The sequence below is a fragment of the Urocitellus parryii genome, chromosome 8, assembly GCF_045843805.1.
Source record: "Urocitellus parryii isolate mUroPar1 chromosome 8, mUroPar1.hap1, whole genome shotgun sequence".
Taxonomy (NCBI): Eukaryota; Metazoa; Chordata; class Mammalia; order Rodentia; family Sciuridae; genus Urocitellus; species Urocitellus parryii.
The window spans coordinates 85541504-85613592 of record NC_135538.1 but is presented as its reverse complement, the minus strand read 5'-3'; positions in this window follow the sequence as shown (position 1 = coordinate 85613592).

Genomic DNA, 72089 nt, shown 5'->3' with positions numbered 1-72089 from the left:
ATTTTTGTTTGGAAAGCAAAAAGATCAGTGAGGTAGTTAGATTTCCCAGAAGTGTTTTTAAGACAATTTTGTCTATCTAGGTAAAACTCTGCTGATAAAACATTTCTACCTACTTTGAATCTTTAGGCTTCCTACAAGCACTCCATAATTGCACAAATGTTACTGCTGATTCAAACTAAAGTATGGGAATTCTGATAAAAGAAATATCCAGCCCTAGGAAAATCATAGTACCCATTAATGTGATAAATCAGATAATTTTTAAGTGGAAACTATATGTGCACTGGGTAATCTATAAAAAGAGCTGCTTTCTGCCTCAAAGACCTAATTATCTTGGTAAGTAGCTCCACAACTGACAGCAGGGAGACCTGTTCACTTATACAATTTCCCCTGTGTGTGTATGTAGTGACAAGTCTTGTAAGTTGGGGTTGAGTGAGATTTCCTATAGTAATTTCTTTTCCTAGTTATGGCAGGAAATTATATTCTTATTGGAAATGCTTGTAGTTGGGAAGTATCCTTCCCCATTACAACCCCTCTTACACTATCAGAAATGAAGAAATTGTTATTCTGAGAATTAAGCTAATAAAACTGACAAATAATAGGTAAGATTACTTTCTTTAATAGTCAATTTCTAAGACAGCCACCTAAAATATGTAAGGATAATTTTAACAAAATATTTGTGAGATCTGTACATTGAAAGCTACATATTATTGTTAAAAGAAATTCAATAGACAAAATAAAAATATAGAATATTCTTGGATTAGAAAACTTGTATTGTTAAGGTACCAATTCTCCAATTCAATGCAAGCTTAATCAAAGTCCCAGAGAATTTCTTTGTAGAAATTGCCAAGCTGATTCTAATAGATATATGAAAATATAAAGGACCTAAAATATCAAAATAATTCTTTTTTAAAAGAATATTTTTTAGTTATAGTTGGACACAATACCTTTATTTAATTTATTTATTTTTATGTGATGCTGAGGATTGGACCCAGCGCCTCACACGTGCTAGGTGAGTGTTCTACCACTGAACCACAACCCCAGCCCCTCAAAATAATTATTTTTTTAAAGAGAGAGAGAGAGAGAGAGAGAGAGAGAGAGAGAGAGAGAGAGAGAGAATTTTTAAATATTTATTTCCTTTAGTTTTCGGCAGACACAACATCTTTGTTTGTATGTGGTGCTGAGAATCGAACCCGGGCCGGACGCATGCCAGGCAAGTGCGCTACCGCTTAAGCCACATCCCCAGCCCCCAAATAATTCTTAAAATGAAGAATAAATTTGGAGGACTTCCATCTCCTGATTTCAAGCTTTTCTTTAAAGCTACATAATCAAGTTAGTGTGATCTTGGATATAGTAATAACTCCATGGAATAGAATACAGAGTTCAGAAATAGACCATCGCCTACAGAGTCAGTTGATTTTTGACACAGATACCAAGGTAATTTGGTAAAAGGATAATGTTTTCAGTAGATAATGCTAGAACACCTGGATACTCAAATGGGGAAAAAATGAGAATTGACCCTTATTCATACTTTTCCAAAAGTAAACTCTAAGTGAATTATAAACCAAAGTAAAGGCTGAATATATAAAACTTCTAGAAGAAAAAAATTTCAAGATTTGGGGGAAAGCATAGATTTTGTAGATATGACATAATGGTAACCATAAAAATTTGACAAATGTACTTTATTAAAATTGAAAAGTTATGCTTTTCCAAAAATATCACTATCAAATGAAAAAGCAAGCCATAGACTGGAAGAAAATATTTATAGTATATACATACTTGACAAAGAACTTATATCCAAAATGAGTAATTTATTCTCACAATTCAAAAATAAAACATGATAGAAAAAAAATTGGATGAAAGATTTGAATAGGCACTTCACACACATACATACATACATAGACACAGTATAGCTACAGTGGGTAATCTATAAGATTTCTGCTTTCTAATATATATGTATAGGCACACAGAGACACATACATACACACACTGAGGCCAATAGAATATGAAAAAATTAGACAGGAATATATTGTCTATCATCATATCCTCAGGAAAGGGCAAATTAAAAATATACCAAGGTATTATTGTAAACTTCTATAATGGCTACAATTTTAAAAGACTGACAATATCAAGTATTGGAAAAACATTGGGGCAACTGGAACTCACACACACTTCTGTTGGGAATGTAAAATATTGTAACTACTTTGGAAAACAGTTTTGTCAGCTTATAAAATTAAACATACTTCCATATCACTGATGCTTAAGTCATATGGAAATACATGAAAAGCTATATCCCAAAGAAATGAAAGCCTATGTCCTCAAAAACACTGGTACACTAATGTTCACAGAAGCTTTCTACATAATGGTTCCAAACTGAAAACAACTCAAATATGCATTTAGAGATAAATGGATGAAAAAGTTGTGGCATTTTCATAACACTCACTTTTGTACAAAATAGAATAAACTACTTGCATTTGCAATAATGTTGATAAATCTCAAAAACATCCCGAGGAAAAGAAACCAATCACAAAAGAATATCTGTTGTATGATTGCATTTTGGGGAAACTCTAGAACCAGCAAATCAACCTATTGGGACAGAAGTCAGGTCAGCAGTTGCCTGAGAAGGGCTGGAATTGATTGCCAAGAATTAAGGAGGAACTGGGTTGGGGTAAGGTGTGTGGGAGGGATGCTGACAGAAGTATTTTAGTGCTTAATTATAGAGATTACATGGTATATACATCATCAAAGCTCATCCAACTGCTCACTTAAAATATGTGCACTCTATTATATGCAAAATGTAGTTCAATAAAGTAAAAGAAGAAGGAGGGGGAGGAAAAAACACTATTGCCCCAGTCAAAAAACATTTTAAAAATAGAATCTAAATGGTCCATCTAACTTGGAATAAATATGAAGGCCCTAGAGAGGGTATTAATTCCCTCCCCAGACCTCTCTTCTCTTACTAAGACAAACCTGCTCCTATATCATCCCCATTTCAGTTTTATTGCCTTTCTTAGCTTACAAAACAGTTAAAAATCCCATAAACATCAAATTAAGCATTAAATACATTTTTTTAGTCGGTTCTTTTTCTGTTCATATAAATCTGAACGATTCTTTTTTTCTGTCATCTTAAGTGTTTTATTTTCTGCTTCATCATTTTTTGATTATAGCATCTCTAAAATAACCAATTGTATCATGTTCAGCCCAGGGAAAATAAGTCATTCAATTTGTTCCTTATTAACTATCTCTTCCACATCTGTTTTATTCTCATAGCTCCCTGCCTAGTTTCTAACCAGTCTCCCTATGTCCAGTCCAGTTGATACCACTGGTTACCGATTCCCTTGAACAAGTTCTGCTCCCTCAAATGTTGAAGTATAACACTGGCAAGGGAGGCATAGAGTAGAAATTTAAGAAATTTTATTTAAAGACTAGTAAAATGGACTTCTCTTGGGAGGAAAAAAGAGGACGGAAAGGTGGAATTCCTGGGATGAGGAAGTTCCAACCCTTTTAATACATCTAAAGTTTCCTTTGTTCTCCTGCTTTCATCTCCCTTATGTTGTTCATTCTGCCCCCACCCCACCCCTGCATTCTGCATTTGTGACTGGGAAATGTCCGTGGGATGGCCAGGAGGTGAACAGGTGGACTGAAAGGGTCAAGGTGGAGTGCTGGACAGGAAGGGAGTTGCAGCCCAGGGGCATTAACTAGCAGCTCCCTGTCTGTTCAAGGGGTGTTTCATTGACAGCCTTCTGGGAGGGGTGGTATAGGCAGGTAATCTGGATAATCAAAGCGCTGTGGATGCATTAATATTCCAATTTCCCAAGCGTGGTCTCCAGCCTCCCAGAACCAAATCGGCCTCCATTTTCTCAATCCGATCCAAATATCCCTCTACACTGACTGCCTTTTATTCTTGCTTCACAGTACCATGTGACTATTACCACATGAGTAATCCTTCTAAAGCCTTTCCTATATCAAATTACCCATTTTCAAAACCTTCAGTTTTAGTTTTCAGGCCTGATTCCATTCTTTTTTTTTTTTCTTAACCAGTCTCCCACTGTTCTGTGAATGATGCATGCTCTAGCTGAAATGGACCACTAGTCATACCTTGAGTGTCTCCTTTCTACTTTCCATCTGCTTTTCTTTACATTGCAGATCTTTACATGCACCTCCTCCTCCATCGCTCTCAACAGATGGGATCCATGTACCTAAGCATTTCTTGCAGTAGCTCCTATGTTAGATTATAACTTGTAGGGCTGGGCCCCAGTCTATGACATCTTTGTTTCTCCCTTGAATAATAGCAGGGAAATATGCAATTTGAAAAAATATGTGGAGGCAATTATGCAAGTTCATGTGGTTGAGAAGCAGAAGAGTGAGGACTACAACCTTGAATACCTCATTATTCATTCTATTGCATTGTATACTGCAAGGGTTGGGAAAATCTCCTGCTGGATTTTGAATTGCCTCCAGGAGAAGGATTAGGAGAGCATATGACTCTAGACATTTAAAATGGAATCAAAGAAGGCAGTAAAACTTGCTTCAGGGAATCATCCTAGAAGAAAGATTAGCTTAGATTCCTTTTTAACTTCTAATCGCACATAGTAGTAGAACAAATGGACTGTAAAGTCCCCTTTGGAAATTGTGACTATTCATTAGATCTTTTATATACATACTTTTTTCCTTTTTAAATTGAGCCTTATTGGAGGCTTCAGGGATATTTTTGTATATGGTCAATCTTTTGAAAATGGGTCTCAAATACTTTTGAGTATGACCAGCTTGCTATTTCATTGCATGGTCCCATAAAAGCACAATCTATCTTTGGGGGTGGCTCGACAGCCACTATAGCTCTTATACTTGCTCTCTTCTTTCACCAAATTATATCTCAATATTCTCTTTGACAGGCATTACTATGAAGTATATTGTCTTGGTTGTAGCAAAAATACACTTCTTGTGTGGACAAAAATGTGAACTTTTGCCTATGACTTGATGTACATTTAGACATATGTTAAAATGATCAAAGTTGAGGCAGATGGACTGAATAAATGCAGCATGTAATTGGCTCTTAGCTGTCCAAAGCCTATTCTCCCGGTTCATTTGATGAAGCTATAGCTTCACCTGGTTGGTCAGCCTGGGATGCATTTCACAGCCTCTTACAACTACACAAAGACTTGTGACCATGTTGTTGCAGTAGAGGTGAGACAGTGCCTTGTGCTACCCCTGGACTTGGGCCCTGTAATGTTGACCATGTGCTATTTTCCTTTCACAGGTGGGAACTTAAATATACCGATAGTCCACCTCCACTGATCAACAAGGCCAATGCCCTAGAGCAAGCATAGTCAAACTTCTCTACAGGGACAAATAGTAAATATTTTCAGATTTATGGCCACTCAGTTCCTGCCAAGTGGTGTGAAAACAGCTAAAGATGATATAAAAATAAATAGGTTTGGCTGTGTTCTAATAAAATGTTATTTACAAAAAAAAAAAAAAAAAAAAGAGGTGGTAGTCTGGATTTGCCCAGGGGCCTATAATTTTTTTTCTTTTCTTTTTTAATGCCTGTGCTGTGAAAAAAATTATGGAATGAAACTCAGTACCTAAATGACTACCTGAGACAGAGCTTCCATTGACTACACCAAGCTTACAAGAGAGATAAACTTCATCTTCTTTGAGTCACTAAGCCTTGGGGCCTCTTTTGGCAGTTTGTCCTCTCCCCTACTTAGTGCTTAGGAGCAGGTGGTATTACCAGCTCATTGGATTCAGCTTCACATTTCAGAGCAGAAAGTTCTACTCAGACTCCAACCATTTGAGAGTAAATCTTCACGGAGTCTTCTCCCCAGGAGACTCTCAGACTTCAGCCATTTAAGTAGGGAAAATGTTTGTTTTCTCAGTAGCCATCTGTCTCTCTGGCCTATTGTTCTACCCATTCTTGAAACAGGTATCCCCCACTCAGCCAGGGGACTAGAATAGCATCTTGATGTAACATGTGAAGAAGGTAAAATTTGGGCGGGGGGGGGGGGGGTCTTTTGTCACTTCATTATCCAAAGCCTTTTCTCCCCTTCTCAAATGTCTCTTCTATGTCCTAGTCTTGGAATATTGTTTCTTCTTAGCTATAAATTAAATTGATGCCTCATAGAATTTAATATGTCATCCTCCCCTCCCCAGTTTTAACTTTGCTTTACTTTTCTGATTATTATATGACCTTTACAGAAAATTTGGACAATATGGAAAATCCGACAAGTAGGCACTCCCAATACAATCATGATTGCTATTTCTGGTGTATTTTGCATCCAATTTGGCTTGTATTTGGGCATAAGTAAATTCTTCAAAATCCAAAGGGATGAGATTCAGGAACTAAAAAATGATAGCTCAGTTATTTATTTGTGCCTGAAGATGAGTGTGTGTGTTGGGGAGGGGGTTCAATGCAAGCATTAATATTTCAGTTGATTCTTAAAACATAAGATTCTTGAAACAGAGAATAAAGAAAAAGCATCCTATGATAAAAACATGGAGGCACTGAAGTGTACATGTATATGAATAATTCAACGGTTGACTGTGGTCTTGAGGAAATCTATTAAAATGTGCTCCAGTTGCCTTTATTATGCATTGAGGATAGTTAATATTTGTCTTTTATCATTTGTGAAAAGAGAATATGTTATGATAATCCATTTTCAAGTACTTTGAATTTTTCGGAGGAGTGGTACTGAAAGTCTATAGCTTCATTGAAGGATCAGAATTTTGTCATTCTTACTATTTATTGTGATTTTATTTGATAAAATAAGATGCAATAATTCAATTCGTCTAGTTCTTTCTATGAAAAGTTTGCAAGAAAAGGTTATCATGTGTTTTTAATTAATATTTGTTTTAGTTTCTGGATTTTTATTCACAAGGAAAAGCAATGGGAAAAATACTTATCCTAGGTTATATGAGATGACATGAATTTTTCTTAGGTGCTTTTGATTGTTTTGACTTTAGTCCTCTCAATGACATACAAAATTATTTTTCACTTCAATCATTATTAATTTGGCTGTCCCCAAATCAGGCTATACATTATTCAAGTACTACTTTCTAATGTCAATAAAACAAATTACTACTGTATATTCACAAAATAAACATCTCAGTTGCAGATACTTGCAAATAGATCAGAATATCTATTAATATAATATCAGCAATATTTCATATATTTCTGCTTCTCATGTAAAAAAATGGCATCTAAAAAAGCAATGGATCAAAGATAAAATATTCACAAGTTATCTGCTTATGTACTCACATGGAAATGTCAGAACTTTACTCACTATAACCTTGGATAACTCATGTTTTATATGATAAGCATTATAACCCCTTGTTAGGTGCCATGTCAATAAAATTGGACAGGATTGCATTCAAAGTTAAGAGTGTAGGTTCATGTGGACCAAATAAAAATCTACTTATATAGATCTGCCCAGGAGTAATTTGATTGTCATTCTGCAAGTTGTGTTTTATAGTTTGGCTACTCAAAAATAGCCTTTTAAAAAAGGAACTATAATTCAGATATGACAGGTATAGCAAATAAACTCAAGTATATAAGAAATGTTCCAGTTTTCTTGTCTTTAAATCAAATTAGACAGACACTGACTCCCTCCCACCTCACTAGGCTTCTGGGGAACCCAATTTTCATAAGAATTGTGGTGGATGATTCTCCCATGATCATATTATTCAGAAAATCAAGTGGTGTGGGATTAGGGGAAAAAAAGGCCTCTAGTTGCTGGGTCATTGAGGTCTCAGATGACTTATCAGTTAAACTTCAAAATCAGTGATTCCTTAAAGTTGCATGATTCTCTGCTCCATAGCAAGAGGCTTTTTGCTAAGGCTTTTTGCTAACAGCTTTGGTGTCTTCTCTCTGGTGCACCAGGGAGCCATCTATCCAAAGTTTTGTTACATTTTTGCAGGGAACCCTTACACAGTGTTGTGCTTTATTCTCTGCCTGAAGTGCTGGATGTCCAGTGAGGAGCTGGGAGTCAATCTGCAACCTTCTCATCAGGCCCAGTGCCCTGGCATGTTAAAATACCATCTAATCAAGCCATATGCCTGCTGGGTCACAACTGCCTAGAGGAGGTGCCTTTTCAACTAGTGCAGAGGCTTCATATACAGATTAGTTGTATTCAGTTGCTTCTGGCACTGCCGCAGAGCAAAGCACACATAGTACCACTTGCAGAGGCGTCAGATCTCTTGTGCTTCTCCCATGACAGGAGAAGCAAATCTCTCATCTCAGCCACACTGCTTCTCAAAGATGTCATTCCTCTGGCTTCTTCCAGAATGCCCAGCAGGATCCTATGAAATAGTGCATAGGTCTTCCACTCCAGGTTGTTTGATCTCTGCCTGTCCTAAACACCTGTGGAAAGAAAGTGCCAGTGCCTAGTGCCCAACTTGGAATGGGAGACCTGTGAAAACTAAGAATGTGGCACAAACACGGATATCTCAAAATCCCCCACCACACATGTATTAAAGGGAAGAATTCAGTTATGATATGCAGGATTTGTCCTGACTTCGACCTCCCAAACCAGACCATCATCTTGGACTTGAAGAATGCTATCCAGGATGAGGAATGAGGTGGAATCCAGAAGTCAACAGTTGAACATAAAGAATCAAAAACAGGAAAAAGAGGAACACAGGAGAGGAGCCTCAGAATGGAAGAGAAGTAAACAGAGATGGGAATCCTGGGGAGAAAGTGGGGTACCTGCCTTAACAATGAAATAATAAAGAGCTGCTGTGAGGGTTTGTCTGGGAAGTCCTGTTGTGTGGGGGACGTCAGAATTGCCACACCCCGCCAACCCCATCTCCTCAAGAGGACTTCAGTGAAATCCTAGTTGGCTTTTCCAGGATTATTGTTATTATCATTATTATTACTTGGTGATATTTGTACCTTTTTAGACTTTGTCACTCTGTGGAAATTGTCCTCCAAGGTGACCCAGCGTGGCTGTGCTGCTTTCTTATTCTGCATCATGAGAGAGTATGCTGTGATTTTTAGACTTTGTGCAACAAAGAGAAGGGAGGGGTTTAAGAAATTGGATTTAGAAGTAAATCAGATAAGCTGATGCACAATTATGGGAAAGGCTGAAATTAAAACTCTAGAAAATGGCAAGTATTGCTTAGGATATGAAGGAACTGGAATGTTCATTCATTCACGGTGAGCTGTACTTTGGTATAACCACTTTGGGAAAATATTTGGCAGTACAGCTACACGGAACATACATATGCCCTGTAACTCAGTAATCACCTCCTAGGTGAATGCTCAACCAGAGTATGTACATATGTGCACCAAAAGGCATAAACTATTCATCATAGTTTCAAACTGCCCAGCAGCAGGATTCATAATTAAATTATAGTGTAATCAAGAATAGAATTCTATATGGTAATTATCATGCACCATCTACACCTATACATGGCAAGAGAGCTGATTCTCCCAAACAGAATGCTGAGTGGAGGAAGTTAGACACAGAGTTCAGGCTCTATGATCCTGCCTACATCAAGCACAGACATAGCTCAAACATACCAGTGGGGTTAGAGGCTGGGATGGACATCACCATGGTGGAGGGGCTAGTGTCTAGAGAACAAAGGGGGTCTTGTGGATGGTGATAGTGTTTTATTTCTTCATCTGGATGGTATTTTACATGGATGTGTTTAGTTTGCGTGTACTTTCTGTGTGTACTTCTTGGCATGTGTAGCATACTTTAGTAAAAAGTAAAACCTAAAGCATGTTTAAATTTTTGTCACACTTTTTATACTGCCTTTCCATATAAAACCACACTTCTTTTGTGAAAATACTGAGTAGCATTGGAAATGAACACTAAGTTATTGTGTACCCATCAAACCCTGATACTAAGAACCAAAAAATATCATTAATCAAGGAACTTGGGAACTGGAATTATCTGTCCATAAAGATACCAACATCAGAGATCATTTAACATTTTTGTTTCTCCTACAGCAAAGCAAAGATAAAAAGCAAAGCTTAAATAGTATCATATTACAAATGACAAGTTTAGTGCCTGGACCTATCTTTAGTTTTAAGGGCTGTAATTATGTGGTCCAAGCATTGAGGCATGCATTTATCAAGGCAATCTGTCTGGTTGAGCCCAAATGATCTTGCCGTTCTGTACCTGAGGGCCTGGGTTGGATGGTATTCTCCCAAGTCTTGTAGTCCCAGGGGTGGTTTGTTGAAATGAGATTACTTTTAAGGAAACCAAATGAACAGCTAGTGTTGGTTAACATCTTTTGAGTATTTGCTTTGTGCCAGGCCCTTTATTAAGCAGAGCTAACTGAGGAGAGAGGAGAAGCTGGTACAAATTACTAGGCTCTAGTGGTCTGAAAGAAGGCCCAGAGCATGTTGATACTACATATCAATGCAAATCAGAAGGATTCTTTAGAAGATTCTGATGAATGGGTGTTTATATTACTTTTCCTTGGTTTTCAACCTTTGAAGTAGGTAGTATTATATTTTAGAGAAAGCAAAGTCATAGAAGGATTAATTAATTTCTTCAATATCACACAGTTAAAAAGGGACCTAGCCAGAATTTGAACCCAGATAGACAAACTCCAAATGCTGAGGCATCAGCAATTAGACCATGCTGTCTGAGCAGTGATGGCTTGGTTATGGTTTATGTTACCACATCGAACGAGGACAAAGGCAAGCCTCAGTGCAAGGGTAAAAGGATCTAGATGTTGGAGGTGGATTAAGACCATAAATAATGTCTAGACTGAGGAGCCTCGGACCTCTAGTAAATGTTCTACTGGAAGATTTTTAAAATAACCCAAGTTCATTTAAAAGTCTAGCGTAGTTTCTTATAAACCAAAAGTCTCCATCCTAATCAACTAGATACATCTGAATACTAGGTAATTATTTTAAGCTATTCTACCTTATTTGAAGAGTTTTTAATCAGTATTCTGAGAAAATATACTTAAAATTTTCATAAAATTCCTTTATGCCCTTTTTAATAATGTGAATGTATTCTTTCCCTCATCAACAAACACTTAAAATATATTTCTTTCATATTAGTGGCACTTTATGTGCCTGTTAAGCACCACGTGGAAATAATCAAGTCCCATTATGAACCCAAAGCAAATTCAACATCAATTTCAAAGCAATGTACCCACTGAGCATCTGCATCTGTGCACTTTTTGACTTACACTGTAACGTTTTACAAACCTTTTACTTTTGAGTCCACTTCTCTGACATAAGTTACTTGGTTTGCCAGGATCTGGACTACACTGAGTTTAGAGCCCTGGGCAACAGCACTCACTACACCAGGTGGCCAGCCATGGGTGACATTCGAAGTCATCAGAGGCTTATTGCTTTCTGGCTGATGATGAACTTTCTCTCCTTCCTTCTAGGACTTTCATTGAGTTTTTCAGATCACTCAGGTTCAGGATGGGGAATTGTTTTAGTAATATACAGAACTAATGCAGATTCTCCAAGCACCTCATTCTCTTTCAGACCCTTGGCCAGGAATATCTCGTTCCCTTGATCGTGTAAGTTGAGATTGGCTTCCTGGCAACATCCAACTTATTTTCTCCTCTCATCCCTGACTTTGAGTTCAGGTCAAGGCAATGCAGAGCCCTGACAAAGGAGACACTAATGAAAAGAAACAGAAATCCTCCTTTGGGGACTGAACACCTGAGTAATGACTGAACTGGCTTAAAATCACTTGAGAAACGAGTTTGTTGGGATGAACCCAACTAGTATGTATAACCATAAAGTTCTAAAATAAAAGTATGTAAATTAAAAAGTCAGTATGTCATAATACTTTTAGAAGAATAAAAATACATTGAATAATAAATGATGTGTTAAATAGTAATAAAAAATGACCTGAGAAGACAAGTATTGAAGAAAAGATATCAAAGATTTAAATGTAGGGCACCTCAGAACAGATCAACCAGACACCTTCTTGAAAAAAGGACACAGTAGCATCAGCTCATGTTTTTAGTGCAACTAACTTGCAAACTATGCCTACCTGAAGGGGAGAGCTTGATGCCCCAGGCACTGGCCTCTAGCCTGCTGTTAGCTCAGGGCCCTCCCTCCTCAAGTTAAGTTTGAAAGGCACTGTGGTCACTTGCAAAGCTCTTTACTTCATTTTCAGTGTGTCCCTCTTCGATTTCCACAGTCTGCATCCTCTGAGCAGCTCATTGTCTGCTGATGTGCTCTCTCTCTGACTATACTGTAGACACCTCATCGGCTTCAATGCTCTGTTGCAGCCAGTTGGTCTTCCACGTCTGTGCTTCACTCTGCCTAGATTCCATGCATACCTAATTCTGTCCTGCTAAAAAGTAATTGTCTTTCAGAAACTAGGTCTCCTTTTGAAATAAATCCAACCGTGCTGCTAAAGAAATGTAGAAAATGACATTTTTCCAAGATCTTAGCATTAGGACAGATGAATGTTTTCAAGGAATAACACTTCCTGGTTAAAGAAGTAATGGTTCATTTTTTTCCCATTATAAAAACAACTCATGATCCCTCCTTTGGGAAATGACAGGGAGAATAATGCTATGCTGAGCCCCGCACATGGTTATTCATTCATCCATTCAGTCCTGGGAGTAGAGTAGTAAACAAGATAGATGATCTCTCTGCTTCTGAGGCAAATAGGCAATAAACAATTAAATAAATACAAGAGTTATAGATAGCATGTCATTTCAGGAAATAATGCAGCACTGAGGGATAGAGTGATGCTGTGGGGTCTGCTAAGGAGAGAGTGTTTAAAGTAGCCTCACAGTGCAGCATTGAAAATAAAACCTGAATGAGGACAAGGGGTAAGTCCTGCAAAGACCTAGAGGAAGAACACCTGGGCAGAAGGACAAAGAGGCACAAAGATCCTGAGATAGGAATGCACTTGGTTTTCTTGAAGAACAGAAACCTGGCCAGTATTGTGTGCTAGAGGTCAGTGTGATAGGAGCCTGCATGCCAGTGAGAGGAGGGGTAAGAAGGACAGGCAAGATCAAGGTCATGAGAGCATGTAGGTAATAGAAATTAGCTCCACTCTTAATTTCGGTGCAATGGGGAGCCCTTGGAGAGTTTAAGCAGGGAGTGAAAAAATGCAATTCATGTCATGAACGATAACTTGGTTGTGGTGCAGATAATGGATTATATGGGAGCAGAGTGGGACACTTAGAGGGTATTTCTGTATTTCAGGCAGGAGATGATGATGGCATTGATGCCTGTAATGGAGACAGAAGATCATAGATCTATTTTGGAGGGATAGCTGGTAGGAATTGTGACAGATATAAGAGATGAGAAAAATATAGGACAGAGCAAAACCGAGGGTGAACAAGTAGATGAGAAACTGTAAAATTTACTGAGATAGGTAAGACTTTGTTTATTCCTCAGAATGGCCCTTTGAGGTGAGTCCTATTAGACCATTATACTTATACCCATACTAGCTACTTTCTATGTGGTTCTATATATCTAACTTGTATCTATTCTATTTTCTTCCTGTATCTATTGTAACACAGAGATAAAGCCTTAGCCCTATAGAGTAACTTGACCAAGGACATACAATTAGAAAACAGTGAGCAGGGATTTGAACTTTTTGGCCTGAATCCAAGGTCCTTATCTTAATCACCTTTTTAAGATTGCATTTTTTTCTTGTTAGCCAGAAGCTATGATTGTGAACATTTTTATTTATTTTTCTTCAGCCACAAGATATATTTCAGTATTTTAATATAGACCATGTTATATAGCTTTATAAATTGTCTTATTCATTTGCTATTTCGAGTGTCATTAAATAATTTATAACATCACCTTCTATGCAAGTTATCTTTTAAATGATTCTTTTCAAGAGAATAAGACATTGAATATGAATGTGTGGGGAATAAACAGGTATATGGCCTAGTAAAGTTTCCTGGGGCAAGGGGTAGTGGGGATGGAGGAGGCGGGGGGGGGTGGCTATAAATATTTCTCTCAGTATTTGTTTCTCTAAGATCTTGATTAAAAATTGCTATATATATATATATATATATATATATATATATATTTGGAAAAAATGCTTTTAGTATAAAACATCCTGTTCCAAAGCATTATATTTATTAGTAAATTATTTTAAGAGGTAGTCTTATTCTTTAAAATAACCACCATGGGCTAGGAGTATATAGCTCAGTGGTAGAGTGCATACTTAGCATGTTTGAAAGATTCTGGGTTCAATTACACACACACACACACACACACACACACACACACACACACACCCCTCCAAACCTTCAATATCCTCTAATAGAATCTTTAGGTCACAGCACCAAGTGACTAAGTATTTCACCTGTTTTTCTGTATCTAGTTTTGAATTAAGATAGGTATTCTGCCTCTGTTTTATTCTGGCTCCTTGATAAATCAAGCTAGTTCAACTAATAATAACACTAGTAATAGTTGTTTGGGGCTGTGTTACCTGGAATGTGGAGAATAAAGCCAAGAGGAATTTTAAAATCTGAGTTTCATTTGGGTACAAACCCAGGGGAGCCAGAGTGGGGATAAAGGAAAACTGCAGTATCTGATAGGAATTAGTGGGGTGAGAAAGACCCCCTGGATCCTGACTGGTGGCAGCTGTGACCGGACACAGCTGGTCATTTAGTAGGTCTACTAGGGCTTTCCCCAACAGGTCACATGGAGAAATTGCTTTGGAGTGACCCAGGGATGCAGAAAGGAGGGGGTTCAATCTGCCTGGCTGCCTCTCATCCTTTTCCCCTGGATCAGAATCTGCTCCAGAATTATTTTAACTTCCTCCCACCTTCCGGTTTCATCAGGAGGCATCTGCAGTGGCTGTCAGGGGTATTTGGCTCTGCTGGCTGGAGTGGTCATGGGGAGGGCCTTGTATTCTTAGCAACAGGGCTCTGGGGTGGGGTGGGGATCTATGAGGGGAGGAGATAATCTGAAGAGGCAGATAACATTTGTGTCTGATATATCAGAATGGCATTTTCCTGAATACTATGCTTGTATTATCTTATAGAAACCTCATTGAGGTAACTATTATTAATCTCACTTTAGAGAGAAGAGCATTTAAATAAGGGGTAGACTGAGATTTTTAGCTAAGCATTTGGAACCTAGAGCCCACACCTGACCCAGTATACTTTTCTTTCAAAAGCTCTGAAAGAGTTGAAAGAGCTGATTCCAGTGATGAAATTCCAGGGCTGTTCTGGGAAGAATATATCATGGGCTGTTTGGAGAAGCAGGGCTGGCAAATGGTCTGCCAGGGATCCAGGCCAAGAGCGAGGTCTCAGGGGCTTGAACCCTCAGGGAACACGTGCCTCTTTCTATGACTGCTAACTTGCCCTTACTCTGTGTGGAAGCCTCCCTTCCTCTTTACCTTTAACCAGTGCACAATAGCAGCCTTCCGGCACTTTCTGTGCCTTCTCTGACCCTGATTCTACTCACAGCATCCACTCAGATGCTACTGGTCGTACACTGTGCCTGTGTCCTAGTTTTCTGTTTCCATGTTTCCCCAGGGAACACTGGTCCAACATAGTAGGTAAGTTGCAAACAACAGAAAACAACTCTATTAAATTCTATTAAAAATGAATTTTTTTAGAAACTACAGGTGGGATCATAAGAATCCTATTTGATATTTATGGGACTTATGAATCTCCAGAAGTTGCTAGGAGCAGATTTTGGATATATATCAGCCTTGGAATGTTCTCTTTCTTTTGTGCCTTTGTATAACCTGGTCTGAAATTCAAAGCCCTGGAAAAAGAGGGTGTGACTGGCCAAGTGAGGTACCAGCCCTCAGATGTGCCAGACTGTAACAGGAAAATTAGTCAAGAAGCCTTAAGTAGTGCCTAGATTCACTTTCCCACCACGGTTGTAGACAATTGGGTAGATAAATACATGGGAGGGTACTAGAGCAGAATAAGGAATTGGGGGATGACTGTTGGGTGGACCAAACATGACAAATATTTCTAATATCTTTTTCTTCTTTGGCTAGTCACTGCACAGGACTCATTGCTTGTTGGCTACTCTATCAGTGGGATAACTGTGGCCAGCCTTGGTTATTTTCAAAGTGTGTGTGTATATATATATAATATATTATATAATACATTCATATTATATATAAGATATATATAATATATAAGTGACTTTGAAATTAACCACTATTTTGAATTACCTATGCCATGACTTCCTTCTGTTTGCACATCCTACCGCTTATCGTATTACAGCCTCTTATCAGACAATACTTTGGCACCATATTCCATTATTTACAAATACTTCTTTGGTCTCAGTCTTTTATTTACTACTGTGGCAGGTGCTATAAGAGAAAAACACTGGCTAAGGGGCTGGGGTTGTGACTCAGCGGTAGAGCGCTTGCCTAGCACGCACAAGGCCCTGGGTTTGATCCTCTGTACCACATAAAAATAAGTAAATAAAATAACGGTATTGTGTCCAACTACAACTAAAAAATAAATATTTTTTTAAAAGAAAAACACTGGATGTGATTATTTCTTTCTGATTAAAATTGAATATAGGAAACTATAAAATCACACAGATAAAGGAATATAAGGAAGTCATAATCAAAGATAAAAAGTATGTCTGTATGTATGAGGGTAGCTTGGTTGAGAGCATAACTTGTATAGTGTTCAAAGAGCTAAGCGAAAACTTAAATCCTAAAAGAATCTATTTGATTTGGGAAAGAGATGAATTTGTGGTGTGATTGCTAGCTGATCTATGTCCAGGCTATCTTATTCTAAAGTACAATTTTTGTTTTTCATTTGTTCCAAAAGATAGGACAGAGATTGATTGAGTCACTATCTCTTCTTCTGCATGTCCCAGGGTCATTCCCCTTGGCCACATAGTCCTGCTACGAAGCCCTGCAGGAAAGAGCTGCTCTGTCATTTGTAAATGTCCCAGGCCTGGCCCACCTGTCTACTGCTATCTTTCCACTGTTAATGTCATGAAGTGCCTCAGGCAGCATAAATAACTTTATTACTAAGCTGTAAAGTAGAGCAAGTTATTAATATTGTATGAATTACATTCTATTCCACCCTTTTCCTCTAATGGGAAGAGACCTCACTATATTCGAGAAAGTATTTTCTTAAAACTGCTGAGTAGCATGTATTGAATGAACTGAATTAGAAAGTCCCATTGCTGCTGGAAATTTTGATTGCAAGCTTGTTTTAATAAGTTCAGGTTTGCTTCTGAGGTCCTCATTTTCTTTAGGAATTCAATTGACTAAGGCAGCCTAACTCTCAGCAGTAACTACAAGAAATTAGATTTTACTGTGAAGTATAAACAGGCCTGCAATTGATGATATGACACTCGGAGCATTATCAAGAGGCTTGTGGACTGCTTTGTTGTGGGAGGTAATTGACACTGAAAGCTTTTGAAAATTGAGGTTTACAGGAGCAGGCCCAAGCCAATGATGTTTTGTTTTATCCAAGGTATTTGAATAAGACATTAGTTGGCATGTTCTAATACCATGGTATAAAGCCCAAGTTTAGAAAAGATATTAGCTTCCTTTGCAGTAGGCAGAAGTTAAGTTAGAAAGGATAAAAATAAAATTCCCTCCAGATCAGTGTGATTGCTCTTTAAGGAAAGAGGGTTCTACAAAAATAACAGCTTCATTTGATGTGGGTTTATTTCTCATGGGCCATTTAATAACCACATGTTAAAGTTTCTCCTTTTTGCTGTTTGAAAATTGAGACTCCTTCCTATCCTTTTTATAAATTGATTTAAAAACAAAACCTTCTACAAAACTCTAGACACTGGGGTACTGTTTTTTTTCCCCCTACCAGCTCACATGATCTTCAGCCTTGATGTCCCCAGGACAAGAAACACTTGACTGGTGCTATTGATTTACCCACCCTCTCCCATGGGCGGCCCAGGGAGTGTTTGATTCCTCTTCTCTCTAGCTTAAGAAAGAATCCTGGAATGCAAATGAACAATGTGTCACAGGAATAATCATAAATTTGATGTGATTTGTGGATTAAAGTAATAATTTTCAAGTATCCCCGTTTTATTATTAGTAACAAGCCAGTGATACACTTCCAAGTGATGGTGACCTACCAGGTATCTTCACACCTGGCTCAGATCTGCTGCATTCCCCATCTGATTGAACATGGGTGAATCACTTAGTTGATTCTTCTGTGCTTTACCCTCCTGACTTTTAGGCTTCTTCTAGTTCTAAAATTCTACAAGTGCTGTCATCAGCAGGAACCAAACCAAATGAGGTTATTCTCTGTATTTTTATATCATGCTAACATAAGAAATTGCTTTACTTATTAAGTTTTACAGTTCTTCCAATGCCAAATTCTAAATTTGGTAATGTCACAGAGAGATGATTTGGAGTACAAAGCTATTCTCACTGGCATTTAACTAAAGGGTTATGGCTGTTCCTTTAAAAAATATTTTAACCTTCTTTAACGTTGGATCTGTCAACCACTACTGCATAATGAATGCAACTATATTATAATATAAATATTAGTGTGATATATATATATATATATATATATATATATATATATATATATATAAAATTTATACATAAAATCCATTCTAACCACTGGGACATTGCCTACAAATTCTGGGAAGTTCTGGACTATGATCTGGTTTAGTCACTGTTCTATCCTTAAAGCCTGGCATGAAGGAGATATTCAATAATATTACCCAGTGACAACTTAATATATTAATAGGTATGTCTTTTATTTATTTTACTTAATTTTTTTTAAAATCCAAACTCTCTTTGTAACCTGTGAAAGAAACCCAACCTGAATGAACTTAAGCAAAAAGAAAAACATGCTGTTTGTGTGGTCAGCCCCAGAATGAAAGGTGTGTGCCTGGCCTTACCAACAACACTGAGAGGCCAAAATGACAGGCTTTCTATCATAGTCTCTCGGTCCTTATTTGTTCCAGCATCTTCCACAAGGTGACTCATGGACATAGGCAGCACTTGGTTCACATTTTGGTTTTTCCCGTCAGAGAGCGATCCCCTCCTTTCCTGAGTTTCAGATTTTTAATGTTCTGTTTTGTTTTGAACTTGATCTTACCTGCAAAATGCAGGGATCAAGGCAAAGTTCAGGAGAAGGTCTTTACCAAGGATTTGTTAGTTTATATTTAAAAATGGCTTTAAAAAGATGCTCTTAAACATTATATTGTCCCTTAAATTAATTTGTGAATTTGTTAATGTAAAACCAAGACTTTCATTTTATTTTGTTTTTGCTTTGGTCTGAAACTGTTGTTTGGAGCTCCATCTTGTTCTTGAAAGAACCAAATCTCTCACGCCGTATTTCAACCATGATTTCATGAAGATGGAGCAGAGACTTTGGAGACCAATCTGAATGCAGAATCATTCCAGATGTTTAAAATTTTCTCCTTGATTGTGTGTAGTGGTATTTCCCATAATTTGACTGGGTGTTTGTTTGTTTTGTCATTTTTCCTTTATCTGGTTTCCCCGGAAGCTTTCAGGATACATTCCACAAAAATAAAATTTTCATTTCTTCTATAATCATTTATGTTTGTTTAATATTTAATGGAATTACATGCTTACAATAACTATTAAAACTGGCTTAAAGATGCAAGAATAAGTACGATAGACTTGATGGATATACAACTCAAGAGTGGGCAACTGAAGGATGCAGATATTTTGAGCGAAGCCAGGAAGCCAGAGTGTTTAGTGGGTCCCAGTACCAGCTGCTCTTCTTAGGAAGGAAACGAGGAGAATTTATTGCTCTGAGATTTGAGTTTAGCAAACATAACATTCTGTCTTTGCATCTTCATAGTGTGTGGGAGGAACACACATGCACGTATAAAAACATATGATGCAGGATGTGGTAGATTGCATGAAGGATATGCACTAGGAGAGCAAAGTACAAAATTCTGTGCAAGAGTAGAAGATAAATTGCAGCTGCTTCTTTAAGAAAAGTAAAACATGGGAAGAAAATGGCAACTACTAAAATTGGGATGTGCAAAAAAAGGTCACAGAGCTTGGACCACTTTCAGTTGTTGGGGACCTTGGATTATTAAAAACTGAGGAAATGCCATATAAATTTATGAAAATTGTAATAATTTTAAATGTTTATATTTTAAACCAGTAATATACACAAAATGCTATTCAGAAGAAATCATAAGATCTATTTTAAAAAGCTATCTAAGCAGTAGAGCATGTTTAAATTGTGTGAATATAAATATCCTGTCAGTATATTCATGTGACTCTCTGTATGGTGTCATTTGGTGATAATGCCAAAAGCCTAATATTGAAGTGGTTATAAATGTTGAACCAAATGGCTCTCCAGGCATGCCTTCTTGCTCATATTCATGTGGATATGTATATTGGAGTGACTGCAAACTGAAAATGATTAGGGGTAGATGATATGGATGGTGGATAAAGAACTACAAAAACAAAGCAACAATGGAAGATGAGACACATCAAGAAGGACCTTGCAGCTGAGCTAAGAATTCATAATGAGGGTAACTGATAGCTTAATAGTTTTCTTCTCTGGAAAAAAAAAGCTATCAGCAGTGACAAGCCAATACCTGCATTTTTTTCCTATTTTTTATATCACTTTCATATAAGACTGCAATCTGCTTCTGAAAGTATTGAGTGAACTTAGAATTAAATACTAAAACATTGTGTACCCTTCAAGCTGGCTAACAAAACATTGAGAAGTATTCTTATTTGAGTAACTTGGGATGTTGAATGAGCTAACCTTTAAGATGGAATTTGGGCTTATGCTGAATATGAAAAATGTTCATGAAAATGCTAGACACCGGGATTTGTACAAATTTTGATCTAGATAAAGCATCCTAGAATCCCACAGGTTCTGCTGTTCTTCTACAAGCTTCCACCATCATCATTCACTCTGACATAGTCTACTAGGGATTTGGCCAGCAGTGTCTCTCCCTCCTCTGGCACCAGATCTTTACCCTGGCAGGTAGAGCTCACGGTGATAGATGTCATAAACATGCATAGCGCAAGCATAAAATGGTGTGTCTCAAGGAGAAAAAAAAATGGTAGGGAGAGTGATGCTGGTTGTCCAGAAATGTGATGATCAAGCTTATTTTCTCATCCTTGTTAGGTACTCCACACTTTTTAATGAAAAACATAGTACATGTTTAGCAACATTAGCAGGGAGAATAACTTTTAATTGAAGAAAGTACATCTGACAGTAAGTCACAGGTGAATTTTTAAGAGAAATGAATACAGCTATAATGAGCTCCTATAAAGTAGGGAAAATCATGAGATAGTTGACAGTTTCTCAAGCACTGAAACTTTCCTTTTAGCCCTGAGTCATAGAGTTTGATTTTTTTTCAGGCTTGGCCAGGCACTGACAAGGGTAACGTGTTGACTCTCAGCATGACTGAATGAATGAATTAAAGATGATTAAAAATATACCCACATGTCTAGGAACCATGCAAAGGTAAAATTGTTTGAAATTGTGATTTTTACTTATTTAATCTTGACTAATTTTATTTTTCATATGAAATTATAACATATTATTTGAATGATAAATTATGGGATTTTAAAATTCAATTATTTATCAGAAAATAAAAGAATATTGAAAAAGCCAGTGAAAAATGATAGATGAGGTAGAAGTAATGAAATATGAAGGTCAAACTTTGAGATCATCTTGTTAATGTTCAGATCCAGACACCTAAAGGAGTCCTGAGATGGCAATTTCATTGCCTTTGTTTAAAGTATGGAGTTGTACACCTGTCTCTATTACAATTTGTCTGTTTCAAGCTGAGAGTTTCTAGCTTTTCCCAGTTCTAAAATGGAGAATGCATCTATTTTTTTATTAGACTCATGAAGGGATCTAAAAATCTTATTATAGATGTTTTACTTCATTTATCCCTTTTCTAAGTTATTGTTTGATTGAGATAATTAAGTTTTATATTCTATATTGTGCCTGCCATTTATGCACACTGCTTTACTCTATTTTTAGGTGAACATGGTAGTTCATCAAGGGAAACATTTTTTTTACCATAACCCATAATAAGTAATTTATTAGATGTGAACTGAATACATATAAATGCATAATATAAACATGTCTATAAAATGGCCACACATTATAAAATATTATATATGTAATATTTATACAAATATTTCTATAGTATCTACATGAATTATATAAACATGTGTGAAACAAAAGTTTTGCAAATCAAACTTTATTCTTATTACTAGTAACATCCTCTGTCAGGGACCCATAGAATGTGTAGCATTCCCAAATCAGTGTGTTGACATCATTCTGGCAGTCCATTTTCATAAAATCATGTGAAGAAATACTGAGTCATCCAGCAAAACTAACTCCCTCACCAGCCACCTCCTGGAACCAAGTTCCTGTCATGTGACCTCAGGATGATCCCACAGGCAGGGGTATCAGAAGTCTTTGGGCATCTGGTTGACTCTAGATGGGGTGAAGGGTTGTAGAATGGAACATCCCAAGCAGAAGAAATAGGAAACACGTCCCTGTCCAGCACGGCAGGTGCCAGCTGGTCCGTGGCACTGTAAGGAAGCCACTCTAGTACATGGTGGAGAGCGGGGCTGAGAGCACTACCCTACAATCAATTCCATTGCTTTCTTTCAGAATTAAAAAAAAAAATGTCTTGGGGACTCTTAGATTGACAATTCCAGATCTTTGTGTGCCTTATTTTCTCTATTGGGAGAGAGATTTTGATGAGCCAGTTGTGAGTGAAGTAGCCATGCCTGCACTAATCAGCTGTGGAAAGGGGGAATAAGAAACAAGATCCTTTGGTCCAGATATGACCATTTCCCTCCCAAACCTCTTGCACAAAAGGGACAAATTCCAGAAGGTTAAGATCCTGTGAGTCAGGCAACCCCATAGATGGCATTTAATGGAGATAAAAATATCCTTAGGATTTGGGACCTTAGTTTTAAGCATTTGAAAGGCTGTAATTCAAGGGACATTGATAAGTAAGAAGTGTTATCTGATTTTACTGGTGGAGAATCCAACAAATAAAAAATTAAGTGATTTACTCAGTCAGACGGAGAGTTTGTAGGAGAAATAAAGTTATACCCACATCTTCTTCCTCCTGGTCCATAGCATCAAGTTGCTTATTCAATGCAATGGACTCAGAAACTTACTGGCATTAAATCTGCTTCCAAAGAAAACAAAGCAAAGCAAACCCTCTACATAATCCTAGTTAATAAGATGTTTTCCAAAAAGCTGCATTCACTGCTGGTGAGGAGGCATTGCAGGGACTTGTTTGATCACTCTGGAGCTGATGCTCATACAAGACCAGCAGTCTGTAATTTCCAGTGACACTCCTTTTTCTTTTTTATTTGGCAGAAAAAGCATTTCCCTTCTTTCATCTTCAGAGATTTTTTTGTGTGTCCTTTATAATTCCTCCAAGTGATTGAATAATGGTTCTATAGTGACAGCAGTAAAGCAATTTGTGATCTTTGAAAAAGATGCACTGCAAGTAAAAATTATCACTCTGTGTTAACCAAGTAACATATGACACCTAATATATCTTATCCTGATCCTTATGTCTTTAAAATGTAGAAAATCTTTATCCTTTTTTTTTTTCAAAGAGCTAGCCAGCTTATGGCCAGTGGCATTTTGGGGAGCATTAACTGTCTTTGGTTGAGGACATTAGCAGCCCCATTTCAAGCTTGACATTATTCTCTCTGAGTCTATGGAGGACGCTGATATAAAGGTTTTTTTTTTTAATAAACTAATAGAAAACAAGACAAAAGCCCTCAGCTTGTCTAAATCACTTTGATGACCATTGTACATTTGGTGACTACAGATCTCTGCAATGATGAGCAAAGTTTAAAAAGTGCCCATGTGTGCACATATTCATAACAGATGATTTAATCCAGGATATAGGTGGCAGTCCTTTCAGAAAAAGAAGGGTCCTGTAGAGATTGAAAGATAAGGAACTTACCTAGTGATCAGGAAGGAAGTTAGCAACTCTGTTTTGTTAGGCATGTATATCTGGTTGTCATCAGAACTCTCTCAATTCTGCTTCAGAAGACTTAGTACAGTTTTATTTTAACTCTCCTCTGATGTTTATTGCTAGTACTTTGCTCTCCATTGAAATCATTTCAGATGTTTCAATGTTTTTTTTTCTAAAACTTCCTGGATTTAATGTTACACTTGGTGTAAAAAGACAACAATCTACACAACTGTTACCTTAGCCCCACCCTGCAAAAAACTACTTCTGAGATTCAAGAATGAACTGGAGCTATCTCCTAAAATTATTCTCACAAATTGAGATTATCAAGCAAACATTTTTCTACCAAGAAAAGGGCCACACAGATTTGACATTTTTAGGGAGGAGAGGAGTGAGCTCTGAATCTATTCTTAAGACATTTCCCTGCCCAAGAACCTTAGAGGAACCTGCTTGTCCCTTAGAGGAACCTGCTACTCTTGCCCCTGGAAGGCTTTCCTTGGTGAGACCTGATAGTTCACTCTGGGGCTGTTATTTTGCTAGTTCTCTCTGAAAAAGCTCTTTTTTTCCAGGGCTGGGGTATGTGTGAGACACTGGGTTAGATCCTCAGCACCACATAAAGATAAATAAATAAATAAAAATATTATGTCCATCTTCATCTAAAAAAACAAAAACCTCTTCCTATGTAAATGGAACAGAGAAAGAACTAGCATATGGAAGAAACCAGAGAGCTTGGCTGAAGTTGGTGGTAATTAGATGGGGGAAAAGGACAGTCAGTATAGATAATGAATGATTGTGTCAGGAAGATGAGGGCTGATTCAAAAGGAAATAAAACGCTAATACCTCCAAAGCACTTCCCCCTCCTCTTACCTGTTTCCAAGGTTAACTGCCCCCAGGGAGTCCTTCCTCCCAGCAAGGAACTGTTAATGACTATCGCCTGGATAGCTCTTTTCTTGCCATTGGTCACTCCAACTTTTGGTCACATAAGCAAGATAAGAGGAGGAAGGAGCATGAGAAGAAAGGAAATCTGAAATCTATAAAAGGGAGAATACATCCCCACTCCCTTGGGCACCAGCTTTGGACCCCCTCTTCTATGGTGGAATCTCTCTCTCTCTCTCTCTCTCTCTCTCTCTCTCTCTCTCTCTCTCTCTCTCCCTCCCCTCCCTCCCTCCTATCCTTTAAATAAAACTTTCTTGCCTGGGTGTTTCTCGGATGTTTAATGTTCAACACCAGGGACAGAACCCAATCTTGATTCTCAAAACCAGTACCCTCTCTCGGGGATCATCACCAAGATTAGTTCCTCTCCACACACTCCACACACATCTTTCTGAGGTGTACCTTTCTATCTTTCTTTCTTTCTGGAGGACAATAATGGGCACCTGTTGGCTAATTAAATGCAGTTAGTGCAAGATGCCATTCTACATGACTTGGGTGATAGGATTCATGGCCTAGGTGGCTCCTAATCGCCTGTTCTATGGGTCAGGCATGTTGAGCTCTGCCAAAGCCATTTCTCACTATCCTATCCAAGCACATCCCTGTCTGCCTTTCAATGTGTGGACAGCAAAAACTGTGAGATACTGGTCTGGGCCACTCCCCAGTGAATCTTAAAGGTTTCTTCCCCAACTCATCTCTTGACTGCCCTTATGGAGTATTCTGTGGTGACTGGTCAATCAAGCAGTGCTGAGCAAAAACCCCAGTAACACATGCACCTCTGAATGAGCCATACTGCACTCTACTGTGTTCGCTCCTCGGGAGCACCCCATTCCCCTCCATGATCAGATTCTAGGGTTGAATATGGAGTGGTTCATAAGGAAATGCCTTTGCTCACATATTAAGCCTTTGCGAGCCTATAGGGATTCTGTGCACCTATGTACTCTGCTAGCTTCTTTGACTGAAAATAGGGAGATTTATACCCACAGACCTCTGAAGATTACTTTGGCCCACAGTGAGCATAAACTCTTTAGTCCAGCCTTTATCCCTAGTGCTCTTCTGCTACCAACATGGTCTCAATTCCAACTCTCTAGATGATAGAGAATCATGGCCATCAGAGGGAAATATAAATTTTAATACCATTCGATAGCTCAGTCTGTTCTATAAAAAGAAGGAAATAGTTTGAGGTTTCTATGTGCAGATCTATGGACTTCCTAGACCTTAAGAAACCCAAATCCACCAAAAAATGTAAATTAGACTCAGCTATGATCCTCCATTCTAAGTGAGGCCCCATTCTCCCCCAAAAGTTCATTAACTAATAGGAGGCTCAACATAGACAGATGAAGATTCATTTCAAAGAGGGGTCTCATGTTTTCCCAGGGATTACAAGTCACATGGAAGGATGGATAATCAGGAGGCTTGTATCCTTTTCATGGCCATACATGAAAAAGCACATGGGTTATGACCACAGTTATGACCAGAGATCATGCATGGAAGGAGGGGCAGAAACTGCTAGATACTAGAGGCTCCAGCATCAGAAGACATCCCCTTGCGAAAGAGACAGTTCCTCAGTGCAGGATCCTGTACTCTTTGATTTGGTTTATGTTGTTTGTTTTCATGTTGCTCTTTAGAGGGGCACCTCATCCTCAAAAGTAATAGGAGATAATGTCTTATAATTTTCTGCATCCAGACCTGGCCAGATTATCAACTGGGGAAATGAAAAAAAAAAAAAAAGGTTAAAATGTCCTATGCATGAGGTTTTGCTCAAAACAATGCTTCCCTTACTAAGCTTCTGCCAGATCTCTATCTCTCCAAAGCTTGCAGAGAACTAGTTTGAGACCAAAGGGGGAAAAAAGGTGTCACTTTTAAATTCAAGCCTCTGTGGAACCTAATTGGCTGACTACATTATCTGTTCTTAAACTCTACCACCCTTAAAAAAAAAAAAAAATTCCTCCCTAAACACTACATCTAGCATTTTCAACTGTACAGGTCTACCTTATATTAAGTCATAAGTAAAAATCTGATAAGCTCTGTTTTAATTTCTAGAGGAGAGGTTAAATCTAATAAAGGCTTTAATAAACCTCTGTAGTGTTGCTTCTGACTTGTGGAGATCTACCTACAAAAAGCTACAAGGTCTCTGTTTCCTGTTTGATGTATGCATGATACACCTATGTACTGTATCATTGTCCATATATCATGTACATGGTATCAAGTGGCATGTGGACATGTGAATGCTCATAAGTTAAAATTTAAATGAAAAATATTCAAATACCTTTTATCTCACATGACTTTTAAGAAGTTCAATTTAAATTAAATGAACAAATGAGAATTAAAAAGTCTTTAAAATTATGAACTCAAAAGTTTTTCTAGGTTGTTAGGCAATTAATAGAGTGTTGATTTCTGTAAAATGTCTAGAATGTAATATCCATTGCTTCTAGGATTTTTCTTCAACAGGGAAGAGATGGCTAGTACTTTTAACTATACTTGTCTGGTATCTAGTTTTTTACAGTTAAAAATGAGTAAATTAGATTTAACATCAGTGGGATTAATCATAAATGTGTTTGTTACAGGAGACATATGATTAATTTAAAAAGTTAAAGGGCTAAAACATCGACTACTAAATATAAAATCAAGTACTCTTATTAAATTTCATAAGGTAATATGTTAAAACATAATATGTGTTTTTATAAATTGATAAATGGAAAAAGGTTTAAGATTGCTTTGTTTCTGTGTCTTCACTAAAAACAAGGTTACTAAGAGTTAAGATTCTATCAGATGTAATTTTATATACAAAGAGTACAAAATATTTCAGTTGGGTTTCAATTGAAGTACCGTGAAAATAAAGTATTCCATCTTTTTAAAGTGGAACAATTTGTCTAAATTCAGAAATTTCATGAAGATTGCTTCAAAATATGAATTTAAAAACAGGTTAGAAGCTAGGAAAGAGATATAAGAAGGTTCTAGGTGTGGAAATATGTTTTAGTATGAAAGTAGAAGGAAAAATAAATGTTTCTGGATGAGAAAGTTGGTGTGGTATAAAGTAAAAAGTTGTAGAATTTCTAGTCTAAGTTACAGAAAGTTTGTGGAGAGTTCGTTTCAAAAAGTTTGTGCATAACTAAATTTGCATAATCAGTTAAAGCTATTCAAGGCTTTTCTTAAAGTCAAATATTAATGTACTGATATAAACCAAAGTTTAATGTATATGTTGAAGTAACTAGGATTTATTTAAACATTAATCTGCCCTTATCTATCAAGGTAATATCTTGTGTTTGTTAAGTTTTATTATTTAGAGAAACTATTCTTAAGGGAATTAGTATTTGTAAAATTAGAATATTACACTACATTACTGAGTCTAAATGTTTCTTTAAAAGCTAAACTTGGTTAATATAAGATCGTCAGTGTAATCATGGCACTAGTACTCGCTTCTTTGTATACTAGAATTATTCTTATCTTCCAAGTATGAAAGTCTTCAAGATATAAGGTTTAGAAGAACATTTTATCAAGTTTATGTTCTTCAAACTAAAATTTAAAGTAAAAGTTTGGGATTATAAAAATCATGTTTCTTGGTTTGTAGCTATTATACAAACTAAATATGTTTTTACTCTTATTAATTTCATTTTGTATTTTGCTTGTAAACTTTATAACTATTATCTGTTGGTGCCTTACAGAGGTACAACTTCTAATATAATAACCTGAGATAATAAGATATCATTTATAGGACAGACAGATTGTTGTAAGGCTAACTTCTAGTACTAATACTGACCTAATTAAATGGAAGAGGTAAATAATTGTAAAATTATAGACATTAAAGCCCAAACCTAGTACTCCTACTTTAAGACTGGTGAAGCTGGCTTGCTGGATGTTTAAGACAAAATTGGAGACTAAAGTTAAGGAGTAAAAGAGCTAAGAAAGAAAATAACCAATATTTGGCTTTTGCTTTCTGAGGTCAGCTTGAACTCAGGGAACAAGGGGATTTCTCTAAGGGCTTTGCAACTCAGGGTCACATGACTTTCACATGAGGGGGATCAATGAGACCCTGCAGATCAGAAAGCCAACCTTTGCACATGCTGCAAAGAGAAGGGTCATGTAGAGGGAGACATTCCTGATGTTTTCAATGGAAGCTACATGATCAAGAAGACCCTGAGCCAGCCTGGCAGATGGCACTACAGTGGCAAAGAGGCTGTTCAGAAGTTCCTGTGAGGGAATTGAGCTAATTCTTAACAATAGATAGGAACAAGATCAATTTGACCAGCTTGGTCTTAAACATCTAACAAAACAAGTTATAACCAAAGTATAGCCATACCTGGGCATTTAAAAGAACAGAGGATAGTTCTTTTAATGTAACTTAAGATATATATGCAATCTGTACATGTGGAAAAATGAGAATTCATACCCCATTTGAATCAAATGTATGATATGTCAAGATCATTGTATTGTCATGAGCAACTAATGAAAAAAAAAGATACATACTGTGTAAGCCACACAACAAGTAAGACTAGAGATATAAAATAGGAATTTCTAGACAGGAGTATCTGATAGCTCTCAAAAGAGACTATTAGAATCAGAAGTTTTTTTTTGTTGTTGTTGTTTTTAGCAAATTCAAGGCCTACAAATCTTCCTAACATTCAACATAAGACAGACTTGATTTGTTTGCTAGTATGACTAACTTACCTTAAGTAAAATAAAGGGATCTCTACTAAACACAGAGGTTATGCCAATAAAAAGGTATTTTTTAAAAAAATCAGATGACATTAGATATCTTAAGTACATCTATGGGGATATCTGTAACATTATAAAAACTAAGTGTTGTATTTATATTCTTTAACTCTGGCAATGTAACTAATATCATTAAAGATTTATATTCCCAAAATAGAGGCCATGTCCTCACTGGCCTTGTTACAGGAACACTTCTTAGCACTTGTATCACCTGGTGAGAGATGACTGCTTTCTATCATTATTATGATATTCATTAACGTGTTCCAGATGCTATGATATGTATTTTGTTTTAATCTCATTACAGTATTCATGTCTTTTTGTTTTTCTCATAGATGTACCCACCTCCCAGATGACTTTACAACCTGTTCTTTCTGAATCAGACTTTTACCAAGGACCCCTCGACTGACCCAAAACATTCCTAAAAAAGGGAAACCCAAACTGCTTGCCCAATATCACAGCCCAAAGCAGCCACAGTGGTCATTGTCCATTTCCAATGCTCACACTCCAAAGCACTTCCCCGTCCTCCTACCTGTTGCTGAAGTTACCTGACTCCAGGGAATTGTTGCTCCCAGCAAGGGGTTATTAATAAACACTACCTGGATAGCTCCTTTTCTGCCCTTGGTCACTCCACCTTTTGGTCACATAGGCAAGAGGAGGAGGGGGCATGAGAAGAAAGGAGACCTGAAATGTATAAAAGGGGGAAGACAACCCCACTCTCTCAGGCAACAGTTTTGGATCCCCTCCTCTATGGAAGAATATCTCACCCCTGCTTCTATCCTTTAAATAAAACTTTTTGCTCTTGCCTGGATGTTTCTCGAGTGTTTAATCTTCAACACAGGGGGGCGAGGTGGGGACAGAACCTGATCCTGATTCCTAACACCAGTGTCAGTAATTTGTCTGTGGGTGTTCAGACAAATTATTAATCCCAACTCATCATCAATATTCCACAAGATTCAGGGGTAAAATTATTGCTTTCTGAGAACAGTTTCCTGTAGGGTACAAGCTGTGAGGGGTTGGCTTTTCACTGACAAATATTAGATGGTCCCCCAGCTTGGAGGAGGAATGTCTCCCTGAGGAAGCCATTACTTCCAGGTTGAGCTAGCAGCACACCATTCCTAGGCTTTGGTCTAATTAAACTATGCACATTTTGGTGGGGAGGAGGTTCTGTAAAATAGAGTGCTGGCTTGCTGCACTAACAATGCTGACACACATATTCTGAGTGTAGCTGATATGAATGGTGCTGACATAAACCTTCTCCTTGAGAACAGCTGCTGGAGATTCTTCCCCACCATCTCCCAGTGGGCTAGCCTGAAGCATTGCTTGGGCTGAGAGCTGAAATATCTTACATTGGGAGTTAATCTCCTAATATAAAAAAATTAACCTATTGATGTCTCAGTTACCTATTTCTTTCATGTGAGAAGCTACATAAATTAGGGCATGGCTTCTTTTAAAGTGTGGTATTAGGTGAAGAATGGAGTACTTATTATCTTTGTCCTAGAAGCTTAGTTTGCAGAGCTCCAAAGATGACAAAAGTTCACTTAGTTTGGGGTGGAAAATGGAGGCATGATTATTATTGCATAAAAAAAGTTACATAACAGATTTCATGTTACTGTCACTTGTGAACTACCAAGTTAACTGGCAATTAGCCGCCACTGTTGACAATTTTTGTAGATGAATGTGATGAAAACAAAAGCCTTCAGGGAGATTTGCAAGCACACTCAACATAATACATACATATTTAAGGGGTTTAAGATGTTCTAAAGTCACCTATGAACCAGATCATGAAACTCCTGCATTGATGCCATTACCTGATCAGAAATGCCACTTGCCACCTACACCTACATTTGGGGGTGCATTATTCCCAATAAGTCTTTTAGAAAATGACACCTACAGTGTCTTTCTTTAGTACTGATAATTGACGATTTTGTGAGTTAGCGGGCTATTGGGGGTATATAAGTTCAAGCCCTTTAAGAAGCTAATGCCAAGAAGGGGTTTGATATGCAAGAGACTTGTGTGGAGGAAACTACTGTGAAGGATAAAGGAAGATGGAAGCATAGGTTGCAGATGAGCTTTCAGACGCAGAAGCATTTGGAATCCTGCTTTGGGCAGCATGTCCTACGTCAAGTATCCTCACTTACTCCATCTTTGCTTGGAAGAAGCCTGGAGGAAGCAGGATGGACTAGAATAGGTAGCAAGTTGAGCTTGTCATGTTCTCCAGGCAGGGTCTCTTGAAAGGAGATCTAAGCAGGGGTTTCTATGGCCACTCTGGGAGTCTTTGTAGGTGCATGAGTAGCATGTTTCTCTTTGCCCTCCTTCCCTCCCTCATACCTTGATAGCTACTTATGAGCCATTATGAATTTACCAGCCAAAGTTTCACTCGGGGATATGAAAGATTATATTTTAAACTTTTGACTTACTTCTTATCTCTTTCAATACAATAGAGTAGCCACTGTAATCGTTTGGTAAGGAGACAGGGTGGAGTGAACACTGTCAACAGAGCTTGAATGAATCAGCCTCTTAACCACAACCTTTACCTTTTGTTCTGAGGCCATTCACAAGATAACATCATTAGAACAACTTGTAGTTTAAGTGTGGCACCTGCAATACTAACCAAAATCCTGCTGAATCCAAGCTATTATCAAGGGTCTCTTCCAGCTTGTGGTCTCAGTGGGAATAAGTCCCCAAATTGGTGTCCATTTTGAATTCTGCTCTCATTTCCAGCGCCAAGATCATGAGGATACTTTCCCTGTGTCCACCCCCTGAGGACAGAATGAACAAAAGACACAGGAGAGCAGAAGATGAGCCCACTGTGTCCCACAATTGTGTTCTTCAAGGATGTGAAGTGCATTATATGTGCACTGGTTGGGAGAAGAGTGAGGTATTCTGAGAGAGGAAGGAGAGTGAACCGTTCCCAGGACTTGAGAGCTTTTAGATAATTAACTCACTCATGCAACAGATAATTAGGGAGCAGTTAGCATGTGCTCAGGACACAGCAGTGAACAAAACAGATATTCTTGCCCTTGGTAGCTTAATGCTAGTAGAAGACACTACCATGTAGATAAGTAGTCAAAGAACACACAAGCAAATTATATCTAAATAAATATATTACACTTAAAACACAACTCTTTTTAAAACTGGTTTTTAGCAGGAATTGTCTCACTCCTATTGGAAACAAGTCTCCTTCCTCAGTTTTTTTTTTTTTTTTTTTTTTTTTTTTAGCTCCTTCAAGGTTTTCAACTTAGTTTCCTTTTCCTTCTTCTTGGAAAGGAACCATTTCCTTTGCAGAAATTCATCAAGTATAATTTCCAGGAGTGACTGATAGAGATGATCCTGAATATTTTATTTAAATAATATATCTTATCTCTGAAGACCCTGATTTTAAATTAAATTAAATTACCATTGTTGTTATTATTATTATTGTTATTTGTAGTGCTGGAGCTCAAGCCCTGGGGCCTCTAATGTTATAGGCAAGCACTCTGCCACTGAGTCACACCCCAGCCCCTTAAATGGATTTTAACAAACTTCCCCAAACTGGTTCAGAAAATGTATCTTAAATGTAATTGGCTAAAACCAAATTAAAATAGGTGGGTCTTCAATTCTAAATTCAATAAAACAAACCTACTGATCTGGAAATGGCACTGGATAAAGAGATCCAGGAGCCTTAATGAGTACGATCTAAAATCCACAGATCTCTTTGGTAATAAATAGGGGATGAGACAATAAAAAGTGCTCAAGGAAGGCAGACATTTCAATTCTCCCTTTGCTACGTTAAACAATACAGCCTGCAATCTAGAGTGACAGGAGGAGAAAGCTAAGTAAGAAAGAATGACTTCAAGTGTATAGGCTCACAGTTAAACACCAACACCAGGCCTAAGCTGTCGAGCAGGTGCAATTCCAAACTGGCTTTAATGGCAGCTTCTCTTTCCTAGGAAGAGACTCTCTAAGGTCTTCTGGATTTATCTTCTTAGGGAAAAAAAAAAAAAAAACCTCACAAAAATCAATTGATTCATATTGAAAATTAGGTGATACTCTTTAAAAGAAAGCAAAGATAAATCATCAAACTACTTTCCTACCTCAACCCCAGGCCTAGACACAGATTCTATTTTTAACTTCTTAAATTAAAAAGCAAATTTTATCTTAGTCACATTGGACAGTTGAAACCTTAATGAAACTTGATTAAGTCGACATTTAATTAGAAGACAATGTAGGTCCGAACTAGAAGTAATCTACAGAATGGATAGCAACATCCCTCATCCCTTTTAGGATTGATGCTTTAACGAGTAGGCCATGCTCACTGGTCTCCCTCATGCTCCCCATGACTCATCTGCCCTCTGCTCCACTCTTCTAGGAAGCTGCAGTCTCTGAGGCTACAATCACACTGGCTCCATTAGTCCTCACCTGGCTGAAGTGAAACGTTCTACACCTTTCCTGGCTCCCGTGACATCACGTTTTGTTGGTGCACTCTATCATGTTTCTCATTGGATAACTTTATTTTCTTCTCTTCTTGTCCTTATTTCTTGGAGGCAGGGCTTCACATCTAGTCATTGATCATTTTCTCTCCAACATTTTCCACTTCATGGTTCCTACCATCATGTGCCAAGTCCTGAAATGTTCTTAAAACTTCAGTTCTGAATACACAGCTCTCTGTTAAGCATCTACATACAGGAGGTCTCCTGCATGTCAAGTTCAAAAGTCGGAAAGATAAATTAACTTTCCTTTCTTATTTTCTATTCTCCCCACATTTGTAATATCTTATATGTTTTCTTGGTATTTTAAACCACAAATCTTGATCACAATAATCTTCAAGTTCTTCTTACCTCTTATTTCTATGTTTAATCTCCCATCTAATCTAACGTATTTCAATAAAATGATGTTAAATTTTCACCCTTAGTCTCACCATCCATATTTAGGCTCATATAATATTTTACTGAACTATTAAAATAGCCTTCTGACTGGAATTGCATTGTACCTGTCTTTAAGAAATATTGATCTGGGGTGGGGTTGTGGCATGATGGTAGAGGACTTGCCTAGCATATGTGAGGCACTGGGTTCTATCTCAGCACTTCATAAAAATGAATAAATAAAATAAAGGTATTGTGTCCATCTACAACTAAACAACATTTTTAAAGAAAGAAATATTGATCTATCTTCTATTATGTGTCAATGTTGTGTTAGAAGCAAGGAATACAAAAGGACTTAAACCTGCCAGCCTCTTTCTTTGAAGAACACACAGTACAATGGGAAAGGATGGTGTGAATTATATTTGCTTCACAACGTGATGAGCATTAGACATATAGGCACAGTCCTACATAGCCCAAAGAGAAAGATATTAAGTCTACTTGTAGGAAGCAGACAGAGGGAGTTGACAAGGGCCTTAAACAGAGAAGATGGCTTTGAGACTGGGATTTCGGGATAGATAGGATTTCACCAGATGGAGAATCATGGGGAAGGGCTTTCTGGTTCAGGAGGACATTATGTCACAGAGACATTAAGAGGTGTGTTGTGTATAGCAATCTGTTGTCCACTGAACATAAAGCTGAGGTGGTTGTGATGCTGAAAGGTGGGTTGGGCCAGATAGTGAAGGGCTTCCAGTAACATGTGTGGGTTTTGTTCTATACATAGTTTGGAACTTCCAGTTTCTCTAACTTCAACTGAATGTCATTTTCTTTTTTTTAGTAGAAACAACAAGCCAATACTTGAACCTAATTTATTTTATCCAGTTCCACTGACCTTGCCTTATTTCTGGCTCTGTTCTTAGACGAAGTCTAAGTGGCCTTAGTCAAAGTCCTCTTTATACAAATGAAAACATCTCTGTATCCCATCCTCAGCATTTGATTAATGATTTTTTTTTTCATTTTCTATAGGAGATAAATAAGAGTAGCAATGTGTGCAATACAAAAATCTGTGAACATATATAATTTCTTTGTTTAGTTTTCAATAATTTCTTGTGATAAATCTCTCTCTCCATGAATTTTGCTTGTTTGCTATTTTATTTTGATTACTAGAGAACAGAGAGAGATTTCAGATTGGTCCAGCTTCAAATAACATGCATGCTTGAGCATTTCCACCCGCAGAATTGTCATGAAAGCTGTGGAGACTCCCTCACTGCTCTTGAATGTGGATGGTGAGCAAGGCCCTCCACGCCTGCCTCCTCAGGAGGGGTTGCCACGTCTCCTTAGTTGGTCTCAGTCCACTTAAGGTTTTTGAAGTAGCCCATGTAAACAAAAAGGTATGAAAGCAAGGCTGCTCTTACCTACCTGTTGTCTTGAATGGAAAAGACATTGTTCTGGAATTGAAGAACAATTGTTTGTTGGGTTTCAAAATGTCCTTTGGTGTCTGAAGACTTTGCCTTATTATTTGTCCTGTGAGATCAAGGCAGGCTTATTTTAGAGAAGGGAACCTTCCTAATTTTGGAAGGGTTTAAAAACAGACTATCACTATGCCTCACCCCATGATTAGGCTGACAGACTAATCGATAATCTTCCCACTTCTCATATTTCTTCTCTGGTTTACTTTACATTCTACTTTCTGATTTTTCTGTCTAAGAGGTATATCTGCAACTTCTTTGTTTAAATACTTCAGTATACATTCTATTGTTCATGGGATAAAGTCCTAAATTGCTTGGTATGGTATGCCAATGACTCCAGCTTCATTGCTCATCTTTTTTTTTTTCTTTTTTTTTATTGGTTGTTCACAACATTACAAAGCTCTTGACATATCATATTTCATACATTAGATTCAAATGGGTTATGAACCCCCATTTTTACCCCAAATACAGATTGCAGAATCACATCGGTTACACATCCACATTTTTACATAATGCCATATTAGTAACTGTTGTATTCTGCTACATTTCCTATCCTCTACTATCCCCCCTCCCCTTCCCTCCCATCTTCTCTCTCTACCCCATCTACTGTAATTCATTTCTCTCCTTGTTTATTTTCCCATTCCCCTCATAACCTCTTATATGTAATTTTGTATAACAATGAGGGTCTCCCTCCATTTCCATGCAATTTCCATTCTCTCTTGCTTTCCCTCCCACCTCATGTCTCTGTTTAATGTTAATCTTTTCTTCCTGCTCTTCCTCCCTGCTCTGTTCTTAGTTGCTCTCATTATATCAAAGAAGACATTTGGTATTTGTTTTTTAGGGATTGGCTAGCTTCACTAAGCATTATCTGCTCTAGTGCCATCCATTTCCCTGCAAATTCCATGATTTTGTCATTTTTTAGTGCTGTGTAATACTCCATGGTGTATTAATGCCACATTTGTTTTATCCATTCATCTATTGAAGGGCATCTGGGTTGGTTCCACAGTCTAGCAATTGTGAATTGTGCTGCTATGAACATAGATGTGGCAGTATCCCTGTAGTACGCTCTTTTAAGGTCTTCAGGGAATAGTCTGAGAAGGGCAATAGCTGGGTCAAATGGTGGTTCCATTCCCAGCTTTCCCAGGAATCTCCATACTGCTTTCCAAATTGGCCGCACCAGTTTGCAGTCCCACCAGCAATGTACAAGAGTACCCTTTTCCCCACATCCTCGCCAGCACTTGTTGTTGTTTGACTTCGTAATGGCTACCAATCTTACTGGAGTGAGATGGTATCTTAGGGTGGTTTTGATTTGCAATTCCCTGACTGCTAGAGATGGTGAGCATTTTTCCATGTACTTGTTGATTGATTGTATGTCCTCCTCTGTGAAGTGTTTGTTCAGGTCCTTGGCCCATTTGTTGATTGGGTTATTTGTTATCTTATTGTCTAATTTTTTGAGTCTTTGTATACTCTGGATATTAGGGCTCTATCTGAAGTGTGAGGAGTAAAAATTTGTTCCCATGATTGCTCATCTTGACTCAACAACAATGTAAAAACTCCCAAATATGAAGGAGCTATTATAATTTGTGCCTCTGCTGGAGATTACTGATGTAGTGCTTATGAAACCTGTGGTTTGATTCCTGAATTTCCTTGGAACTCTTGAAGTGAACGCTCATTTTGATTAAGGTATATATTATAGCAATTGTAGGGAGATGAGTGCCATATCTTTTAGAAATCTTTCAAGGGAGTCTTTGATCTCTAAAGGATTAAGATTTATCATAAACCTGTTGAGAGGTGGAACACAGGTAATTAAATTGTCTGGAACAATACACGACATAAGAAAGGATAATGCTGATGTAGTTTGGAACTGTCAGTTAAGGAACAGTCTAATCATTAGCATAGAGTTTCATTTATAAATAGAAAAAACTGAGGCTCAGGGGATTGTAGTGACTTGTTTGAAGTTGTTTACACACTGACCAATACAACTCAGACTTAATTATGCATTCTTTATTATAATATTTTCTTTTTCATATTTATTTTTTTAAAAAATGAGGATAGAATGGAATATACTTGAAAGTAGCAACTGCACCATGAAATGATGATTAGGATGTTGGTGACAAAGGGGATGACAAAGATGATTTCTGAGGAAACTTGATAAGTAACATGTTAAGGTCATAGGTTGTTGGTGAGTTTCAAACCAAGATAGAAGTATATACACTGGAACCTAGTGCTACTTCTTACATATTAAAAGCACTCAATCTACCTCTTAAAATCATGGATAATGAAGATTTAATGATTTAAATTAAGTACATTTAACATATCATGCAATTTTAACATAAATTAATTTTTAAATGAAATATTCATGAAATGGTTAATCCACCAATTAGCAGTTCTCTGAACATTATTGTTTTTCATATGGACCCTGATTGATTTAAGGATTAACTAAAGGAAAAAGCTACAGTTCACCTGAGATATCTCCTATTAAGCTATAGAAAGCAGAGGGACTTGCATTACACTTTTGTTTAACATCAGTTTATTCAAATTTCATTGTCTATGGATTTAGAAAAAAAAATTTTTTTTAACGATTTTGTTAGAGGATTAAAGTGCCCTCTACTGTTTGCTTTCTGTCATTACATTACAGACATTATTAATTTAGTAGAAAAGTTCTTACAGAAATAAAAGCAATAAATTCATTCCTGATAAGGATAAATTAAACTATGGATTCTATTTATGAAAAAGGAAATTATCATTGACTAAGAATGTTTGAGGTATTTACATGTTTTATAATTTGATTAGTAAATAAAATTCCAAATATTCACCTTAATCATATTTTTATCCCATATATTTTATCTTAAAAACTCAAATTCCATTATACAAAAACCACTTTCAATTTTTAGCCTTGATTTTAATTCATTTTATACTAATTTTTTACTATGTTGCATATCTTTTTACAATATAAATATAACATATTTACAATTTAAATGCTCAGAAGCATAAAATAATTAAGAAGGACTTATCATGATTTGCTGAATGTAATTAAATTTATACTGATAAAATATCTATTCTGGTGTTATGTGATTAACATTCTGAATAACTTAGAATAGTCTTACAAGTTTGTGCATTTGCTTGTTATAAAGTTCTTTACTTGTATTTATGTGTATTACTTCCCTTCAAAAAAGGATCTCAAGTTAGCTCAAAGTTATTTCAAGCACTATTACTAACAGTATCTTGCAAAATGTAAATCAATGGCACCTCCTAGTCTTAACATTTCAGTTATATACATATTTGGAGGTCCAGGATTTATAGACAACATTCTACGTGTTCATAAATCTAATTATTTCAGAAATGTGTTTCTGTTTCTCAGTCTCTTTTTCATAGGACTTTTCCATCATCGCCAAGGCTTTAAAATTTTGCTAGCTGTTGGTAGCTATTCAGTTCTTGCACAAAGACACAAATCTTGGCAGCTGGCCTTTTGGCATCTGCTAATATTTTCATAGACCTTGATTGAACTTTCAGTTTGTTCATGGAACTTCAGAGACAGACAATAGAAACAGTGTCTATTTGTCATTTTCCCCTTCACTTTTAATCCTTTCCATAAGCCACTTCAGAGTACAGAACTAGGCAGTACAGGGATAGAGACGAAGATAAAGAAAATATGTTCCTTCCATAAGTGAGTCTCTGTTTTCTTTTCCTTCAGAGAAAAGAAAATTAAGCAAGAAACATTAAAACTGGTAATATAGTCCACATATCTAGATTGATGTCAGTGAGCCTTGATCTTATAATGCAATCATTTGAGCCTTTTCTGTTGTACCAATACCCTGTATAAACAGACATGGCCTCCATACAAAAGAGGGTAAACAGCTTTGCAGCTTGGAGCAGAAACAAGAGGTGCCTTCACTCAAATTCTACTGCTAATAGAAATGTGGTGTGAATATCTAGAAGATGTTAGAGGGAGAATTTACTATAATACCATTTGTATTTGTTATAATTTCTCCCCCATGTTCTGGTGATAGTTGTGTTGTCAGCCAGTGAGTTTGTTAGGTATATTTTTGGCCAATGAGCTTCCATGCAACCTCACTGTAAATCCTCCACTGATGAGCTTTCTGCTGAGCATATTGAATATTTTCTACAATGAGTGCTGTTTTGTTTCCTGTGGCTTTTCTTTCTGACATTTAGTTTGTGTTCTAGAAAACCTTACTGACTGATCGTGTCTGATAAAAACATGTGAATAGAAATGTGGAACCTATTGGAAATAATGGAAGCTTACCACAATGGACACTAAAACCCAAGTTTTACCTGTCCTTCAAAGAAAGTTTCACAGGAATATAGGATAAACATCAGTTTGAGATTAATGGGAGTTCTTCAATGTCTTGAGCGTTATTTTAAACTTCATGGACACACAAAAAGATTGGCAGTCATTTCCAAGAGTAGGTGGAGATTTAAACATTATACAATGTATACAGATATCAAAACATAACATGGTAACCTATTAATATGCACAAATTTTGCATATCAGTTAAAAATAAATTTAAAAATATCAACACAAAGAGTAGATGGAAGTATTTGTGGCTGGTTTCCTAGGATTTGAAGTGAAGGTGAACATAAGTGTTGAACAGCATATGCAGACCATTTCCTTAGTATCATGATTTGGATCTGGAATGTCTTCCAAAATCTTATGTGTTCAAGGCTTTGTCCCCATCAAAGCAATATTCAGAGGTCAGGCTTTTCGGGGTTGGTTGGATCATGAAAACTCTGACCTCATCATTGTATTAATCCATTGATATCCAAATGGACTATAGGGAGACTTAAGGAAGTAGGTCACTGGGGCCCTTCTCCCATCCCCTGCTTTCTGCAGCAGCTCTCCTCCATCACCTACTTCCACCAAGTTGTTCTGCCTTACTTAAGGCCCAAAACAATGAAACAAGCTGACCATGGACTGAAATCTCTAAAACTGAGCCAAAATAAATCTTTCCTCCTCTGAGTTTTTTTTTTTTTTTTTTCCCCAGGTGTTTGTTACAGCAACAAAAAGCTAGTTAACAAACTTAAGAACTAAACTGCCCTGAGTCCTGGTATTGATTTCTCTTAGAAAGCTTTGTTTCTTATAGTCAGGACCAAGGTCTGGGTGTTAGATTTGCTTATTGCCACTCTGGTCTTTACTTGTCGCTCCTTTTATTATAGAGAACACACATACTTATGCATATGCACATATACTAATAGTAAACAATACCAATACTATATGTGTGTGTGTGTGTGTATGCATACACATAAACATATGTATATTTTTAAAAATCATGAGTTCACATTGATTCCCCCAGTTCCAATCCATTCCAAAAGAGTTCTTCTTGCCTTCCAGCATTTTATATTTGTATGTCCCTTCTTCCGCAGTGAGAATTTCCATCAAAATAGGTTCATAATTCATACAATCAATCAATAAGTACATGAAAAAATGCTCACCATCGCTAGCAGTCAGAGAAATGCAAATCAAAACTACCCTAAGATACCATCTCACTCCAGTAAGATTTGCAGCCATCATGAAGTCCAACAACAATAAGTGCTGGAGAGGATGCGGGGAAAAGGGTACACTTGTTCATTGTTGGTGGGACTGCAAAATGGTGCAACCAATTTGGAAAGCAGTATGGAGATTTCTTGGAAAGCTGGGAATGGAACCACCATTTGACCCAGCTATTCCCCTTCTCGGTCTATTTCCTAAAGACCTAATAAGAGCATGCTACAGGGACACTGCTACATCGATGTTCATAGCAGCACAATTCACGATAGCAAGATTGTGGAACCAACCTAGATGCCCTTCAATAGATGAATGGATAAAAGAAATGTGGCATTTATACACAATGGAGTATTACTCTGCATTAAGAAACGACAAAATCATAGAATTTGGAGGGAAATGGATGGCATTAGAGCAGATTATGCTAAGTGAAGCTAGCCAATCCTTAAAAAATAAATGCCAAATGACTTCTTTGATATAAGGGGAGTAACTAAGGACAGAGTAGGGACGAAGAGCAGGAGAAGAAGATTAACATTAAATAGGGATGAGAGGGGGGAGGGAAAGGGAGAGAGAAGGGAAATTGCAGGGAAAGGGAAGGTGATCCTCAGGGTTATATAAAATTACATACAAGAGGAAGTGAGGGGTAAGGGAAGAAGAATACAAGTGGAATAAATGTTTTACAGTAGAGGTGGTCGAGAGAGAAGAGGGGAGGGGAGGGGAGGGGAGGGGGGATAGTAGAGGATAGGGTAGAGAGCAGAATTCATCAGACACTAGAATGGCAATGTGTAAATCAATGGAAATGTAACGGATGTAACTGATGTGATTCAGCAATCTGTATAAGGGGTAAAAATGGAAGTTCATAACCCTTCTGAATCAAATTGTGAAACATGATATATCAAGAAAGATGTAATGTTCTGAACAACCAACAATAAAAAAAAAATAGGTTCATAATTGCTTTTCCCATGCCATCATAATTAAAAATCTACCAGAAATAGTTTGGGATTTGTTTGTGGTTCTTCCCCCAACTTGCCACCTCAGGAATGAAAGTGTACAATTAAAGACTATGTCTGTAAATTGTTTTAGATTAGTCCTTTCTTCCTCCCTCCCTTCCTTCCCTTTATTGTGGCTATGCCGATTTGAAATGCAATTAGTGCGTGGGTTTCACTTTGTTTTCCATTTCAGAACCTCCTTATTCTTACTAATTTCATTTTTGGAATATGTAGAATATTCACATACATTCAAAAGACAAACTATGCTAACAGGTGTAATCAGAATTGTGTCATTTCTTCCTGTATTCCTTCAATTCAGTTTTCCCAACCCCTTGATCATCTTCTGGTTTGTGTTTCCTGTGTTCCTTTTTGCACTGATAAGCTATTATTTGTATTTTTAAATTTTTCTTTGTTTTATGCTATGAATTTAGTGTGCTGCATCTATTTCCATTTGAGTTTTCCACTTGTATTTCTTAGAAATTATCCATTATCAGTACACAGTCCTTTTTATTCTGTGTTATAGCTACACAGCTATCCATTTTCTGTAATATTATAATTCATATATATATATATATATATATATATATATATATATATATAATTCATCCAACCTATTCTTAAGAATTAAAGGTGATATTTTATGAATGTTTTGTCATTGGGGATAAAAGTTCAAGATAAATTTGCAAATCGATTTCTGTATTGAGATTTGATTATTAGAGATTAGCAAATTCTCCTCTGTCAGGCTGTGCCATTTTCCATAGCCATCAGCAGTATATATAGCATTACCAGTTTCTCCACCCTCACCAAAAGGTTGTATGATAAAGCTTTTGAATTTTTTCTAATTTGACCTGTGAAAAATGAAACATCATTGTAGTTTTAATTCACATTTTTTGTATGATGGAGATGTGCGTCTTTTCATATGATGAAGATCATTTTTATATCTCTTTTTGAGTTTCAGTCTTCACCAATTTATCAGTAATGAAAAAAAAAAAAACAATTGAGTACCTCCTATGCCTTGAGAGAGTGCTAGGCATTAGACACAACAGACCTGAAGCAAAAATTGAGAGAGCATACAGCTAACCATGCATTAGTAATACAAAGTGGTAAGAGCAATGAAAAATCATAGAAGAGAGTTCATTACCTGGAATTAGAGCATAGGTAGGGGACAAGACCAGGACTTACAGAATCAGTAAATGTGGACAAATCATTTTTTGAGACATTTAAATTTGATCTTTTTCTTTTGACTACAGTTACACTTTATTTATTTTTTCCTTGTTTTATTCTTATTTTTGCAGTGCTAGGGGATTATATCTAATGGCTCATGCATACTACCACTGAGCTATATCCCCAGCCCTCCTTTTGTATTTATTTCCTACTTTCTTGTTATTTCTTTTAACTTTTTAAATTTTAATTTGTTATATATGACAACAGAATACATTACAATTCACATTACACATACAGAGCACAATTTTTCATTTCTCTGGTTGTACACAAAATAGAGTCACATCCTTTGTGTCTTCATACATGTACTTAGGGTAGTGATGACCATTGCATTCCACCATCTTCCTACCCATATGCCCCCTCCCTTCCTCTCCCTTCCTTTTCCCCTTTGCCATATCTAAAGTTCATTTAATCTTCCCATTCCCCCTGTCCCCCACAGCATATTATGAATCAGATCCTTAAATCATAGAAATCATTTGGCATTTGTTTTTTTTTTTTGAGATTGGCTAATTTCACTTAGCATTATATTATCTAGCTCCATCTATTTACCTGCAAATGCCATGATTTTATTCTCTTTTAATGCTGAATAATATTCCATTATGTATATAAACCACATTTTCTTTATCCATTCATCTACTGAAGGGCATCTAGGTTGGTTCCACAATTTAGCTATTGTGAATTGTGCTGCTATAAACATTGATGTGGCTGTGTCCCTGTAGTATGCTGTTTTTAAGTCCTTTGGGTATAGTCAGAGGAGGGGGATAGCTGGGTCAAATGGTTGTATGATAAAAACCACCGTTCCATTCTCAGTTTTCCAAGGATTCTCTATATTGCTTTCCATATTGGCTGTACCAATTTGCAGTCCCAACAGCAATGTATGAGTGTGCCTTTTCCCCCATATTGTTGTTTGTATTCTTAATAGCTGCCATTCTGACTGGAGGGAGAAGAAATCTTAGCTTTGATTTCTCTAATTGCTAGAGATGTTGAACATTTTTTCATATATTTGTTGATGTATTGTGTATTCTTCTGAAAAGTGTCTGTTCAGTTCCTTGGCCCATTTATTGATTGGGTTTATTTGTTTCTTTGGTGTTAAGATTTTTGAGTACTTTATATATTCTAGAGATTAGTGCACCATCTGACATGCATGTAGTAAGAATTTGTTCCCAATTAGTAGGCTCTCTATTCACCTCACTGATTGTTTCTTCTGCTGAGAAGTTTTTTAGTTTGAATCCATCCCATTTATTAATTCTTGATATTAATTCTTGTGATATAGGAGTCTTATTAAGGAAGTTGGGGCCTAATCTGACATGATGGAGATTTGAGCCTACTGTTTCTTCTAATAGATGCAATGTCTCTGGTATAATTCCTAGGTCCTTGATCCACTTTGAGTTTTGTGCATGGTGAGAGATAGAGGTTTAATTTAATTTTGTTGCATATGGATTTCCAGTTTTCCAAGCACCATTTGTTGAAGAGGCTATCTTTTCTCCAATGTACATTTTTGGTGCCTTTGTCAAATATAAAAGAACTATAATTATGTGGGTCAATCTCTGTGTCCTCTATTCAGCACCATTGGTACCAGTCTATTTTATTAATATAAATTCCATGGTATTGATATTCCCATGCCAATACCATGCTGTGTGTGTGTGTGTGTGTGTGTGTGTGTGTGTTTTAAATACCTGTAGTATAGTTTAAGGTCTGGTATAGTGATGCCACCTGCTTCACTCTTCTTGATAAGGATTGCTTTAACTATTCTGGGTCTCTTATTTTTCCATATGAATTTTATGACTGCTTTTTATATTTCTATAAGGAATGTCATTGGGATTTTGATTAGAATTGCATTAAATCTGTATAGTGCTTTTGGTAGTATGGTCATTTTGACAATATTAATTCTGCCTATCCAAGAACAAGGTAGATCTTTCCATCTTCTAAGGTCTTCTTTAATTTCTTTCTTTAGCGTTCTGTAGTTTTAATTGTAGAAAACTTTCACTTCTTTCTTAAGTTGATTCCCAAGTATCTTTTTTTTATGCTATTGTAAACAAGGGTAGTTTTCCTTGTTTCCCCTTCAGAGGATTTGTCACTTATATACAGAAATGCCTTTGATTTTGTATCCTGCTACTTTGCTGAATTCATTTACTAGTTCCAGCAGTATTCTAGTGGAATTTTTGGGGTCTTCTAGGTATAGAATCATATCATTGGCAAATAGTGCTAATTTGAGTTCTTCTTTACTTATCTGTATCCCTTTAATTTCTTTCATCTGTCTAATTGCTCTGGCCAGTGTTTCAAGAACTATGTTAAACAGAAGTGGTGAAAGAGGACATCCCTATCTTGTTCCAGTTATTAGAGGGAATGCTTTCAATATTTCTCCATTTTAGAATGATGTTGGCTTGGGGATTAGCATAGATACCTTTTATAATGTTGAGATACATTCCTGTTATCCCTAAGTTTTCTAGTGTTTTGAACATGAAGGGATGTTATATTTTGTCAAATGCTTTTTCTGCGTCTATTGAGATGATCATATGGTTCTTATCTTTAAGTCTATTGATGTGATGAATTACGTTTATTGATTTCCATATGTTGAACCAACCTTGCATCCCTGGAATGAACCCCACTTGATCATGGTGAACAATCTTTTCGATATGTTTTTGCATTCAATTTGTCAGAATTTTATTGAGAATTTTTGCATCTATGTTCATTAGAGATATTGGTCTGAAGTTTTCTTTTTTTGATGTGTCTTTTTTTCTGGTTTTAGAATCAAGGTGATATTGGCCTCATAGAATGAGTGTGGAAGTGCTCCCTCTTTTTCCTATTTCCTGAAATAAATTGAAGAGTATTCGTATTAGTTCTTCTTTAATGGTTTTGTAGAACTCAGCTGTGTATCCATCCAGTCCTGGGCTTTTCTTGGTTGGTAGGCTTCTGATGGCATCTTCTATTTTGTCACTTGAAATTGATATGTTTAAATTGTGTATATCATCCTGATTCAATTTAGGCAAGTCATATGGCTCTAGAAATTTGTCAATGCCTTCAATATTTTCTATTTTATTGGAGTACAATTTTTCAAAGTAATTTCTAATTATCTTCTGTATTTCTATAGTGTTTGTTGTGATATTTCCTTTTTCATCACAAATGTTAGTAATTTGAGTCATTTGAGTAATTTGAGTTTTCTCTATTCTTCTCTTCATTAGCATGGCTAAAGGTCTGTCAATTTTATTCACTTTTTCAGAGAATCAACTTTGTCAATTTTTTTAATTGTTCCTTTTATTTCTGTTTCATTGATATCAGCTCTGATTTTAATTATTTCCTGTCTTCTACTGCTTTTTGTGTAGATTTGTTCTTTTTCTAGGGCTTTGAGATGTAATGTTAAGTCATTTATTTGTTGACTTTTTCTTCTTTTAAGGAATGAACTCCATGCAATGAACTTTCCTCTTAGAACTGCCTTCATAGTGTCTCAGAGATTTCGATATGTTGTATCTGTGTTCTCATTCACCTCTAAAAATTTTTTAATCTCCTCTTTGATGTCTTCTGCAACTCATTGTTCATTCAGTAGCATATTATTTAGTCTCCAGGTTTTGGAGTAGCTTTTATTTCTTATTTTATCATTGATTTCTAATTTCATTTCATTCATAGTTTTTATATTTGCTAAGAGTTTCTTTGTGGCATAATATATAGTCTATTTTACTGAAGGATCCATGTGCTACTGAGAAGAAAGTGTATTTTCTCATTGAAGGATGAAATATTCTATATGCATCAGTTAATTCTAAGTTATTAATTGTATTATTGAGTTCTATAGTTTCTTTGTTTTCAGCTTTTGTTTGGAAGATCTATCCAGTGGTGCAAGAGATGTGTTAAAATCACCCAAAATTATTGTGTTGTGGTCTATTTGACTCTTGAACTTGAGAAGAGTTTGTTTGATGAACGTTCATGTTCTATTGTTTGGAGCATATATATTTATAATTGTTAAGTCTTGTTGGTGTATGGTGCCCTTGAGCAGTATGTAGTGTCCTTCTTTATCCCTTTTGATTAACTTTAGGTTGAAGTCTACTTTATTTTATGAGGATAGAAGCCCCTGCTTGCTTTAGCAGTACATGTGAGTGGTATGATTTTTCCCAACCTTTCACCATCAGTCTGTGGATGTCTTTTTCTATGAGATGAGTCTCTTGGAGGCAGCATATTGTTGGGTCTTTAAAAATCCAATCTGCTAGTCTATGTCTTTTGATTGGTGAGTGTAGGCCATTAACATTCAGGGTAATTATTGAGACATGATTTGTATTCCAAGCCATTTTTGTTTATTTTTGGTATTTAACTTGACCTGGTTTCTCCTCTGATTAGTTTTTCTCTTAGTGTAATACCTCCTTCTGCTGATTTTCAACCTTGTTTTTTTTTATTTCCTCTTTGGGAATATTTTACTGAGGATGTTCTATAATGCAGGCTTTCTAGTTGTAAATTCTTTTAACTTTTGTTTATCATGGAATGTTTTTATTTCATCATCAAATCTAAAGCTTTATTTTACTGGATATAAGATTCTTGGTTGGCATCCATTTTCTTTCAGAGCTTGGTATATGTTGTTCTATGATCTCCTTGCTTTGAGGATCTAGGTTGAAAAATCTGCTAAGATACAAATTGGTATCTCCCCTATGTGATCTGATTCCTTTCTCTTGCAGCTTTTAAGATTCTATCCTTATTCTGTATGCTAGACTTTTTCATTATAATATGCCTTGGTGTGCATCTGTTGTAATTTTGTACATTTGTTGTCCTGTAAGCCTCTTGTGTTTGGTTTTCCAATTCATTCTTCATGCTTGGGAAATTTTCTGATATTATCTCATTGAAGAGATTCTGCATTCCTTTGGATTGAAACTCTGTGCCTTCCTTTATCCCAATAACTCTTAGAATTGGTTTTTTGATGCGTTCCCATAATTCTTGGATGTTCTATTCATAGTTTCTTACTATCTTCACTGGGTAGTCAAATTTATTTTCCAGATTGTATACTTTGTCTTCATTATCTGACATTCTTTCTTCCAAGTGATCTAGTCTGTTGGTTATGCTTTCTATTGAGTTTTTTATTTGGTTTATTATATCCTTCATTTTAAGGATTTCTGACTTTTTTTCCCAGAGTCTCTCTCTCTTTCTTGAAGTAATTTTTTGCTACCTGTAATTGCTCTCTTATCTCTTTTTGGAGTGATCAATTTTGCCTGTATTTGCTCATTTAAGTTATTCTTTAATTCACAGATCATTTTAATTATGAACCTCTGAACTCCTTCTCTGACATTTCATCAACTTCGCTGTCCGTAGGTTCTGTTATTGTAGTATCTGGGTTTGTTTGGGGCACTTTCCTTCCTTGTTTTTTCATGTTGTCTATGTGTCTTCCTTTCTTGCTGTGTGGATCTGAGATATTACAGTTTCTACCCTATATTCTTGTAGTACCCATGCAGATTGTCTGTACCTCACCTTGATGTTGGGCTTCCAGATCCTGCTGGTGTCCCTCAATGTATGATACTTCAACAATGTGGTGGCGGCAATAACCAAGGTAACTCAAGATAATAGTGGAGTGCCCCAAGATAGATGCAATGTCTTACAGAGATGGAGCTGAAAGGGTGGGCCTTACACTGTCTTTGGGATGCCTGCTCTGAGATGCAGCTGCTTCTAGGCCCTGTCTCATGTCAAAAGGTAGGGCCTACTGCATGGGGAAGGCTATAGTGATGTCTGCAGTGTTCCAAGATGGAATTGGGTTAGGCTTGGTCTCCCAGATGGGGAGTGGGGATGGACCCAGGCCTACTGTGAGCCTGGGTCCCACACAGGTCAGTGTGGGCAAATCTGGGCTTTTTAAAAATTTTTTTGTGCCATTTATTTGGTCAAGTCTGCTCATTTTTCTAAAAGATTTCTATAGGTCCCTTTCCCTCAATTCTAGAGAAATATCAATAAATAAAACATTGTGATGTATGTTGTAGCTATTTTCTTTCAGCTTGTAAGCTGTCTTTGAGCTGTTTAATCATGCTTTTAAAGGCCATAAATATTTTTTTATTATTATGTAATCAAATTTAGTAACATTTTCTTTTATTTTACCTTTCCTTACACATTTTTTTTTTTTTTAGGAATTTACTTGTGTTTTCCTTTGGTATTTATATTGTTCTATCTCTGAGTCCTCTGGAATTTGTTTCTGGATGTAACGGAAGGGTTATGTTTAATTTTAGTTTTTTGTAAATGACTGTCCAGTAGTCCTCACATTACTCATCTTTCCCAGTGATTTGAGATGCCACTTTTATCATATAGTAGATTTTTATATGTAGTTAAATCTACCTCTGGGGTTTGTTTTGTTGTACTGACCTGACAGTTTATTCTGTGCTAGTACCATACTGTTTAATGAAAGAAATTTAAGAGTACTTTTATGTCTAGGAATAGTTCTGCTCTGCTTCTACCCTTGCCTCCCACAGTTCTTCATATTTACCAAGTTCCTAGCTATTCTTGTGTCATTTTTCATTTTAAGCACTTAGTTTTTAATAAAACTAAATTTTTAATCAATACAAATATGACTTTTACTATGTCATTAATAAAGTATGCCAACCCTGGATTTTGGAAGTTGCTTCCCTAATTGGGATTAATATTAATTGGGATTAATGACCATTTTATTCTTGAACACAAAAAATAATTTATCTCATAGAATAGAACCAAAATATTCAGTTTAATATAGCTTTAAAAATAATTTGTTTTATTGTATTATTCCTACTACACATCTACTCTTACTGTTTGTCTCCCACCAGTGCCCTCTACCTCCATCTTGCCATCAAGAAAGGGGGAAAATATACCTTTACCACGTTCTGATAGCTTCTCCCACATAGACATGGAGTTAGCAGTTGAAAATGGCCTTCTACCTCATTACTCCATGGATTAACATAACTTCTACTGTATCTACTTATGGTCCCAACACTAAGTTAAGACGATTGTAGCTGACTGCTCTGGCCTTGGGATCCAGTCTCTACTTAAATCCCCCTACAGAAGGTGGGAGGAGATGGACTCAACCCTGATTCCATAACAATCATTCATGCTAGTTTGAATTAAGGTAAGCAAAACTAAGGCTGATTTCACCTACTTCAAATCTGTGATTCAAAAATAATATCAGCTAGAGAGGAAAAAGGAATAAAAAAGGTGTGTGTTGGGGGAAACTTGCAAAATTAGAAGGGAGATAAGGAGAGTAGAAGCAGGGGACAAGAGTAGGGAGGAGGGGACTGAAAGGGAAAGAACTGGGTAAGGAAGATGACCAAATTACATTAGGTACTTTTATGAATATACCACAGTGCACTTCAATTTTATATGTAATCATAATGCATTAACTAAAAAAATAGAAAGACTAATAGAGTAGAGGAAGGGGTTTGGGGGATGGAGGATGGATGGAACACTATGCTATATGCACTTATGAACATGTCAAAATAAACCCCATTATTATGTCTAAGTATAATGTGCTAATAATAAATAAATAAAATAATATCTGCTGACCCAAGTGGAATCCATGAAATCTTAAAACTCTGAATCCAATAGAACATATCATGATGAATGAACATTTTTTTTTGTTTCTAGCATCATTAGCGTATTAAATTTTAACTTCCTCTTGAGATTTCATAGAAAACAGAGCCATTTTCGCCTTTAATTCTTGAAAAGTTTCATAATATGAACACATAGAATGGTTGATCAATAGAATTTTATACTTCATTGACATAGTCCAAAGCTTTAAAAAATGTTCCACACCAATTTAGACTCTCAATTTTTTGTGACTATGATAGACAATGGACCATTTCATGAAGGCTTAACTTTTAAATCAGAAGAGATTGTTCTCAGTGTTACAGAACTTTCATTTTAGGAACTTTTTATTATTGGTGTTTTAAGCATTTAATAAATATTTGAATATCTTCTTTTGGAAATTATTGTTTGATATATGTTCCCATGTGTCCATTAAGGTCTGTCTTTATGATGTAAAAGTGTCTCACATAATTATAAATATTAATTTTATGTTGTGAGTTTGCAAATATTTCTCCAAGTTATTTGACTTAATATTTTGTTTAGCATATTTTGATTTATAAAGTTTTTACATCTTTATATGGTCCTTTATCTTGTGGATATTGTTCTAAAGCTTGGAAGGTTTTTCTTCTATCTTCAGATCATATAAATATTCCATATTTCCATATTTAGCCTTTTAAAAATATTAATACTATCCTTGTCCTACTTATTGAGTAATTTGTAATGTGTGTGTGTGTGTGTGTGTGTGTGTGTGTCTTGTGCTAGGGATTGAACCCAGTGTTGCTTTACCACTAAGCTATATCCTCAGCCCTTTTTATGTTTTATTTTGAAATAGAGTCTCACCAAGTTGCTGAGGCTGGCCTCGAACTTGGAACCCTCCTGCCTCAGCTTCCCAAGTCATGGGGCTCACAGGCAGATATCACATACCAAGTTCTCTTTTCTTTTTCATTTATATGTTTGTCAATTCCTGGTGTGAAACTATTCCATTTTAATTTTTGCAGTTTTGAAAACCTTTTCAATCTGGGAAAGGTAAGTCTCCTTCAGTATAGTTCTTTCAAAGCTGTCTTGACTATTTTCATCTACTTTAAAAAAAAAATAGACGAACTTCAGTGTTATCTAATCAATTATTTGTCCAGAATGTCTCACATTTATGCATTTTTCATTTCGTGCTTGTAGCACAAGTTTGTAGTTTGAGCAGAGTTTTCAGTCCCCCCAACCCCACCCCATTGGTCTTCCTGTGATAATTGAGCGCTTCTGTAGGTTAGACCTGTGGTTGGCTTGGCTGGTTCTCTACTAGGTTTCAAAAGGCTGAAACCAGAGAGTCCTCAGGGTTGCTTTCCTTTTTAGAGGCTCTGGGGGTGAATGAAACTCCATAATCTTACACTTTGCTGTTAGAATTCAGTTCTATTTGGCGGTAGAGCTAAGGTCTTTGTTTCCCTACAGATTGCGGGGTTATTCAGCTTCTAGTATTTGCTCCCATTCCTTGATAGTGGTCCCCTCCCTCCATCTTCAATGACAGCCATGGCAGGCTGAGTCATTTTCACGTTTTAATCTCTATGACCTTCCCTCTGCCTTGTCTGTCCTTTGCTGCCTCCTCCATTGCATCTCTCTTACTCCATGTGTTTACTTTGCATATAAAATTCAGGATTGATTTGTCTGTTTAAAAAACATACTGGCATTTTCTTTGGGGTCAGATTACATTTGTAAGTTAACTTGGGAGGACTGACATCCTGATGATGTTGAGATGTGCTAATAAAGCATACGAGATGTCTTCACTTTTTAAGCCTCCTTTTGTGTTTTAGAGAAGAATTTTATAGTTTTCTTTATATAAGTCCTGGGCATTTCTTGGGAGGTTTGTTCCTAAATATTTTATCTTTTTGTTACCATGGTCTTTTGCTTTCATTATATCTTCTAATTGGCTTTTATTTGTATATGTAAATTTTACTTATTTATGAATGCTTATTTTTTTTTATTGTTGGTCATTCAAAACATTACATAGTTCTTAATACATCATATTTCACAGTTTGATTCAAGTGGGTTATGAACTCCCAATTTTACCCCGTATACAGATTGCTGTATCACATCAGTTACCCGTCCATTGATTGACATATTGCCTTTCTAGTGTCTGATGTATTCTGCTGTCTGTCCTATTCTCTACTATCCCCCCTCCCCTCCCCTCCCCTCCCCTCCCCTTTTCTCTCTCTACCCCTTCTACTGTAAATCATTTCTTCCATTTGTATTATCTTGTCTTACCCCTCCTTTCCTCTTATATGTCATTTTGTATAACCCTGAGGATCGCCTTCCATTACCATGCGATTTCCCTTCTTACTTCCTTTCCCTCCCACCTCTCAACCCTGTTAATGTAAATCTTCGTCTCAAGCTCTTCGTCCCTACCCTGTCCTTGTTTCCTCCCCTTATATCAAAGGAGTCATTTGGCATTTGTTTTTTAGGGCTTGGCTAGCTTCACTTAGCATAATCTGCTCTAATGCCATCCATTTCCCTCCAAATTCTATGATTTTGTCATTTTTTAATGCAGAGTAATACTCCATTGTGTATAAATGCCACATTTTTTTAATCCATTCATCTATTGAAGGGCATCTAGGCTGATTCCACAATCTTGCTATCGTGAATTGTGCTGCTATGAACATCGATGTAGCAGTGTCCCTGTAGCATGCTCTTATTAGGTCTTTGGGGAATAGACCAAGAAGGGGAATAGCTGGGTCAAATGGTGGTTCCATTCCCAGCTTTACAAGAAATCTCCATACTGCTTTCCAAATTGGCTGCACCAATTTGCAGTCCCACCAGCAATGAACAAGAGTGCCCTTTTCCCCGCATCCTCTCCAGCACTTATTGTTGTTTGACTTCCTAATGGCTGCCAATCTTACCGGAGTGAGATGGTATCTTAGGGTGGTTTTGATTTGCATTTCTCTGACTGCTAGCGATGGTGAGCATTTTTTCATGTACTTATTGATTGATTGTATGTCCTCATCTGAGAAGTGTCTGTTCAGGTCCTTTGCCCATTTATTGATTGGGTTATTTGTTATCTTATTGTCTAATTTTTTGAGTTCTTTATATATTCTGGTTATTAGGGCTCTATCTGAAGTGTGTGGAGTAAAGATTTGTTCCCAGGATGTAGGCTCCCTGTTTATCTCTCTTATTGTTTCTTTTGCTGAGAAAAAACTTTTTAGTTTGAGTAAGTCCCATTTGTTGATTCTAGTTGTTAACTCTTGCGCTATGGGTGTCCTATTGAGGAATTTGGAGCCCGACCCCACAGTATGTAGATCATAGCCAACTTTTTCTTCTATCAGATGCCGTGTCTCTGATTTAATATCAAGCTACTTGATCCATTTTGAGTTAACTTTTGTGCATGGCGAGAGGTAGGGATTCAGATTCATTTTGATGCAGATGGATTTCCAGTTTTCCCAGCACCATTTGTTGAAGATGCTATCCTTCCTCCATTGCATGCTTTTAGCCCCTTTATCAAATATAAGATAGTTGTAGTTTTGTGGATTGGTTACTGTGTCCTCTATTCTGTACCATTGGTCCACCCGCCTGTTTTGGTACCAGTACCATGCTGTTTTTGTTACTATTTCTCTGTAGTATAGTTTGAAGTCTGGTATCGATATACCGCCTGATTCACACTTCCTGCTTAGTATTGTTTTTGCTATTCTGGGTCTTTTATTGTTCCATATGAATTTCATGATTCTTTTATCGATTTCTACAAGAAATGCTGTTGGGATTTTGATTGGCATTGCATTGAACTTATAGAGAACTTTTGGTAATATCGCCATTTTGATGATGTTAGTTCTGCCTATCCATGAGCAGGGTATATTTTTCCATCTTCTAAGGTCTTCTTCTATATCTTTCTTTAGGGTTCTGTAATTTTCATTGTATAAATCTTTCACCTCTTTTGTTAGGTTGATTCCCAAGTATTTTATTTTTGGGGGGGATATTGTGAATGGAGTAGTTGTCCTCATTTCCGTTTCAGAGGGTTTGTCGCTGATATACAGGAATGCCTTTGATTTATGCGTGTTGATCTTATATCCTGCCACTTTGCTGAATTCATTTATTAGCTCTAATAGCTTCTTTGTAGACCCTTTTGGGTCTGCTAGGTATAGAATCATATCATCTGCAAATAGTGATAATTTAAGTTCTTCTTTTCCTATTTTTATGCCTTTAATTTCTTTCGTCTGTCTAATTGCTCTGGCCAGTGTTTCGAGGACTATGTTGAACAGAAGTGGTGAGAGAGGGCATCCCTGTCTTGTACCAGATCTTAGAGGGAATGCCTTCAATTTTTCTCCATTCAGAATGATGCTGGCCTGTGGCTTATCATAGATTGCTTTTACAATGTTGAGGTATGATCCAGTTATCCCTAATTTTTCTAGAGTTTTGAACATAAAGGGATGCTGTACTTTGTCGAATGCTTTTTCTGCATCTATTGAGATGATCATATGGTTCTTATTTTTAAGTCTATTGATGTGGTGAATAACATTAATTGATTTCCGTATATTAAACCAGCCTTGCATCCCATGGATGAATCCTAATTGATCATAGTGTATAATTTTTTTGATATGTATTTGAATCCGATTCGCCAGAATTTTATTGAGGATTTTTGCTTCAAGGTTCATTAGAGATATTGGTCTGTAGTTTTCTTTCTTTGAAGTGTCTTTGTCTGGTTTCGGAATCAGGGTGATGTTGGCTTCGTAGAATGAATTTGGAAGTTCTCCCTCTTTTTCTATTTCCTGAAATAGCTTGAAAAGTATTGGTGTTAGTTCCTCTTTAAAGGTTTTGTAAAACTCTGCTGTATACCCATCCGGTCCTGGGCTTTTCTTAGTTGGTAATCTTTTGATGGTGCTGCCTACAGGAGACGCATCTGATAGGAAAAGATATTCATAGACTGAAGGTGAAAGGTTGGGAAAAATCATACCACTCATATGGACTGCGGAAACAAGCAGGAGTGTCCATACTCATATCTAATAAAATAGATTTCAAGCCAAAGCTAATCAAAAGGGATAAAGAAGGACACTTCATACTGCTCAAGGGAACCATACACCAACAAGACATAACAATCATAAATATATATGCCCCAAATAATGGTGCAGCTGTGTTCATCAAGCAAATTCTTCTCAAGTTCAAGAGTCTAATAGACCACCATACAATAATCATGGGAGACTTCAACTCACCTCTCTCACCACTCGACAGATCTACCAAACAAAAGTTAAATAAGGAAATTATAGAACTCAACAACACAATCAACAACCTAGACTTAATTGACATATATAGACTATACCACCCAACATCAAGTAGTTACACTTTTTTTTCAGCAGCACATGGAACCTTCTCAAAAATAGACCATATATTATGTCACAGGGCAACTCTTAGACAATATAAAGGGGTAGAGATAATACCATGCATCTTATCTGATCATAATGGAATGAAACTGAAAATCAATGATAAAAGAAGGAAGGAAAAATCAAGCATCACTTGGAGAATCAACAATAGGTTGCTGAATGATCAATGGGTTTTAGAAGACATCAAGGAGGAAATTAAAAACTTCCTAGAGTCAAATGAAAACACAGACACAACATATCGGAATCTATGGGACACATTGAAAGCAGTTCTAAGAGGAAAATTCATTGCTTGGAGTTCATTCCTCAAAAAAAGAAAAAACCAACAAATAAATGATCTCATACTTCATCTCAAAATCCTAGAAAAAGAAGAGCAAAACAATAGCAAAAGAAGTAGAAGGCAAGAAATAATTAAAATCAGAGCTGAAATTAATGAAATTGAAACAAAAGAAACAATTGAAAAAATTGACAAAACTAAAAGTTGGTTCTTTGAAAAAATAAATAAAATTGACAGACCCTTAGCCATGCTAACGAAGAGAAGAAGAGAGAGAACCCAAATTACTAGCATACGGGATGAAAAAGGCAATATCACAACAGACACTTCAGAAATACAGAAGATAATCAGAAATTATTTTGAATCCTTATACTCCAATAAAATAGAAGATAGTGAAGGCATAGATAAATTCCTTAAGTCTTATGATCTGCCCAGATTGAGTCAGGAGGATATAGACAACCTAAACAGACCAATAACAATAGAGGAAATATGAATGCTTATTTTATGTCCTGCTGTCTCACTGATTTTTGTTTGTTAGAGTTCATTTTATTCTTGATTTTTGGAGATTTTCCATGCATACAATCATGTATTCTGCAAATAGGGGTAGATTTATTTCTTATTTCCTACTCCTGTACCTCTGGTTGTTTTCTCTAGTCTGATTGCATTGACTGTGACCTTCAGATAATGCCAGATACCAGTAAAATTAGTGGGCATCCTAACTAGTTACTGACCTCAGCAGAAATGCCTAGTTTTTCCTGATTAAGTAAGGAATAGATGTGAATTTTGCCAAAGTCACCTTTATCACCTGTAAAGAAGTTCATATTATTTTTCCAAAGACCTATTAAAATGGTAGATGATATTCACTTATTTTCTAACATAAATCATCTTTGCACTCCTTGTGTAAACCTTACTTCTTAGTGTGTTCTAAGAGTCTTTTCTCTAGTATATCATTAAAGAATTTTGAATTCATCTCCATAAGTGATATTGGTTTACAATTTTCGCACTCTCTTTATAAGGCATAGATATCAGTGTTATATTTGCATCTTAAAAAGCAGTTGAAATTTATTCCTGATTTCTTATAGTTTGAGACAATTTATTTAGTATTGGGACAGACTTGTCTCTGAAGATTTGATAGAAATTTTCTAGGATTTCTCAAGAATCAGAAATTTTATTAATTTGACCTACTAATTTTGTGTTCTCAACTATTAATTTCTGCTTTTATCTTTAATAATTTCTTCCTTGTATTTTCATTTGATTTACTTATTTTATGCTTTTCTTAGTATATTGAATTGGGGACTTCATTCATTCATTTTTATTCATTCATTTTTATTGTCATGTAAATTATTTTTTTAATCCTTGCTTTAAATGTATGTCATAATTTCTGATGTATAGCATTTTTATTAGTAGTATATTTTTGGAAATTCAATATTTTTGCTTTATTTGCCTTTCACCTGAAAGCTATTTTATACAAGATCTTTTCATTTCCAGGTAAAGTATCTTTTTTATTTTTCAGCTTCATTTTTTAATTTCCAGTTTTATTGTACAGTAGTCAAATATTTCTACTTTATGAAACTTACTATGAAGTTTTCTTTAAGTCCAAGACCAGGAGTCAAAAAGGTATGGCCTATAGCTCTGCATGCTTTCTCAAAAAGCTTTTAGTAACACATAAACACACAGTTTAATGAAATCATTTCAAGTGTAATAATCTTGAAGGTCAAGAACACCCACCTCACTCTCTCCCAGTAATGACTTCATTCTCCCTGGTGGAAGAAACTTCTAAAGTGAGTGTTGTGGCAATCACTTTCTTTCTTTTCTTTAGTTTTACCCCCAAATATAAATTAATGAACAATATAGGGGTTTTTTTTGCCTGTTTTTAGCCTTTATGAGAATGGAATGAATAGTCCTGCTTTATTTTTTAAATAAAAGCTTCTATTTTCAGATAACTGAAGATTCACATGAGGTTGTAAGAGGTAATACAGAGAGGTCCTATGTACTTTTCCTCTTTTTTATATTTTGCAGTGTGTAGCATCTTCAAAACTTTTAGTACAACATCTCAACTATACTACTATCATTGATGCAACCATCCAATCTTATATTTCATCAAGATCTCAATTTTCTCCTCTTCTCCATTAATTTTCTCCTCTTTCTCCATTACCTCATACCCAAGGGCATGACCCTTTCTTTCTCTAATCCTCCCTGGAAGCACTGCTTCTCAGATGCTGCCACATCAGGTCCTACATACACATTGCCAAACCCCTTCCCTCCCTCTAGCTAGGGCCATGAACTACCAAATCCCAACTTGTATTTGACTTTTTTGTGAGTATTGTTTCATGTCCTACTCTGGGAGGAGATTTTGTCAGTGTTAATCCAGAGTTCTCTGCTCCTCTCTGTTCTTCTTCAAAGAGCCATCTCAGCCTCCCTGCCTTTTCTCATTCTTCACACCAACCACACAATCTTGCTGTGATGGTTTTTTTTTTTTTTTTTTTTTGGTATTGGGAGCTTTGTTGGATTTTTTTTCCTTGTGACTTGAAGATTGTAGTGTTTCTTGTTCCTTCACATCCTTAAGTCATAGCTCCTGTATAGGTTTATTTGTTTTCTGTGTGGATCTTATGGTTATTTTGGGAACATGAGGCAGAGATTTGAATCAGGCTACTGCTATTGTTATTCAACCTCATTTAATCTTTCTAACAGCTTTGTAAGTTACTATCACCTCTCAGTCTATTGAATAGGAGGAAACTGAGGCCCAGAGAAGTTAAGTGATATTCAAGAAGTTGGTAAGTAATACACCTGGGATTTGCCAATACAGACTTAGTAAAATCTCAGAACTGAAGGGACCATAACATTTCCATTGCTTAGATTACTGCTATTGTACACACAATAGCAGTAATGGTGGCTACTGAAATTCCTTCTTGAGTAACTCTTGAGATAGGGTCTCATTGCCTCCAATGAGCATGCTCCATCTTTGGATTCTCTATGACTAAAAAGGTCTCTTTTATATTGTGCTATATTCTGTTCCTTGTGTATCTTCATTTCCAGTCCAAGTTATACACTTTAGGGTTGGGGCAAACAGTTAAAAAATAAGCCCCTACCCTTCCTCAGCCCTCCATTATTAGAAGATAACACTGTAGCCTAATGTTCAATAGTAGATTTTCGAGTCCCTTTCATCAAGTGGCCACATTGTTTTAGATATACACTACTTTACATATACATCTCTTATAGAGTAATGAACACAGGATTACTTGAAAAATCTGACTAACATAAAATTGAGAAGGTTTATTTGTTGTCCTACTGTGGAAATTATATCTGGATGGATGGATATATACCTGGATATATCTGTGTATAACTGATATTATATATATTACATTATCAGATATTAATGACATACATACAGTTAGAATTTTTTGGACTATCATGTCACTCTGTGGGGCACACAGGTAGTGGTTAGGAAACATCCCAAGTCTCTTGCCACATACTGATGACAAGGCACATGTCTTCCATGACATCTTTGTGCAGTTAGCTCACTCCAAAGGCTGAACTTCCACATTTATACAAATGCAATGTCATTGTTTCCAACCCTGCCCATCTTTTCAGCATACAGTAATCCATATTACAACATTTTTTTTGCTTCCTTTGAAAAAATTAATTATAAATCCAATAATGCCTTTATCTTAGTGAAACAAAAATGTGGTGTAGGAAAGGATTAAAAACAGAGTCCTATTGCTTGCCACTCATATCCTCTCTCCAAATTGATGATCTTTAAAGCAGGAATTTTTATTTTATTTTATTTTTTTACAATTTGTAACAAAATATGGTAAGAATATAATCTTATTTTTAAGTCTTTAAATTTACTAATGCATATCTATTTGAAAATAAAACCAAATATTTGAGGGTCTTGTAAAACTTAGGAGTTTGGGTTTTTGATTTCAGATAAATGGGTCAAATAATTTCTTTCAACAAACTGTCTTCATTCTTTCCCTGTCTGTCGGTAGGCACCCTACCTCCCTAGTCAATTTCTCCAAGAATAAATTTCACACATGAACTTTTCAATAGGTTCCATTGTTGCATTTATTTTGAGTATCATCATTGCACACAACATCACAAGTTTTTATTAGTTCCTTCTCAGCATGGATTAACATTTTAATTTTACCTCAGTGTTTTATTTTCCTTCTCCTTAGGCAGAATGACAATCCATTTGCCAGATGGCTGCCTATATGTTCCTAGCAGACTGTGACCTAATCACAGGTTAATTCACTGAACATGGGAGACTTATCACCTAGGGTGAAGCATGAAAGGATTTTGCTTTCTAATTAAGCCATCAATGAATATATTTTTATAGGAGTTATATCTTGTAAAATTCTCCTACATAATACATATCCATATAAGCTCAATACAGTCAATGACCATATTGTTCTAAATGGAAAGTCAATATCTTTTTAAGTGAAAGCTTGTTATGTTTGGATTTACATCAAATTTCCACTCCCAGAACAACAATAATATAACACAAACCCAAAGACTACTCTAAGTAAGTAAAGCTTAGATTAAACACAGAGCTAATTTTTAATTAACAAATGGGAAATTGCTTTAAAATCATGCATTAAAAATCCCCTTTTATAGAATTTTTTTTGAAATGACAAAATTATAAAGATGAGTGGATTAGTGATTGCCAGGAAAAACAGGTGGGTGCAAAGATAGATAGGTCTTTGTGGTGATGGAACAGTCTATACGTTAACTGCAATGGTGATTACATCTGTATATTAATGTGATCAAATAGTATAGAACTACCCATGCACACGTTATTACCACCATAATACAGTTTCTCAATACTGTACTAAAACTTTTTAACCATGGGTGGGGGGGGAAACTAAGTAACAAGTACATAGGACCTCTTCATACAATGTTTGCAACAGGATCTAAAATTATAATTTCATAATTGTTTCAAAATAAATACAAGAAAACCCAACCTGTACAATTTATTCACTGTACAGATAATTGCACAAAAGCTAGCTCAGTATCATTAATAGGTATTTACCAAGATGAAGCAAATACATACATAGAAATTGCCTCTGGTCATTTTTGGAATGAGGCAGGATTATGAACAAACTTTAAAAATGTTAAAGGAGTAATGGAATGAGGGATTAGGAATTTTGTGATTAAATGTGTCAAGTACAGAGTTAAAGTAAGCAATCTGAGTCCATTTTCAGTAAGTAACAGAAAGACACTGCTAGTTAGGTGACACTGCTAGTTAAGGGAATAAATGCTTCTCTTTTTCTTTTCAGTATGACACGAGCATCTAATGTCACCTAAGTCATTCAAATAGCTCAAATAATGCAAGAGGCCAAAGTCTTCTATTTATGTAGATTTCAGGAAAATAGTCCTTAGGAAAGATGTTCAGAATTTCATGTGGTTTTCTGTTGTTCATGGTCATGATAACCAGTGCTATACAGCTAAATTGATTTAGCTCTTAGACTGGGAAATCCCCACAATTCAGAGTTTAAGCATGCAAACCTAGATAATTTTGTGTTTTTGTGTTTGTTTGTATAAAGAAAGTGATACACACACACACACACACACACACACATGTATATATACATGTGCACCTGTACACATACATACACATACACCATATATATATATATATATAAATACACACACATATGTATGTTTAAAATAGGATTACTTTACAGAGTCAGTGTTGTGAATGAGAGACAATTAATCTAAAAAGGGGTGAAGTCATGTACCAACTTGTACCAAGAAATCTGTATAACACTCAGAACAAATTAGTTCATGGCTAGAACTTGAATCTCAGAATTTAAAAAAAAGTCTCAAGAGCCTAAAGATCATGATATTAAACTCCAGACGAAACACATGGACCAGAGGAAGACAGAATTTTCTTTTACACGGTCTTAATCCTGGACAAATCTTGAACATCAGGTAGAACTTGTAAGCACTTTCATTATTATTATAAAATTAGAAGGCAAGTGAAAGAACTTAAGTTGTTTGGGTTACTGCAGAATGTGCAATACCATAAGAGTAATTAAGTGAAATGCCATGAACTGTTGAGTCAGAAAAGCCTGGATTTCAGACATAAATCTGACATGAATAAGCTGCTGAAGTTTGGGCAAGTAATTTAGGCACTTCTGATCACAAGAAAGCAAGTCACATAGCCATACCTAGCCTCAGAGGTATGGAGAAGTGTAATTTCTCATGTGCCAAAAGGGAAGAAGTGGAATATTTGTGAACAACATCAGTGACTACCACATTTTCTTAATTCTTTCTACTTCAATTTTGTTCCCCCCAAAACTGGGACAATAATGTCTAACAGAGGAGGACACTTGTGCCTATTGCATTATGATTAAGAGTAAATCTCTGGCACCACACTGCCAAAGTTGAAATCCCAGTTCCAAGCCCTATAAGCATAACCTTGGGTAACCTAAAAGGTCTCTGTCATCAGATTTCTCACCTGAAAAATAATATGCATGCCTACTATTTACCTGTGAAGATTAAGTCTGTTAATATGAACAAAACATTTAGAATAGTGCCCAGCACATAGTAAAGACACCAAGTATTTTCTCTTGACCCCTGGCACTGCTCCTAGAATGTAGAGAATCCAGTGATGACTGGGTATGATGAAGATAATTACTATAATAGAGGCCAGGCTCTCTGCTGCCTAGCACTGGCTGACTGAGTACCCGGGAAAGAATAAGTTGGTAAAAACTGACTGAATCAGATTCCACTCCCATCAGAGTGAACTGGAGTAGATTATTCTTGAGAACTTTACAAAGAGTCACTGTAACATATATTTAACAACAAGCTCAGCAGGTGTTATCCCCACAAAACTAGAAGCTTCTTGAAGGTGGGCACATCTATTTGCTTGCCCCTGCCACCCAATGTGATGACCTCACCAAGTGGGTGTCTATGGAGTGGGACAGGATGGAACAGCCCAGCATAACTGCAGTGATGTCAGGAAGACTTACCACATCCAAAAAAGAGCCACAGGCAGGTTCTGAGTCTATTCATACATACTCATGACTGGGCTAGTACGTGTATTGGAATTATTTTAAAATTCAAAGGTGGTTTAAATGACATTTTTAAAGACACATCTAAGTCTAGTGCTGAGAGCTGTTTAGTACAGTTAGAAATTCATAGCTTTCTAATGTCTGAGTGATGCAACCAAGTCTTGAGTGTTGTCAAATTCTCCAATAATGGGCATTATTAAACTATAGGAATAACTCACTTACCCCATAAAATTTGTAAGTTAAAATATTGTTTTTCTACCTGAGCCAAGTAGGATGCATTTTAAGACATTCTTGGCTTCTTGGTGATAAAGCTTCTGATAAACTCAACATTGTAGAATCTTTGGAGTAACTCTGAAGTCACGGGGCATTTCTCTAGTCAGGTAATTTTGTTCTTTAATTGTGATTATTTTAAAGATCATCCAGATATTTCTCTTTCAGACCTCCTGTAGTGTCCTAGGTTTGAAGACTCTTCTCCAGGATATGTACTATTGTTATGTTTTGAGACAATGAGAAAATCTCTTTGGGACTTTTTTTTTTTTTTTTGGTACTAGGGACTGAACCCAGGGGCAGTTAACCACTGAGCCACAACCCCAGCCTTTTTTTTATTTTTTTGAGACAGAGTCCTGCTAAATTTCTTAGGGCCTTTCTATATTGCTGAGGCTGACCTTGAATGCTAGGGACTTCTTAGGTAAGGGTTCTACCTGCCTTATCTAAGATCAGGTGATATAGTTTAAAATTAATATTTTTAATACTTATTTTCAATTTTGTTTAATCAAACCATAATACTCAGAGAACTGCCTAAATGAATTCTAGGCTGAGTAGTTTTCATAAATGGACACCTTTATAACCAATACTCAGGCAAGTGAGTACATCACACCACCTAAGAAATCCTGTTCATCATGTCCCTTTACACTTATCAGTCCACTTGATGGTGTAACTATACCCTGACTTCTATCACCATAGATACAGTTTTGCCTGTTATTAAATGTAACATAAATAGAAACATAATGTCTTTTTTATTTTGTTCAACTTTATGTTTGTGAAATTCACACATAATTTTGGGTGAAGTTGAAATTCTCTTATATAAATATAAATCTATAACTTGATGAATTTTATTGTTGATTGAAATCTGGGTATTTTCTGATTTGGGGCTATTACAAATAGTGCTGTTACGAACATTTATATTTATTTATTCATTTACTTATTTATTTGGATAACATTGTACAACTTTCTGTGAAGTAGGTAAAAACTGAGACATAGGACACAGATATTGAGCATAAGCAGAGATCCACCAGTTTTTCTAAAGTGGTTATATCATCTTATGATCTCATCAGCAGTGTAACTTAATATTCTTGACAACAGCTTTTTTTTTTCTTTAAATGTACTCACTCTAATAGGCATGTCTCAGCACTGAGTTGTGCTTTTTATTTATGTTTACTTGATAACTAATTAGACTAAGCAAATTTACATTAATTGATCATCTTTATTAAATGATCATTATAAATATTTTTGTGAATTATCTGTTCATCGGTGCTCATTTTTCATTTGCTTGTATTTTCTTATTAATTTATAGGAATCTTTTATATAATCTGGATATAAGTTCTGTTACATGCACTGCTAACATCTTCATCCATATGCTTTGCCTTTTCATTTTCTTAATTTTGTCTTTTGATGAGTGAAGTTCTTAATATTATTATCATCTAAATTATGTTTTTTTTTCCTTTCTGGTCAATATTGTCATGTGAGTATTTTAGGGGAACTTTTACCCAATTCAAGGTCATAAGGATATTCTATATTTTCTTTCCTGGAAGCTTTACTGTTTTACCTTTCATATTTATATCCATAGATCATTCTGTCCTCAGTACAACTTAGTGTCATCTTTACCACAGTGGTGTCTCTATCTACTATATATCTGTGTGTATACCACACTCTTATAACTGCCATAACTCTAAATTCTGCTATATGGTAGGTTAATTTATTCATTTTTTTCTTTAAAAGTATTGCAATTATTCTTCATTGTTTGAATTTTAGAATCAGTTTATCAGTTTCCAAGTGAACACACATATCTGCTTATATTTTCATTTGGATTGCACTGAATCTGCAGATCAACTGGGGGAGAATTAGCTCCTTAAGAATACAGAGTCCTGTTCTTAATGAACATGGTATATTTTTCCATTTGGTGGTGGTGGGGGTCTTCTTTAATTTCTCTCAATAATATTTAGTTTCCAGTATAAAGAACTTACACATCTTGTTAGATTTATCCTTGGGGAATTTGAGTTTTTTTGATGCTATTTTAAGTAGTATCTTTAAATTTTTTCATTTTTACTTGTTACTGCTCTATAGACATACAGATGATTTTTATATATTAACCACGCAGTTTTTCAATGACAGAGTGAACCAAAATAATACCCCCCAAACAAATGTTGTGACTAAGAACTTGCCTTCTGCATTTTTAAAATGCACAAGAGAATGAAGTTGTATTCAAATCTTGAGAAATCTAAGCTGGAATAGTTTATAAATATAGATCACCACTAGATATTATGTGTATGTATGTATATATGTGTGTGTGTCTATACATATATGTTCATGCATACATAATATGCACAATCACAAACATATTAAAGACATTAATTTAAACAAATAGGAACAAAGAGACCATAATTCATAGATAAATAAAATATACTATACATACACTTTTTTTCCATTGAGTGTTTAATGACACAATTATGCTTACAATGAATCATCAATTAAAACATTTTTTTCCAAATAAAAATGTTTACATTTAAATATAGCTTGTTCTTTTAAAGTCTTTACAGCATTTGTTTAGGAATACATATAATATAAACATAAATAAACTAAATTTAGCAATACTTAGAGAGGTATAAACCTGATCAAAATCTCAAATAATAAAGTTTACTTTTGTATCATATGCAAATAATTTGAATGTAAATAATATGCAATATAAAGGCACACAAACATAACTTTTCATTTAACTGATTAACAATTTATCTCAGCAAATATATATATACAATAGTGACTGTGCAAACATTCTTGTAAATACTACTTATTTATGTCTCATTATTAGCTGCAGTGGGAACATATCTAGAACAATGCTGAATAAAAAGCTCAAAATATTATGTAGGTTTATATCCAGGCTTTCATACACAACAAAATGTATGTTCTTAAATATTTAAATTTATTTGGTTTTAAAAGACTCAAAAAAGCAATAATACCATTTGATAAAATTAACAATTTTACATAGAATAAACAATCTTTTTTTAATCTTCCTATTACACCACTTACCACTGTAAGTTTCAGGACAGCAAGGATTTTGTTTATGTGTTCTGCTATATTCCCAGTGCCTAGAACTGACACATAGTAGGTGTTCCATAAATATTTCTTGAATAAAGAAATAAATTTTGGCATATATTTAAATAAGCTTTGAAGCATTCACATTCATGACTGAAAGGTAATATCCACTTAGATCTGGAATGTGCCAATGTTCCATTCTTTTAACTCAGGTGGAATAACTGTAGGAGGACACATATGACCCCTCTTCTTTCCACTTCCAGCAGCTTTTGTCCTCACCCATGCAATCCACATTTCCTGGTAGAAAGCAAAATTTCAAACACTCACAGTAATTATTCTTTTGAGAATACTGGAGAGCATTGTCTATAAGAGGGTTGCTTTAAGTCTGCAGGCAAAATCGACAACACTTAATGACTCAACCAAGCTGAGTGACTCAGCAAGCACTTTAGCAGTGTTCATTACCACTGCAAAACCATCTTGTTCGAATACTTCCTTGAGACCACATGCTAAAGTCACTGTATTCACACACAGTTTTTTGTTAGACTCTTATGAAACAATCTTCCCTATTGTCTTATACTCTAAACACAGGGAGGAAGTGAAATGAAAACTTCCTTTAATACTTTTAAAAGCAATAGTGTGTCTTAGTTTACGTGACTGATGCTTATATGCCAAGAGTATAATGGAAGTAATTGTGTCAAGATTTAATATTTAAAGCAGATATAATTAACCTCATAAGGGCTTGCTATATAAGAATATACTTTATTATTTAAATATTCTCTTTAAAAAGAAGGCTTATTTAATATTGATTAGAAAATAACAAGACTCAAATTTGGGGTAAGTCAAATTCTAGATTAGATGTTCAATAAATGTTTGATATAAATCATTTACTAGAAGAAGAAATGGAGTATGGAGAAATTTTCTTCATTAAGGCTGAACCTACAAGTTAGTTCTGTAGATTTTTTCTTAAAACTTTCTTCTTACATGCCACCCCCATCTCCCACTATCCCTTATTTTTGCTTTAAAAGTATAACTATATTCAGACTTTACATAGCAGGCTTTTTTTCATATTGTATATCATTACTACTCCAAGCATGGGGCTCCCAACTGCATCTGATAAAGTAGCAAGTCCCAGAATACCAGAACTTTTGCTTCAAAAGAGTCAAACACAATGTTTACATGCAACTCAGGTTATTGGATAACTGTTTTGTCCTAATGTGCAATCATTTAATGTTCTGGTGCTTTTATAAAACAGGCCACAGCAATCCACAAATGTAGCTTTATACCAGTTACCAAAACTTTCATCTCTTGGGTATTTGGTAACTTAAAAAAAATAATAATAATGTGAGATAGTTCAAAGACAACTCATCTGACAAATTATTTTACGTTTCTTAGCATGAATTCATTAATTTACCTTTTTGTTCCTCTTGGAGTTGATCTCATAAATAAAGGACCACTGGATAGTATCAAATGTGACATATAGAAATACTCCAAATCCATTCCTCAAAGTTGATTTCCAAGGCAGAGAGAGTAAACAGCCTTCTCCCAGCTTTCTTACTTGCCACAGCTGAGAGTGTAGGATGTTTACAGTATCTGTCGCTCAGTGCTCTCTAGGGAGGGGTTGGTGGTCAGCAGTAGAAGCCTCAGGAAACCCAGCACTATTTCAAGATTACTATAATATGTGATGGAAAAAAGATCAAAAAAGTATACTTGGGACTAAATTATGGCTCTTTTATAAACCTGGGCTGAAAGGGTAGGCGTGGAGGCCACACAATGCTTACTTGCTTGCCCTAAGTTCTTGTTCCCTTCCTGTTCTGTACAATCCAGGATTTTCCTGGAATCTTTAGCTTTGGCCATGCACATTCAGGGATTCTGTTAATATTGGATGTTCAATATCTATGTTTTTCCAAAACGGTCTCAAAAGTTTTATCCCCTCCTTAAATGGCACACATTTCCTTTCTGACTGTGGGAAGAAAAGTAATCTAGCTTCTCACTCTCTGAACCATATGACTTTGTTCCATCTCACTCCCATACAGAGCTGAGAACAATGGCTGAACTGTGTCTGCAGACAGAGGACCATCCAACAGTTTACTAAAAGTTAGTTACCTTCATTATGGTTTATGTAGTTATAAATTCAATCAAATGAACAAAAAATAAATGTTAGGATAAAAATCATGTGCACAAAATGGTGTATCGCAAATTGTTAATGCTTAAGTTTTTTTTAAAAAATCTCATATTTAGAAGTAATTCTGTAATTGGAAACATACGCATAAATAGAGTTATTATATTCCTAAACTCTTTTCTAACCTTTTAAATGGTCATGATGCTCAAAACACTTGGGTGAAGAAGAGAATGTCAATACTGTATATCACAGAACAACACTACTTACTAAGAACACTATACTATAAACTAAAATAGCATATAGTCTGAAATTGTTAGAGGATATCACTCTTTCATTCATTTGACAAACATTTGTGGGTACCTGCCATATACCAGTGATGTTTAACAATCTAGGTGGTAAGAAATGCATAACATCATCCCTGCCCTCAAGACAGCTTGATATGACAGACACATAAACCTTTGTTTTAAGTGTAACATGTATTATGGTGGGTCAAAAGTTGCCTGACAAACCAGGCTAGGTTGGAATATCGAATAAAGTTGGTGAAATGAAGATAGGGCCAGTAGGAATTTGGGAAGGATAGACAGTGATGAAAGAATGTCACAGAGAAAGACAAAGTTAAGGTATGCTGAGACCTTCAAGAATTCAGCAGTTGGAACAAAAGATGCACATGGGTGAGGGGTAAGGGGAAGTGGGGCTAGAAAGAAGCATAGGGGAAGATGGGGACCCTTATATGCCAGGCTAAGGGATTTGGGCAGTATGTCAAAACTACAGAGGCCAAAGGAAAAGTGTAAGCAGGCAAATGGTTTGGCCATATTTGAACTTTAGAGAATTTGCTTTAGCAAATTCTGTAGGCAAGGAAAATAGGGAAAGAATGACTTTCTGTGTTAGTAGTATAGAGGATAGCACAAAAACTTGACTTAGGGAAGAGATAGTAGGCACGTAGAGAAAACATATGTGAGAAAGCAGAAAGATAAAAAGTACAGCAGAAATCCATGAGTGACTACTTCAGGAGATGAAGAAGTTGCCTAATTCCTAAGCCTGGCTTGAGTGACAAGGCTTTACATGCAGGAGAGGGTAAGTATGAAGACAAGTGATAAAGGAAAGAGCTCTGAGAAGTACCAGTGATAATGTGAAAGGAAGGGACTGAAACATTTATGAACTCCTGTGTGTTGAATACTGAGTTCTGTCATAATGAAAGGACGAAGACATTTTTCATGACCAAATCACACAAGCCTACTCTCTATTCTGCATTTGTGCATACCCTTCTAGCTGGTGAATAATAACCATGCTCTTCAAATCCAAATCAATTGTCCTATCTTGTAAAGCCTCCTCTGGTTATTGCCATCCCTGATACTTGCCCCACTTCCCCTACCCTGGGAGAAACTGTTGAACCTATCTTCTCATCATTACTGTAATTCTACATATTCTTCTAGCAAAGAATTCTAATTTTATTATAATTATTTTCTTACTTGTCTACCTCTATAAAGCCAAGTCACTTGAGAAGAAACACCATGTTTTGATTCACTTAATTTAGTTTTTTAAAAATTCACAGCATGTAGGAGCTGAGGTTGTGGCTCAGTGGTACAGTGCTTGCCTTGTACATGTGAGGCACTGGATTAGATCCTCAGCACCACATAAAATAAACAAGTAAAACAAAGATACTGTTGTCCATATTCAACTTAAAGAAAATTTAAAAATCAAAAAAATTTTTTAAAAAAATCCCAACATGTAGCCAGAGTTTGTTTGGCACTAAAGGAAGTTCTTGGTAAACAGTGAATGAATGAATGATGCGAACATCTGGCAATTTATTAACAATTTGAATATGATTATTAAGATTTTTAATCTTAAAATAACAAATATGAGTTTGTGAAAGCTATTTTTAAAATCCCTGATGATGCAAAGTTAGGTTGTTTTACTTTTCTAAGGAATTCATGGCTAAAAAAAGAAATGACTGCATCACACTCTTGCCTTAAATGACAGCAATATCTCTTGGAAAGATAATCTTTCATGAGGATAGCCTGAATTTTAAATTTTATTTTTATAATAGATTCCAAGTGAAGAAAAGTCAAAGTAAAATGTAACTACAGAGAAGAAATCCATGTAAACAGTCTTTAAATGGACAAGAATGAAAGGAAATAGCCCCTAATAGTTGGGTCTGAATATTGAATAATCATTTAAGAGTTTAAAATGTTCTAACTAGAAAGAACCACACCCTTACTAAATATAGTCATTAAAATAACTTCAGTTACATAAAATGATTATTTTAACCACTCAAAGACAAGTCTGGAAAGTTCTGTCGTAACATGCAATCTAATCTTTTTGCTTTAGCAGGGCTTTTGACTTTAATAGGCATTTTAGTCACATAAAGCCAATCTTTGGTAAACTACCATTTGATCATTTTTAGTTCTAAATGAAAACACTTATTTTAAATGTATATTATATCTGATCACATTTGGCATATTCCATATTCAAAAAAATGTGTGTGCATGCATGGGAATGTGCTGGTGATTGAACCTAGAGCCCTGCATTCTATAACTGAGCTAGCTCCCCCCCACCACCACCACCCTCATCCCCACCCCAGGCCTTTATAATATTTTTATCTATTATATGATTTTAAAAATCCCTAGTAGTGCAGAACATCTTTCAGATACACAGTAGCTTCCTCTCTCATTTTTAAGTTAAAATGTAGCAGCTTCAAAGTAGCCAGTGAATGATTTATTGGAGAAAAAACATTGTTACCATTTTTGAAGCTTAAGGTATCTTGTGTACTAGGATTTTTAGCTGCCCATTCCCTGCTCAGGCATAGGTGTTACTAATTCTTTTTTTTTTTTAATTGTTGATAAATCTTTATTTTATTTATTTATTTATATGGGGTGCTGAGAATTGAACCCAGTGTCTCACACATGCCAGGAAAGTGCACTAACGCTGCACCCCAGCCCCAGCCCCACCCCAGGTGTTACTAATTCTTAAAGTCAGTTCCAGGTCTCCTACTGCTGTTGGATTTTTAGAGCCAAATGG